The following is a 72,089-nucleotide window of genomic DNA, read 5'->3' on the forward strand; positions in this document are numbered from 1 at the left end:
ATTAAAAGTACGTTAAAATCACCATTTGCCAGGCACCAGTGTGATTGTAATCATAGGTACTCAGGAAGCTGAGATCTGAGGATCACAGTTCAAAGCCAGCCTGGGCAAGAGAGTGGCAAACTCGTGATAAAATCAGCATTTAATAAATAATTAAAGAGCTGGAATATGCTTTAGTGGCAGTGTGCTTGCCTAGCATACGTGAAGGCCTGAGTTTGATTCCTCATTGGCACTTAAACAGAAGAACTGGAAGTCGTGTTGTGGTTTAGAGGTAGAGTGCTTACTAGCCTTGAACAAAAAACCCTCAGGGACAGAGTCCAAGCCCTGAGCTTGAGCCCCAGGACTGGCAAAACAAACAAAAATGTAGCTTCCCCCATTGTTTTGTATGTAGTGTTACAATTCCATGGTGCTCATTATCCTTACAGCAAAATCAATGTAACAAACCAAAATTTACAGTGCTCAGCAGTCCGATGTGGTTAGTAGCCATCATATTTTACACCAGATGTACAGAGTTAAGGAAGAAATATAAGGAAAGAAAGTCACTAGAACCTATCTTGAGACTATATAAGAATAATATATGTTCTAGAATATGCTTTAACTAGATGTGTGGCTTACAGAATCAGAAAAATGTTAGATTTGGACTTTTCTACCTGTAAAAATGAGGCAACCATACCTGTCGCTCACTATGATTGAAATCTAGAAAGGAGTGTTCCAAGAGCATAAGCATTGCTAACCTTGGCTCCCACTGAACAGGAATATAGAGTTTACCATCAATAATGCCTGGACTCAAAGAGAGAATTCACAAGTGGGATTGTGCCAAACTAAGAAGTTTCTGTATTGCAAATGACATCATTAGCAAGCTAAAGAGAGCCTATGGAAGGAAAGATCTTTGCCAGCTTTACATCAGAATATACAAAGAGCTCTATAAATTATATTGGAAAAGAATTAACAACCCAATTAACAAATGGGCAAACAAGCTAAGAAGAGACTTCTCAGAAGAAATAAAATTGGCCAGTAGTCATATAAAAATGTTCAAAATCTCTGGCCATAAAATAAATGAAAACCAAAACACTAGAGATGAACTGGGAAGGTGTCTCAGTGGTAGAGTGATTGCCTTGCAAGCATGAGACCCTGGGTTTGATTCCTCAGCACCACATAAGCAGAAAAAGCTGGAAGTGGTGCTGTGGCTCAAGTGGTAGAGCTCTATCCTTGAGTTGAAGAGCTGAGGGTCAGTGCCCAGGCTTACAGTTCAGGTCCGACGACTGAACAAAAACAACAACAACAAACAAACAAAACAACAACACTTGACTTGCTGCTTTTTTTCCATCTCACTTCAGATTGATCATACAACATTATTGGAGGGAATGTGAATTTGTTCAACTACACTGAAAAAAACCCAACACAAAAAGACTAGAACTTCCCTGTGATCCAGTATTACCATTCTTGGGCATTTATGCAAAAGACTATAAATCAGGATAAAGTAAGGCCACCTACACAACTATGTTCATTGTCAAGGTATAGATATAGCACGAATGCCTTCAATAGATGAATGGATCAAGAAAATATGGTATATATACACAGAGTAATTTTACTCATCCATTAGAATATTGCATCATTTATAAAGAAATGGATGAACCTGGAAAAATTTTTGTGAAGTCAAGATGCATATTTTCTCTAATATGTGGAAAATAGGTCTATATGTATACATATAGATTGTTGCACGCACATATACATAAATATATTTTATGAAGTACAGTATATGTTGCAAAGAATTTAACTGGTGTAATTCTTTAGAAAATCTAACAGTACATGGGGCTGGGAAGCTGGATCAGGCGTACAGCATTTGCCTTGCATGCATGAGGCACTGTGTTCGATTCCTCTGCATTACATAAGCAGAAAAAAAATCCGCAAGTGGCATTGTGGTTCAAGTGGTAGATTGCTAGACTTGAGCTGAAGAGCTGAGGGACAGCGCCCAGGCCCACAGTTCAGGGCAACCACCAGACCCTCCCCCCACCAATAAGAAAAGAAAATCTAACAGTACATTAAATGTATATGAGGAAACTGGCACTTGAAAGGCAGAAGAGGTTAATGAAGTCCCAATTTTCAACACATATCCAATAAAACTAGAAAAATTGAGGGGAAGGAGTTGAGTTTCAGGGATGAAGGAGATGAGGAAAATAGTGTCACTGATTAGGATTCATTGTACTTACAATTAAAAATATAATTAAAAATAATTATGCCTGAGCCCCACCTATGATTTCCATAGTAACAATTTTGAGTAGCCATCCCCTTTCCAAACCACCATGAACCACCTCATCTTACATAGAAAGGGTACCACTTTGCTGAGATTGTGAACCAAGGAATTGTAGGTAGATCAAATTAATGCTGTCCACATATGCCAAGCCATTAATATAAGGCCAGAAACCATGAAACTATTGCAAAAAGTGGCATGGGAAACACTGTGGCTCCTACAGGTTGAAACTTTCTAACTAAAGATCCAGAATCACAAGAATTCAAAGAAAGACTGGATAGACAGGATTGGATGAAACTTAAAAGTCTCTGCATGACAAAGAACATAACAAGGTAAATACAAAACCCACAGTATGTAAGAAGAATTTTATTCATCACACAAGGGCCTTATAGAGAAAATATACTAGAGAACAAAAAATGACCTCTAATAAAACCTCAAATAACATCCCAATTAATAAATGAGTTAATGGCCTAAAGACAGAATAAGTAAGAATGGCCAACCAACACATAAAGAAATGTTCAATATCTCTGAACATAGAGGAAATGTAAACCAAAAACAACACTGTAATGCCACCTCACTGCAGTAAGGAAGGCCAATAAAATAATTTAAAAATGGCCAGTAACAAATGATGTCATGGATGTGGCCACAAGGAAGCTCTATCACTGTTGGTGAGAATGTAAATTGTTCAATTAGTCTGGAGACTGAGATGTGATTACTGTGGTTTGAAGTCAATTGTGCAGAAAATTCTGTGTGTGTGTGTGTGTGTGTGTTTGTGTGTGTGTGTGTGTGTGTGTCTGTGTGTGTGTGTTTATCTCGTATTGGCCACCAAAAAGACAGGAGTAGAGCTGTGGTACAAATGAGTAAAGTGATAGCTTTCCTTACAAAATCTCAGGGACATTACCCACATTCTGCGCTCAAGCTCCAGTACTGGCAGTGTGTGCATGTTTCTGTGTGTGTGTGTGTGTGTGTGTGTCCTAGTGATTTCCTGAGTGCATCAAATGTTTTGTTGTATTTAAAGTATTAGGAAAACAGGGTTTAAATATATTGGATTATTTTTGTGTCCCTGTGTTTGTATGTATATGTCTATGTGGTGTAGATGTGGGTGTGGCATGTGAATTTGTATGTGCATTTACTTTTTATCTTGCTTGTTCTCCCCCTCTATTAACAAAGTTGTCAGACTTGAAAGGTAGACACTACTGTTTAATGTTATGACAATTTTCCAAGCGTTTTTTCAACAAATGATTATTTGAATTGTTTACTGAATGACAGAGAGGGAGGAGAAAGAGAGGGGGAGAAAGAAGGGAGTTCTAAATCTAAGACTGAAACAGCCATAATCCAGAACAAGGCTGAAAATCTAAGTATAAACTACATACAGTGGTGTGCCTTCCATCAGCTAGCTATAAGAAAGCCCCTATTTGGCCACAGGTGTGGATTGTAGGAAAAAAAGACAATTCAGTAAAAACAAATTCAAATAGTCTGAGACACACAAGGAATTACAAAGTTAAAACCAAAAGTCTAGTAAACTCTAAAAGGCCTGTGTAACCCCTTAGACCCCATAACTGATACTGTGAAGTAGTGGGAAAGGCAGAGGGCACATTTCCAGATATTGCAGACTTCTTCATTATTGAACAATGAGCTATCACCTTCAGACATGTGGTTGCAGCACAGACTTGGCGCAGGTCTGTGAACCTGAGTGTAGAAGTTTGCATCTCCATAATATGAATGGAAATTTGGCCTCCTATTAAGATAGCACTTTGCAGGACCTTGGGTAGCTGTGGGCAAGTCTCTTTTTAATAGCCTTCCTTTGTGCATATTTGGTTTAGATGCAGGGATATACAAATAACTAGTAGCAGTGGTCATCACTCCAGGCGAGAGCAAGAGAGCCACAGTAGAGGGACAGAAATCAAGCTCATGCCATCTGCCATTTTATGCTGCTTGAATTGACATGCTCTGCATGTATTTTATTAATTCAAGAATAAAAATTAACATTACATATAGATTTTAATTGCCTCTTTGCTTCTGACAAAAAGTAAATGTAAAATTGAATTTAAATGGAAAGGCAGTATGGTAAGTGCAGGGAAAAGAAATGGAGAATGATCATGGTCAGCTCCTGAAGTCCAATCTGGAGGCTTTATTTACCAACATTGGGGAATAAATGAAACTATGTAACAAGACAGGCCTGCCTGCTTTTTCTCAGCAACAAGGCATCCCTGTCTGTTTTCCTTAGCAACAGGACAGCCCTGCCTGTCTTCCCTCATTTATGCCAGAGACAAAGGACTCAGTAGACCATGACTAAGGGTGGAAGTTAGAGCTGTCTTTGTAAGATGAAAAAGAACAAGCCCTGGATATGTCTGGAAACCTAGAAAGCTTCTGGATACTTAAACTCTTAGGCCTTTCAGACTCCAGTCTTCCACAGAAACTAAACATTCAGAGAGAAAGCCAAGATATGCTCTGAGGTGTGTAGAATCCCTTACTCAAAGAACACACAGACCTCCAATGACACAATCCTCCCTGCCAACAATAGCCCTTCCTAGTGAGGCTCAGGGAGTAGAAGACACATAAAACTTTTCTACCTACCAGAAACCAGCCCACTCCCTGAGGGTACCAAGGAGTGCTCAGCCCTGTTGCAATCCAAGGATGAAACTCAGAGGACTAACCTAGTTTCATAATGTATTCAGACCTCCTAAAGTTCCAACACCTTCCAGAAGGTGTCCATACCCCTTCAAAATGATCAAGCTGTGATGCCCAGCTCTAAAGCCCAAACACCGTACCCCGTGTTAGCCCTATTGAGTGAAATACAAGCCAAGTAGGGCTCTCTGATAAATTTCCTAAAACCACTGGACTCCATGCCAGCATCCTGGCACTTGTCTTCTGGTGACAAAGCCACGGGGTCATTCAAGACAGAAGCAGCTAAAACCTTAACTCCACCTGCCATGGGCAGTTCAGCAAGCCTTATTCTTTTGCTCCCTCAGCAGTTGGTTTAATTTTGGGATAATTTCACTAACACTGTCTCCTAATATCACTGCCCTAATATCACTGTGCCCCCCCTTAACCAAACAGTCAAACAAGCACTAGGTGTTTTCTTTGGGCAGGACAGACCAGCCTTTTCCATGATCCCATTTCCAGGGACTCCCCATCCCTCAGATGTCTTGGAAGAGGCATCTGCTCCCTCCAGCAGCAGGTCTGCCATTCCTCCCAGACCTGCACTGACCACAGAAGCGTCTAGCTAGCTGGATACTGCATGTCCAATTTGGGAGAGTTGCTGTCTCCAAGTTCTATGGATGAGGAGATGCCAAGCAGGTTCTTGTGCCAGCAAGTGGGCCAGATTGAGGACTCTACAAAGCCATCCAGCAAAGTTTTACCTACCAGCCTGTCCAGTGCACAGCTGGCCAAGCCTAGTGGCTGGTTGGGCTCTGACTTCCCTGGATCTGCAGGGTTAGGGGACCTTCATCTCCCCCTGCAAGAGCCAGCATTGAATTGCCCACAAAGAGCACCAAGTGCTCCTGGTCCATCTACTGAAGTCTTTAGCAGTTTTCCCCCACCAGCATGGGACTCTCTGGTCCAACCAGTTTTAGAGAGATATTTATGGGTAGCAAGCAAGTCTAGCTTTTCATTTGGAAGTCAGCAGACTACTAATATATGCTCATCATCTGCCCCCTGCCAACCTAGACAGCCCAGCCCCTCCCACCTCCATTCCCCACCCTGTGTTTAGGGGCTCCCTGAGCTCAGCTTCTGCTCCTAAACCTGCCTATGTATTCTGAAAAGAGCCCAGAGAAACACTTGGTATCCATTGTGCCCCAGAAGTCAGGCCACAGTGAGGCTTCTGCAACCCCCAACTTTGCTCCAAGCATAGCCACCAACAAGGGAACAGCCCCAGGCTCCACCACAGACCTCTGATGGGTAAATAAAGAGGCTGTGCTTGTGCCACCCACAGTCACCAGTCAGCAGTCCTGGCATAGGAGCATCTCTTAAGACCACCCCAAGGAGCTGCGGGGGCTCTGAAATCAAGACAGAGACAGGCAGGTGCACCCATGCAGGTGGACATTGGAGAATCTCCTCTTCCAGGTGCAGGCCTGGTGGCCTTTGAAGCAGAACATGACATTGCAAAAGATCACAGAACACACTAGAAGAACCCGATAAACAAAGGCCTTTTGTCAGAGACCTGACAGAGGCAGAAAATCAGACAGAGAGAGAGAGAGACAGACAGACAGACAGACAGACAGACAAACTGACAGACAGACAGACAGACAGACAGACAGACAGACACAGAGACAGAGAGACAGAGACAGAGACAGAGACAGAGAGGCTAGTTGTGCTCTATACCTGATTCAATATCCTTACCAAGAAATGCATATTTTTACCAACTTAAAGAAAAAAATTCTAACTCTAACTCTGATGGAGTATCTAAGATCAGTCTAAATTTCCTACAATAAACAATCACAAAACTGGAAGTTATGTGAAAATAAATATATGTATATAAGTGAATAGTATAAATATGTAGGCATATGTATGTATATTCACATATGCAATATGAACATGTAATGTATGTATAATGTATAATATATATGTATAATGTAGAGAGGGATAAAATGAAATACACAGTATTTGAAGGAATAATAACCAATACCTTCCCAAATTTGATTGAAAGCATGAACCCTTCTATGCAGGAATCTAGCAGATCAAAAAAGTCAGTTAACATAATTACATAGGTCCACACTAAGATACATTCCAAATAAACAAAGAAAACCTCCCAAAATGCAGAGACACCACTCATCACACACAAGTGATCTCCAATGATATTATGACAAATTCACATCAGAAATTTGATTAACTATTAGAAAGCAAGGGCAACAAATATAAAGTGCTAAAAGGACATATATAAAAACCACCTTTCTAACATTGAACAGAAGTGGGGTCTCTGAAAGGGTATTTGTATGGTGTTTTCTGTCTGCCTTGGTACATACGACATAGAACCACTTTCTCATCCCTTCAATGATTTTGACATGCTCCATGTGGTTTGTGCTGCACTGTTCTCAATGCTGTAACAATGTAGAGGTCATAACTGTATATTGTGTTGATAGCTATTCGTGCTTGGGCATGAGTCCCCTTGCCAGGCTGGGCCCATAACTCCATGTTGGGAAAGTGAGAGGAAGATTTGCTTGCTTATACCTATGTAGTCTGAATGACCCGAGTAGACATTGAGGCCTCCTCCTCATGTCCAAGGCCCATCAGCATATTGATAAAGAATGACGCACTATGGCAGTCATCACCAAAATGCTAACCTGGTCTTGGACATTATCACCAGCGTCACACACAATTTTAGCAACTGCCCTTCTTTCAAGGCCTTGCCAATCCTCCTCCTTGCAGTCTCAGGTAAAATGCTGCTGTCAGTGAATAAAGAGCAGAGGACAAGGAAGCAGGTACCGTATGGAAAATAAATACTGGAGCCTCTTTCTTCCATGGTGAGAAGATAATGCAACCTGCAACCATAGAATAGCGAAGGAGTTAAGATGGTTGTGCACAAAGTTTGTGCACAAAAAATGCCAGACCTAGTAGGCCCTGTTCACAGTTTCAGTCCATAATCGTCTGTAACAAAGGCATCACAGTTACAGATAAACCAAGTTCATAGTATATTTTCTTCTTTTATTATGTGCCGTTCTGGGGCTTGCACTCAGGAAATAGACACTATCCCTGAAGTTTATTTTTCCCCTCAAGGCTACTGTTTCACCACTGGAGCCTCAACTCTATTTCTAGATTTTATTTTTACGTAATTGGAGATAAAAGTCGTACATGCATGCTTTCATGCCCAAGTTGGCTTCAATCACTGATCCTCAGTCTCATGAATAGCTAGGATTATGCTGAGCCTGGCAGCAACTCTCTTCCTTTTTATAATCCTTTTCTTTATTTTTTTGTCAGCTATGGGCCTGAATTCTGGGCCTGGGCAGTGTCCCTCATCTCCTCAGCTCATGGCTAGTGCTCTACCACTTGAGCCACAGTGTGGCTTCCAGCTTTCTTTCTGCTTATGTGGTACTGAGGAATTGAATCCAGGGCCTCTTCCATGCAAGGCAAGCATTCTACCACTGAGCCATCTCCCCAGCCCCGTCTTTCCTTTCCTTTAAAAACTATTATTAGGAAGATGATATTCAGAGGGGTAACAGTTAAGTCAGTTAAATTAAACAGTTAAGTCAGGTAAAGAATACAGTTTAGGGGGACAATTACACCTCTTCCATTGCTCTCAGTTTATCCCTCCCACTGTGGCTTTTTTGTGGTTAACTGGAGATTCTTCCAGACTTTGCTGCCCATAGTGACATTGAACCACGATCCACAGACATCAGTCTTCTGATGAGCTAGGATTAAAGACAGGAAGACTGTTCTGAAGGTTTTTGTATATTGGCTATAGGGCTGTGGGCCTGAATGAACTTAGGCAGTGAATGCCAGGCAGGTCGCACATCAGGAAGCATGTGTCCCTTCTTAAGCCTGACTGGCTCTCAGAACAGATAGGTGATGCTTTCATATCAAGAAACAGTGTGTACTAGTTCAACAGAAGTCCTCATTGTATTTGTCTTATTCAACAACTATTAAGTTACTTATATTATCAACACTTTTTCTTTCTTACGAACATTTTTATTGTAAGATTGCAGTAACTACAGATTCGTAATGGCCTAGGAATATATGTCGGCTATCAGGTTTAATATCCAAGCCACATAGTTGCTCCAAATCATGGTTTATTTATCTTCAAGTAGTTCTTGAAACTACATGTTCTTCAAACATGTTTCTCTTATTAAATGAATCCTTACAGTGACAATGAAAGCATCTTCAGGAGCATCTATGGAAAAGATACTTGGTTAATACTAAGAATTAAGAATGAGAAATGTGAAAAACAGAATTAAGAGACTTACCAGTGTGACTGGGAAACATCTTCCACAGAGCAGAATCCCAGACTTCTGAAGGCAATTAAGTGTGAGAACAGGTCTTTAACCAGTTCACGTGACCACATGGGTGAGTCTCAATGTTGCCACATAGATATTATTCTGATACCTATATGAAAGTCTCATAATCGATGGGCTTTCACAACCCCAGATTTATGAAAGTTTGCTTTCTTCTTTCCCTCAATATTACTTCATACTTTGCTAATGAGTACAGTTTTTCTTTTAAAACATGAAAATTCAACACCATCTTTTGCACTGAGGTATTTCCTGTCTCCCTATGAATATATCCGTTATTTAAGAGGCTTCCTCACAGATGCCAGTGCCTCACTCCTTTAATACTAGCTACTTAGGAGTCTGGTATCTGAAGATCAGAGTTGAAGCCTGCCTGGGTAGGATAGTCCATCAGACTCTCATCTCCAATCAAGTACCAAAAAAGCCAGAAGTAGAGCTGTGGCTGAAGTGGTAGAGCAGCAAAAAAGGCATAAGGGAAGGCAGCACCCAGTCTGAGCCTGAGCCCCAGACCGTCCTTCAGACAGACAGACAGACAGACAGACAGACAGACAGACAGACACACACACACACACACACACACACACACACACAAAGAGGCACGCACATGTCTTCCTGCCAGGTTTGTCAATGGGGTCCTATGAAATGGTTGGAGACCTCTTTTTAAATGGACTCAGCCTTGTATTCACTCAATTAATGTGGAAATTGACACTCAGTTACCTATAGGTCCATTGGTTTAGTTTGTGTACGTTGCATCCCACTTTCTCTACTTGTTTTCTGAGGTGAGTCTTGTAGCTCAATACAACTGTCCATAGACTTCAATATCCTGCTTATGGTCTCAGGCCTGCATTCACATTCCAAATGGAAAAATAAAACATGACCTGAGAACGTCTGCTTACTTTGAGGATCAGGCAAAAGCAGCTCCCTATGAATGTCAAACTGGAAGCTAGGTTCAGGGTGTTCACAACAGACAGAAGTGAGTGTGGAGAGCTTGGGTTGTTCTGAGGAAAAGCAGAGAATGGAGGAAGACGGAGGGAACTGGGAAAAGACAATCTACGTTCCCATGTTTCTTTGCAGTTCCGGATCCACAGTATAACCTTTGCTAATTGCTCTGCTCTGTGTGTGTGTGTGTGTGTGTGTGTGTGTGTGTGTGTGTGTGTGTGTGTGTGTGTGTGTGTGTGTGTGTGTGTGTACGTGAATGTTTCCATGTGTACAGTGGTTCTGAGCCTTGAAATCAGGGGCTGGGCACTGGGAAGGAGGGTGAATGTGAGCAAGTATATCATATGCATGTGTGTAAGTAACTCCATCAAACCTCTCAGTGTGTGAAACTAGTATATACTAGTTAAAGTGAAAAAATAATTAAGCAATTCTCAAACTCCTTCATAAGCTATTTAGAGATAACTTTAAAAAATATCAGAAAGCATTGTTGGTAGGGGATAGGAAAATGGATGTAGTTAAATCTATGGGATGATTCAATCCAGGTGCTGGTGGCTCATGCTTGTACTCTTAGCAACTCAGGAGGCTGAAATCTGAGGATTATTATTTTAAACCTGCCTCTGCTGGAATGTTTTGACTCTCTATATAAGATATACTACTCAGAAAAAGTTCAAATTGGTGTTATAGGGCTCAAGCGCTTGAGTGCCCAAAGTTCCAACCACAAGACTGGCAGAAAAAAGAAAGTCCAAACTTAAGATGTCTAGGGAATTTTAGAATAAATGTCCTATAAAAAACAAGTTTCTATATTTTGGGGTTCATTTTTTGTTGTTGTGTTAGTTATATTATGTAATTTTTTGCTTCCTTTGTATATTCTTACCTCTATTGTATATCTCCTTTTGTCAGTGTTCTTCACTTTGATACCCTGCATCATGTATATCCATTTTTCTAATTTGGGGAGGGAAAGTGAAATAACAAAACGCTGAAACAAGGACACAGGTCGACCCATTGCAACAATTATACCCAGAAGATAATGTGTTGGAAATTAACTTTACAACTTCGGGTGGGGAGGGGAGAAGTGCAGGAGGTGTGGGAGGTAAGGGATAGTCAAAGAAAAACAAGGGAAGGGCTAACAATGGTTGACCAGAAATGTACTCATTACCTTATTTATGTAACTCTAGCCCCAATATAGAATCATTACAATATAATAAAATTTTGAAATGAAAAAAATGTAGTTACAGCTAAAGTAGGAAATGAAAAATCATTTCACACATTGGCCTGTGGCAACAGTAATTAGAAATACAGTCAATAGAAAAAAATTGAAACCCCCCACAGATTCATGCCCATGGCTACTTCACCCTCTTTGTCCCCAGGGGAAAGTAGGGAGAAATCAGTCCAAGCTTCCTATCCTATGACAGTCTACTCAATTCCTGTACCAAGATTGCTATCTGTAGGACATCAGATGGAAAAAAAGTAACATTCCTTGCAAAAGAGCCTCAAATGGGCCATATAAACCATAGCCTCCTACTGTCCTGATTTAAATCTTATTTCCCTTCCCAAGCTACAAATACATATAAACTTGTGGAGGGCTATAGAGAAATGGACAATGACATAAAACGTATACTAAGTCACACCTGTAGAAAATGAAGACTTGATCCTTATATAGCACATTGCTCTAGAATCAACTCTAAATGGATCAAAGACCTTGGAATCAAAGCAGATACCTTGAAAACATTACAGGAAGCAAGAGTAAAAACTCTAGGGCTCCTTGGCACAGGCCGAAAGTTTCTTAATAAAGACCCAGAAACGCATCAAATCAGAGAAAGGTTGGACAAATTAGATTGCATGAAACTGTAGAGCTTCTGCTTGGCAAAGGACATCGCTAGCAAGATCAATAGAAAGCCCAAGAACTGGGAGAAGATCTTCACTAGCAATACAATGGATAAGGGTCTCATATCTAAAATATACTTAGAACTCAAAAAATTGTATCCCCAAAAAACAAATCCTCAAACAAACATCTGCCCGATAAATAAGTGGGCTAAAGACTTAAAGAGAAAGTTCTCTGAAAAGGGAATAGGAATGGCCAATACATGAAGAAATGCTCAACTTCTCTAGCTATAAAAGAAATGCAAATCAAGACAACATTGAGATTCCACCTCACCCTAGTTCGAATGGCTATAATCAAGAAATCTAACAATAAGAGATGCTGGAGGGGATGTGGTCAAAAAGGAACTCTACTGCATTGTTGGTGGGAGTGTAAACTTGTTCAAACACTTTTGAAAGCAATATGAATATTCGTCAAATGACTCTACATAGAGCTTCCCTATGATCCAGCAATTCCACTTTTGGGCATTTACTCAACTGATCACAAACCAGGCTATATTAAAGCTACCAGCACAACTATGTTTATTGCAGCATTATTTACCGTAGCTAAGATATGGAACCAACTCAAATGTCCTTCGGTAGATGAATGCATCAAGAAAATGTGATACACACACACACACACACACACACACACACACACACACACAATGGAATTCTATTCCCCCACCAGAATTACATCACCCACTTTTTAGGAAATAGAAAGAGTTAGAATACATACATACAGATAGATAGATAGATAGATAGATAGATAGATAGATAGATAGATAGATAGATAGATAGATAGATAGATAGATAGATAGATAGATAGATAAAGTGAAGTAGGCCAGGCCCCCCAAAACTTTGGTCTTATAGTTTCCCTTTTTTCAATAACTAGTATATGTCAAGGACAAGCAGAAAAAAACAAAAGCAATGTACATATAACTATATAAGTTGATGATAAGGAAATGAACCCCAAGACAGGAACTCAAGTGTTTTTTTTTTCTTCCTTGCGATTGTTTTTACCGTATTCATAATATACTATGTGATTTTTTTTTTTGTTTCTCTGGTATGTTCTTCCTCCAGGGTATTACTCCTGTTTTCAATGTATTTTTTTCAGGTGAACTGCATCTTGTATGTACATTTTTCCAATTTGAGAATGAGAAGGGAAATAACAAAATACTTAAATAAGGATGCAGTTTAACCCAATATGACAATGAGATGTAAAACACACTATGTTGAAAACAAACTTTACGACATTGGCGGGGGGTGGGGGGGAGGAGTTGGAAAGGTGGGCAGGGAAGGTATAGTAGGCAAGAAAGAAAGGAGGAGATGACAATGCTTGCTAGGAAATGTACTCATTACTTTACTCATGTACCTGTAACCCTTCTGTACAATATTTTTACAATAAATACATTTTAAAACAGCTTAAAGAACATATACTATGATTTCATAAATTGAATGAAAAATCATTAAAGGTACATTTTGAATTTTCTTAATTTTTAAAATAAAATGAGGGCTTGGAAGGTAGCTTAGGGGTAGAGTGATTGTCTTGCATGCACGAGGCCCTGAGTTCGATTATTCATCAACACATAAGCAGGAAAAAGCCAGATGTGGTGCTGTGGCTCAAATGGTAGAGCACTATCTTTCAGCTGAAGAGCTGAGGGAGAGTGCCCAGGCGCAGATTTCAGAGTTTAGGCCGCATGACCAACAAAATAAGAGAAAGCAAGAAAGCAAGCAAGCAAGCAAACAAGCAAGCAAGCAAGCAAGCAAGCAAGCAAGCAAGCAAGCAAGAAAGAAAGAAAGAAAGAAAGAAAGAAGAGAGCAGGAGAGAAGTAAGGAGGGAGGGAGGAAAGAAAAGAAAGGAGGAAGGAAGGAAGGAGGAAGGAAAGAAACAAACAAAGAAATAAAGAAGGAAAAATAGAGAGAGAGGAGAGAGAGAGAGAGAGAGAGAGAGAGAGAGAGAGAGAGAGAGAGAGAGAGAGAGAGAGAGAGAGAGAGAGAGAGAGAGAGAGAGAGAGAGAATGTAAACCCCTTCAATGAGTCTGAACACATGAGGGAGTACGTGATGGTTTGGTTGCTGAGCTATTGGCTTCAACTTGATCCTCAGATTTCAGCCTCCTGTGTAGGTAGGATTCCTGGGTATGGAAGCCCACTCACTGTCTTGGATGCCACCTGAGGGCGTGGGTGTGGATCCCCCCCCACAACTTCAAAAAACAATGGCCATATATTACTTTTTATTTTTCCAGACTTGGGACTTGAACCAAGTGTGTGGGCATTGTGCTTCTTCTGCTCAAGGCTAGCTCTCTACCACTTCAGCTACGGTGACCCTTTTGGCTTTTTCTGTATATGTGCTTCTGAAGAATCTAACCTAGGGTTTTATGCATGGTAGACAAGCAGTCTAACCACTAAGCCAAATTATCAGCCCAGACCATTCTATGATGTCACAGCCATCTTTCTCATGGCAGCAAATACGTGTCACCCACTGATCTTGCCCTAAGGTGGACTCAGGTAACCGGAGAGGCAAAAAGAATGAGAGGAAATGACAGGTAGCTACCAGACTACAGCTTGATGAGCTGTCCTGACTGGATTCTAAGATTAGCAGATCTGAAGCAGGCTCAATTCCACACAATTCTCCTGTGATCTAAAGACCAGGGACTACTGCTGTCTTTGGAGAGACAGAAGTGAGTGCATCTTCCTCTATGCAGCTTTCACACTGTAGAAGAAAACCAGAAATCACAATGATAATTTCTATAAATCAGAGGCATGACGTTGATGATGAGGTGGGAACAACTTCACAGTGGGAATGAGAGGAGACATCCCTGAGGAGGAGACATTTGACCTGAAAGCAGGGGCACCATCCATGTAATTATCGAGGAGCAGGTTTTCCAGGCAGTGAGAACAGCAAGTAAAGCCCCAATTAGGGGAAGAACCTGACTGGCTTCACAAAAGGTAAACAGCACTGACATGCTAAAGCTCACAAAGCACAAAAAGAATGGTACAATGTGGAAGAAATAGAACAGAGGTGAAGACAGGAATGAATTAGATCAGTACTGTATGCTACAGGTTACACGGAGAGACAATTGATTTTATTCTAATTGTGACTTAACCCACTGTAGCCAAAGTGTTCAAATGCTAGCCACACATATCAGAAAAACCTAGAGAACATTTTTCAAATGTGATTCTAGCCAAGTTATGGTGGCTCACACCTGGAATCCCACTTACTCAGGAGGCTGATATCTGAGGATCAGATTTGAAGCCAGCCCAAACAGGAAATTCCATGAGACTGGATCTACAATTAAACACCCAAAATCTTAAAGTGGAATTGTGGTTCAAGTAGTAGAGAACTAGACGAGCAAAAAAAGTCAGGGACATTTCCAAGGTTCTGATTCAAGTCCAGGATAGGCATGAACAAACAAAATGTGACTATGATTCCTCATGATTTGGGGTTCTAGTTCACAACCCTTGGAAATGATATCTCTACCAAATGCTCTCCTCCGAAATCCTGCTTCATAGCCACTTTTCAAAGCTCCAGCATCACCACTGTCTCCTCACAGTTAGCATACCAGTCTACCACCGAAAATTGGAAGAAATCTTTGTAGGAATCATGAGAATTCTGATCATCTTCCCACATCCAATAAATTATCTTCTATTATTGTCTGAATGTATTTAATCCTCTTTTGAGTTAATGATCCTTAAGGAGTAAAACCTAGAGAATAATTATCAAACTAATCCAGCAGTCATCATTCTTTCACCCAATATTGTAATGTAAGGTTATAAAATAGGGACTATACTGAAGTGTGAACATAATACCTTCTAACTATAATGCTTTCTCATGAAGTAGGATTTAACAGAAACATCCTGCTTTCTTTTCCAAAATGATAAGTATTTGTAGGAAGGTACCTCACATCTCAGAAGGAAAATGCTACTGGCCTTAGATCAATTTTGTTCACCAAGCACTGACAAAATGAATTTCAAAAAAGCCAGAGGAAAAGAGGCATTATACAAAATATTTTACAATGACACACAACCAGGCCACCTGTTTGAACTTTCAGAAATAAAAAGGAAAAAATGAAAAGCAAGTCATGTAAAATGAGCTGGGCTTTGGTGGCTCATGCCTGTAATCCTAGCTACTTCAAAGCCTGAGATCAGAGAATATGGGTTCAAACCTGCCCAGGAAGGAAACCTTCCTCTCTGCAACCAGCAGACAGAAAATATCAGCTCTGTGCCTGCAGCCCAGCTTGACATCCTCTTCCCGCTGAAGCTCCAGACACACAAGACCCCTGCCCCCAAAATAATTTGAAATGTATTCACATATTATCTTGTGTTTTTGAGATAATATTTGAAAAGTGTATCAGAAACATTTTACTGACTTCTAGAAAAAAGCAGAATGAAAGAGGAAATATGTATTCCCTCCTTGAAGGGTAAAAACGGACCAGAAGGATGTTAATGGGGCTAGAAGCCCATTATCTAACATATCTGCTTAACCATCTTTCCTTGCATCTTGTCAGTTAGAGTGAACAGTGAGTGTTTTTGATGTGAGAGATGTGTATGAGTATGTAGGTTGTAAAAGTAATGATTAAAAACTTGGCACTGTTGGCTAGGCTCTGTAATCAGAAGACTGAGATCTGAGGATCCCAGTTCAAAGCCAACTTGTGTAAAGAAGTTCATGAGACTGCTACCTCCACAATTAACCAGTAAAACACAGAAAGTTAAGCTGTGGTCTAAATGGCAGAGTACTAGCCTTGAGTAACATAGCTAAAGGACATCATCCAAGCCGCAAATTCAAGCCCCAGCATTTGCTCACACACATTAAAGTAGCCATCATAACGCTACAGGATATGCATGTGTTAAGCAGGGAAACATGTGGTTGGGATGCTGACTGTATTTACCTAACCTTTAGTCTCAAGCATTCTGTACAGGGTAGCCCTGTCTGTGAAGAGCTCTAGGTGAAATCTTTCCTCAAGATCAACACATGAATCCTAATTCACCTCTGCACATTTAAAACAACAAATACATATATACATACATATATACACACTTACATAGCTGTATTTTCCTATATGATCATTTCAAATACATAATCATACACAATTGCTTCAGAATACTGTGCCCTTCTTGACTCCAACAGAAATACTTGTTTGATTTCAGCGATAGCTGAATATAGCCAGGGTTCAGCTAACTCTTGTAATTTTAGCTGCTTAAGAGGCTGAGATCTAAGAATCTAAATTTGATGCCAACCCATGCAAAAAAATCCTGAAGATTCTTATCTTCAATGAACTAGCAAAAAGCCAGCAGTGGAGATGCTATTGAAATGGTACAAAGAAAGCCTCGAGTAAAAATTCTAAGCAAGAGCTTCATGTTGAATTTAAGCCTACTAGTACCCTGAAAGCCAAAACATCCCAAAAGACCAAAACAAAATCCAATTAGGAAACATAATTTTTAGTTTGTTAAATGTTTGGTAGAAAAATGGTTAAAACCCCCAAATTCAACATATGTTTAAATGATGCAACAAATAAGCAACCAAATAATTTCAAGGTCAAGAATGTTCCTTAGTATACACTGGGACCCATGACAAAGAGATTGTATCCTATGCATTTCAAAAAAATCAATTTTCAATAAGGGAAATAATTTACACCTATATTATAATTTATAGAAGCAATTTTAAAGTTCCAAAGGGAATTCAATATAAAACAAAAAATACATAATAAATACATAATATTGCAAATGAATATGCCTCTTGTAAGACACTAGAAACCTGTAATAGTGTGGCTTCTAAGAAAGAGAAACAGGAAGACTAGGCATGAGTGTTTGGGAAGAAGAGTTTACAGTTTACTGTGAGAATCACATTTTAGTATATAACATCCTTCTTCCCTTCTCCTTCCCTGGGCTGGGCCTGGGGTCCATCAGTGGTCGGGTGCTGTCCCTGTGCTTGTTCAGCTCAAGGCTAGCACCCTATCACTTGAGACACAGTTCCACTTCCTGCATTTTCTGAGTAGTTTGTGGGGGATTAGAGTGTCAGAAAGTTTCCTGCTTGGGGCTGGCTTCATATCTCAGTCTCATGATCAGCTAGGTATATAGATGTGAGCTACCCATATCAGGCTTACATGACACAGTGTTGAAAACAAAATTTATATACGCACTGCTGGCTAAGGCCTATAATCCTAGTGATTTAGAAGGCTGAGATCTGGAGAATGGTGGTTCAAAGCACAGCAGGGCTTGAGCTGTGATTAAAGTGGTAGACTGCCAGCTAAGGAAGCAAGGTAAGTGTAAGACCCTGATTTCAAACACAGTTATGTGCAAAATCAAAACCAAATGAAGCAACCCTCCAGCCTATAAAAATTAAAATAGTGGGCTGAGAAGGTAGGAGCTCAGTGGTAGAGTTCTTGGCTTGTAGGCATGAGACCCTGTGTTTTATTCCTCAGCACCAAATATGCAGAAAATTCCAGAAGTGGAGCTGTGGCTCAAGTGGTAGATAATTAGCCTTGAGCTAAAAAGCTAAGGGATAGTGGCCAGGCCAAGAGTTCAGGACCCATCACTTAAACAAAATTAAAATACTGGGTTGCCCAATAGTAATATAATGTTCATTAAGTAGTGGCTTGAAAATTCAAACAAACAAACAAACAAACAAATACTTCCCAGATAGCCATAAAAAAAGTTTCCAGAAAATATTTTAAATGTCCTGTTAGACATATTATCTTTTTCCTTTCAGTCAGTTGTGGGACTTGAACTCATCCTGGGAACTGTCCATAAGCACATCAGCTCAAGGCTAATGCTCTAACATTTGAACCATTGAACCACTTCCAGTTTTCTGGTGGTTATTTGGATAAGAGAGTCTCACGGACTTTCCTGCTGGCTTTGAATTGTGATCCTTATATCTCAGCCTCCTGAGTAGCTAGGTTTATAGGCGTGAGCTGCCAGCACCTGGCCAGACATATTTTCAATAAGGAAAAAAAAAAACCTTTTTGTACCTAAAGAATATCTCAATGGAGTAAAAGAGTAGGAGAAATAGATTTATGTCCAGACAATTAGGGCAACATGCAAACCTGACACACATATAATGATAGAGATGAGAATTAGAATGATAGAAAAGAGGACTACATCCAAAAGTATTGGACAGGGCTGACAAATCAGAGTAGGGAATCAGGATATAGGGTAAGGACTATATAATTGCTATGAGTTTTGAAAAACGGTAAGTGTTACCAGGCCTAGAAAATCATGTTTATCATACTAAACAGACATTGGAAAATTGTTCCTTACCTATTTCACTAAGGAAAATTTTAAACCACTAGTCTCCCCAAGGTGTATCAGAAAAACTAAACTTCATCCAGGTACTTACTACTTGGGCATGGTACTTAATATTTGGATCACCAAGTGCCACTTGTAAATATAATTATACAAAGAATCTATTTACTAATAGATAATGTTAATTTTATGTGATACAGAGTCACAATCCTAAAGGTACAAACTTAAAAACAATCTGAGCCAGGCACCACTAGCTCACACCTATAATCTTCATTACTCCGGAGGCTGAGATCTGAGGATCTTAGTTCAAAGCCAGCCCAGGCAGGAAAGTCCATGAAACTCTTATGTCAATAAACCACTAGAAAACTGGATGTAGCGCTATGGTTCAAGTTCTTCAACCATTAGTTGAAGAACTGAGGGATAGTGCCCAGGCCCAGTTTTCAAGCCCCAGAACCAGCCCTAATTTGGGGGTTTTAACCATTTTTCTACCAAACATTTAACAAACTATAACCACTCCCCCCCAAAAAAAAAGCAATCTGCTAAATCAAAATGGAGAAGTATACCTTGGACAGGCATTTGGTGATACAGAAACATTTTCATAAGGCTAAAATATATCTATAAAGCTTTACTTACCCAAGCTATAGGTCCAAAAGCCACCATTTAGAATAGAGGATCAAAGCTGCCTGCAAACCATGTCTTTTTACCGCTTCAATTTTCCCACATTAATATAGGGCCAGAGGTTTGATTCTAAGAGGCACAGAACTTTCTTGGAAAGCACAAGGCTAAGTTTCAACCCAAGGAAAAAGCCCCAAAAGCCACGTCCTTTCATTTAGATTAAGGATAAATAATTTATAGTATCTCTTTTTGTATTGTCTGATATATTTATTCATTTCAGTAATCAATGGTTTTTATGAGTACTTTATTAGACTTAAGAGTCTCATAGACTTCCCTGCCCATGCTGGGCTTACCCACCATCCACAAATCAGCCTCCAAAGTAGCTAGGATTACAGGCTTGAGCTGCTGTTGCCTGGCCACATTCCACCCCTTCTTCTCCCTTCTTCTTCTTTCTTCCTCCTCTCCCTTCACAACCTTCCTCCTCCACACCATGTTAAAGAAGTATAGCTTTACAACTGAACTGCACACACAGACATAGGCTACAATCTTAATTCAATGAAATAAAGAGCTATATGCTAGGCACCAACCCCCCTTTTGCTTTGTGAACTTGGTAATAAACCTATGAGATAGTAATCATTATCTTAATCTTACAGACCAGGACACTGGAACAGAACCAATGATTCGCTAGGGCCAAGATCACAAAACTTAAATCCTGGGCAAACAAACATCTCAATCCAATTCCAATAATGAAGATGAGACTCAAACCCAGTCACTCTCATCACTAGACTGCCATGTACTTAATAACACCTTTAGGCATTTTTGATTCCTTGCTACAGGAATGTGAGGGTAGGGCATAACAAAGGCCTCACACTAATGGAGTATTATTTGAGTATAAGTTTTGCAATTGGAAAGACCAGGAGAAAAGACCCAGGTCCAGCATTTACTAACTTGTGACATCATATACAAGTCATTTCAATTTGTTTGCCTCTGTTTCTATATCTGGAAAATGGAGATAATCAGAGCCCCTTCCTTCATAAAGGAGCAAGTTCCCAGCAAGGTGTAATTGGCTCACACCTGAAATCCTAACTACTAAAGAAGCTAAGATCAGAGGATCAAGGTTCAAGGCCAGTCTGAGCAGTAATGTCTGTGATAGTTTATTTCTAATTAATCACCATAAAATCAAAAGTAGTCTAGTAATTCAAACCAGTAGAATGCTAGCCGTAAGCAGAAGAACTCAGGTACAGCGCCTGTGACCCAAGTTCAAGCCTGACAACAAAAACCAACAACAATAAAGAGCAAGTTCAAATAATGTTTTTAAGGTAGTACATTAAGGCTGAAATCTGAGGATTGAAGTTCAAAGCCAGCCCAGGCAGCTAAATCTGAAAGTTTTATCTCCAATTAACTTACAAAGGACCAGAAGAACAGATGTGGCTCAAATGATATAGTGCCAGTTACAAGTAGCACTCACTGCCTTTGCTCCAACCTGGCATAAGCCCAGCACAAATGGCCCAAAGCAGATATTTATGGGTGGGAAACTGAACCAGTGACCTTTATAAGGAGCCTCACCTCCTGCCATCTTTTCTTGTCCAGGCCGTCTCTGGCTTAAATGTTATCTATTCTCTCTCCCTGGGAAAAAATAGCATTAAATGTTTCATATAATTGTACACTTCAGTGGTTTTAAGTACATTCACATTTTCATGCACCGTCATTGATACCAACCTCTAGAACTTTCTCAGAATCCAACCTGAAATTCAGCACTTATTAAACAGCAAAATCCATCCATCTCTTTCCCCAGTCTCAGGAAACCCCCCTTTGTACTTCCTGTCTCACAATTTGACTGTTGCAGATCTCTTGTGATTGGAGTCATGATATTCTAGTGATAATGATGGTCATGGTGTGTATGTGTATGTGTGCATATGTGTGAGTTCATGCTCATGCACATACCAGTCTTATTTCTTGAACTCTGGTCCTGGGCACTATCCCAGAGATCTTTTGCTTAAGGCTAGCACTCAGCCTCTTGTACCTTAATTCCATGTCAGTTTTCTGAGGTAGTTAATTGGAGATGAGTTTCAAAAAGTTTCACTCCTCAGCTCTATCCTTCCTAAATTATAGTCATGAGCCAACAACATGTGGCTAGAGATTGTGAAATTTAACACATTAGTTGTGCTATCATGAAGTGATTAATCTTTTAGTCAAACAGGGAAAATGTTGCTATGAAAATATTTTGGATGTGATTACCATTTTAATCACATAGTAAATTTAAAAAGATAAATTTAAATAATTTTAAAGTTTGAGTAATAAGATGTATTACAGGCTGGGATGTGGCTCAGTGTTAGAGTGTTTGCCTAACATGCATGAATCCCTGGGTTTGATTTCTCAGAACCACATGAACAAAACTTGAAGTGACGCTGTGGTTCAAGTGGTAGACCACTGGCCTTGAGCAAAAGTAGCTCATGGACAGTGCCCAGGCCCTGAGTTCACACCCCAGGACTGGCAAAAAAAAACAAAAAACAAAACAAAGCAAAGCAAAAAAAAAAGATGATGAAGTTTCCAAAATAGAATGGGCTTTATCCAATGATTTGATGAATTTCAGAATTTGAGGATACTCAAATTCTGCCACTTAGCTGCAGTATAGATATTCTGAGTCTCCATCTACAGGCTGAATGATGCAAAAATTTTCATTTGCATGAGCTATCAGGCCTGATATCTCCCAATCAACGTATACACATGCATGCATACATACATGCATGTGTATATATTTGTGGATACATTATATATATATATATATATATATATATATATATATATATATATATATATATATGCTTGGGACTAGTGCTGTACCTATTGAGCCACACCTTCAGGTCCAGGTTTTTGTTGGTGTGTAGGAGATATTCATGGGTGAAGGTTATGAGCTGTTTTCGTTGTTGTTGTTTGGTGCTAGTACCAGAGCATGAACTCAAGACCTTGGCAGTGTCCCTTACCTCTTTCACTCACAACTAACACACTACAACGTGGGCAACAACTCCATTACAGGCATTTTCATGGTTAATTGGAGATCATGGCTGTAAACCATGATCCTCAGAACTCGCCTCCTGAGTAACTAAGATTACAAGCATGAAATACCAGCACCTGCTTCAGATAGTATTCTTATGGTCATACTATTTTCATTTTGAGCTGTGTGGCTCTAGTCAGTGGCTTAATCTCTCTGAATACCATTTCCTGATATGTGAAATGAAGATTAAGAAAGTACATTAATAATAATAAATACTTCATGGGGTGGGCATGGACATTTGATGGGGTAAAAATAAAATGAATGAAACCTTCATCTCTCAATACATCAGTTTTTAGTCATCAATATTTCTTATTTGTCATTGTTATTATTTGTCCTGACCTTGATTTGAAAAGTCTTATAAGATGTAGGGCACAGAAGAGAAGTCCCACTGCAGCCTCTTCCCTGCCCCCATCTCATTGGTTTCCTTTGATGTCACCACTAATTTTAAAAGTCCCAGGCCAATAGTTTATAACTTGCTCCCAGATTTAAATTTGACTTTAATCACTGGTGCTCTGGCTTTGATTTTGATGAAAATGGCTAAATACTGCTGGTGACAATGGGGAGATAGCAGCCAATTCTATAGTCATCTTTGAAGACTTCCCCAGACAATAGGATGAAACAGAGAGAGTGAGAGCGAGAGAGAGAGAGAGAGAGAGAGAGAGAGAGAGAGACAGAGAGAGACAGAGAGAGACAGAGAGAGACAGAGACAGAGAGACAGAGAGACAGAGACAGAGAGACAGAGACAGAGAGACAGAGAGACAGAGAGAGACAGAGACAGAGACAGAGACAGAGACAGAGAGAGACAGAGAGAGACAGAGAGAGACAGAGAGAGAAAGTTTCTCCACAAAGATGTTTAGTCTACTAATAATGTTGTTGGCAGAATCTGTCCTGAGGACTGCCAAATGGGGTAGAGAGACCCACCCTATAGCCATTGAGGGGGCTCCCTTTCTTCTCCTGGAGTGCTGGTGATGTAGGTGTTTTGTTTACATCTTTTCAGTCTACCAGAAGATAATAGGATAGGAGAAGGATCAGAGTGGGCATGTCACAGAAAGGATAAGATTCCAGGGAATGGATACCCATCTCTTCCTCTTCTTGCCATGAGAGGTCCTTGATGTCCTCAGTTTCCTAGATTTTTCAAGTGAAGAAAAGGCTAGCTTTTCCTTCCCAAGGCCCAGGCAGGATTCAATAGGCCTGAACTAAAGCAAAACATGGGCTCTGTAGGGGGAATATGACATTCAGCACTAGCCATAGATGTGTGCTTAAAAAACTGTGCTTCCTCAACAAATCAAAGAAAGGTTGGACAAACGGGATTGTATGAAATTGCAGAGCTTCTGCATGGCAAAGGACATAGCTAGCAAGATCAATAGAAAGCCCACAGATTGGGAAAAGATCTTCACTAGCCTTACAATGGACAAGGGTATCATATCTAAAACATACTTGGAACTCAAAACATTAAATCCCTCAAAAACAAATCCTCAAACAACTGCCCAATAAATAAGTGGGCTAAAGACTTAAAGAGAAACTTTTCTGAAGAGGAAAGATGGATGGCCAATAGACACATGAAGAAATGCTCAACCTCCCTAGCCATAAAAGAAATGCAAATCAAAACAACATTGAGATACCACATCACTCCAGTTAGAATGGCTAAAATCAAGAACTCTAATAACAACAGATGCTGGAGGGACTGTGGGCAGAAGGGAACCTTACTGCATTGTTGGTGGGAGTGTAAACTTGTTCAACCTCTTTGGAAAGCAGTATGAGGGTTCCTCAAAAGACTCCACATAGAGCTCTCCTATGACCCAGCAATACCACTTTTGGGCATTTACCAAAATGTTTACAAACAAGACCACACTAAAGCTACCAGCACAACTATGTTTATTGCAGCATTATTTATTATAGCTAAGATATGGAATCAACCCAGATGCCCCTCAGTAGATGAATGGATCAAGAAAATGTGGTAAATATACACAATGCAATTCTATGCCTCCATCAGAAAGAATGACATTGTCCCATTTGTTAGGAAATGGAAAGACTTGGAAAATATTATATTAACTGAAGTAAGCCAGGCCCAAAGAAACATAGGTCCCATGATTTCCCTTATTTGCAATGTCTAGTATATGTCTGAGTCAACAGAAAAGGTCAGGTAAGGTGATGTTAGGGAAATAAACCCTAAGATATGTATTCAAATGTTTTTTTTTTCTTTCATGCGATTGTTTCGAACACATTTATAAGATTATTTCTTTGTTACTTTCTATGTCCCTCCCCCACAGTATGACCCCTGCTTTCACTGTATTTGATGTCGGTATAATTTGTGGAAGGGAATGGAAAAACAAATCGTTTAAATAGGTATACAGGTGGACCCATTGAAACAATGAGATGTACAAGTTGTTATGTGGAAAACGAAGTTTACAACTTTGGTGCGGGGGCGGGGGGGGGGGGAGATTAGGATGGGAAGGGGAAACTAAGGAGTAGGCTACAATGCTTGACAAGAAATGTACTCATTATCTTGCTCATGTAATTGTAACCCCTCTGTACATTATTTTCACAATAAAAAATGTGCCTCCTGGTTCTGTGTAAGTTCCCAAATACCTAGCAATTTCTATTTCACTCAACTCTTGAACTAGTTCGTTCCTTCCCTCCCTTCTTCCCTTCCTTTCTCCTATCCTCTCTCTATTTTTTCCGTCTTTGGATTTGAACACAGGGCCTGTCGCTGAGCTTTTTTGCTCAAAGCTAGCTCTCTACCACTTTGGAACACAGTTCCACTACTGGTTTTCATGCCAGGATTACATATCTGAGCCACTAATGCCATAATTCTTCTCTCCCTCCTTCCTTCTCCTCCTGCCCCCACTACCTTTCTTTTTTCTTTCTTTCTCTTTCATTTTGTGCTTGTCTGAGGGCCTGAATTGAGGGTCTGCACACTGTTTCTGAGCTCTTCATTCAAGGCTAAATTCTACCACGTGGGCCACAGCCCCACTTCCAGAGTCTTACAGTCTTTCCTTCCCAGGCTGATTTGAACTGCAATCTTCAGATCTCAGCCTCTTCAACAACTAGTATTAAAGGTGTGAGTCACCAATACCTGGCTTAGTTTTCCTTCTCAGGAACTTTCACCTCAGGCAGAGCAATTAGTACTGTACTGAAACACCAGCCACTCAATGTAATAAGGACATACATGTCTCAATTGCCTAGGAACAAACATTATTAAAACCAATTCATACTAAAGAAACTAGGTAAGACAGGTTTACTCATAAGGGTGAAGAATCTATGCCTGAGGCCAATGGTTCACATCTGGACTCCTAGTTACTGAGAAGGCTAATATCTAAGGACCATGATTCAAAGCCAGCCTGGGCAGAAAATTCTGTGAGACTATTATCTCCAATGAAGAACTAATGACCAAGAAATGGAGCTGTGGCTCAAGTGGTATAGTTTGCCAAACTTGAGAATAAGATCTAAGGGACAGTACCCAGATTTGAAGTTCAAACCCTAGAATTGATGTACACACACACACACACACACACACACACACACACACACACACACACACACACACACACACACACACACACACACACACAGCATAGCACAGCACATAATGCCTGTAGCCTGTTTAGCCTCTTGGGTCACAGGTTTGTTCCAAGGAAAGATACTAGGACAGGGCTATGGATTTCGGATTTGAGGCCACTAACTCACCAGGAATTTTCCTCCTCTGTAAATATGGAAGTAAGAATACTAGACTTATATAGTTGTTGGGAGCATTAGTTGAGCTAACAAAAAGCGGTGTATGTGTGTGTGTGTGTTTGAGTGTATGTGTGTGTGTGTTTGTGTGTGTGTGTGTGTGTGTGTGTGTGTGTGTGTGTGTGTGTGTGTGTGTGTGTGTGTGATTCCAAGGGCTTTCCCTGAGCTTTGTTGTTCAAGGCCAACACTCTACCACTTGGGACACTGGTCCATTTCCAGCTTTTATGATGTTTAATAGGAGATAAAAGTGTCATGGATTTCCTACCCAGTGCTGGCATCGAACCATAACCATCAGGATACTAGCATCTTGAGTAGCTAGGATTACACATGTGAACCACTGGTTTTAACTATAATAAGGTTTTAATGCAGGGAGCTGGTGATATTCTTCAGTTCCTATTTCATGGTGACCTTCTCTGAGACCCCTAACATGCAACGAAATGGGGTTCTTCCTTCAAGGAACTAGGATGAGTCAAAACCATAAAGTAATGCTGCATTGACAAACAGCCCAGCCTTATTCCTACTCACATGAGTTTAAGGTGAGTCAGTCGCAGCTTCTTTTCTTCCTGTGAGGGACAGTCAGCTCTGACACACTTCTAAATCACTGGCAAAGGGAATGAACTTGGACTTCACACTGATGCAGTATTTAGATATGTTGTAATCATTGATTGTAACTAAACTTGAAATGAACAGAAATGTATGTCTATCATGTTGTATGTGTCCCATGGTATAAGAAGGCAGTCATGCATATCAGCAACTACTCACAAGTGTTTTAGCCCCATGGATGATAAGTTGCATTATCAATTTTCTTTTTAAATTTTAACCTGGTAGTGCAGAGTGGGACTTGAACTCAGGGGCTGATCTCTGTCCCTTTGCTTTTTTACTCAATGCTAGTGCTTTACCACTTGAGCCACAGCTCCATTTCTGATATTTTTGGTGGTTAATTGGTTAAAATTCTCACCTATTTACCTGCTCAGGCTGGCTTTGAACCACAATCCCCATCTCTTAGCCTCCTGAGTAGCTAGTATTACAAGTGCCAGCCAACACTGGCCATGAGTGAAAAAAAACTAAATGACAGAACACAGACCCTGAGATTAAGACCCAAGCTCTGAACACACACACACACACACACACACACACACACACACACACACACACACACACACACACACACACACACGAAGAAAAATTGCTAATTTAGTCCAAATGCACATACACACGTGCAAGTACATGAGTAAGTTTCAAAGATGCAGAAACAAGTATGATCACAGTTTGGAATACAAAAAAAATACCACATCCCATTAGTTCATAGCAGAGAAGGAAGGCATGTGTCATTTCACCCTCAGGGAACTGCTCTAGGGGATATTTTGGGCAATCCCTCCACCGGGACACATCTTTACTATTGGAGAGTCAAAGGTGGCAAGATCTTCAAGAACCAGAAATTCACATTTCACCATGTCCAAGGGACCTACAGTTCCAAGAGCATCTTTGAACTCACTCCTCAGGGAATCAACAGTACCTAAAAACAGTGAATAGGGAGAAAGAGCAGGCAAGACCGTGGTCTCCTTGCAAATGGTTAAATGGCAAAGGGACTGACCTGAATAGAGACACACGGATAATCAGGTGAAGGTGAGCGAGGGGAGCAGGGATGATGAGCGTACCAGTTCTACAATTGGCACGACATCCTCGGGATACAGGCATGTGCAGACAGGGTATTCCCCAGAAAGAGAACTCTGGATGAGGTCAGGGGACAGGAGAGGGCAACAGAAAGAACTGATTGTAAAGTATGGAAAGTAGAAAGAAGAGTCCCATGCAGGGGTACCAAGGGCCCTGGGATCTATTTCTGACTATGCTCACAGCTTCAATTTACCCCACCTGGAAGAAAAGTGGGAAGAAGCACAGACTGACTGTTCAGGTGCTGCCGCTGAGGTCACCTACCTGAGGAGGAGGAAGGAGAAGGAGCCGCAGATTTGAAGTAAACCCAAATTGGGGTGGGAGACTTAGGAGCAGCATTCTGTCTGCACCCTACCAAGGCACTCAGCTGTCTGGCTCCTGACCCCTCAGGGTTCCATCAGGCTACCACTTATAGTGCAGAGCCCACAGCCCCAAGTTGGGCAGGAAGACCACCAGTAATGGAGGCATCACCTGCAGAAGCGGCTCCACCTTCTGCTTCTTCAGAACCAGTCAGCCCCACCAACCCTACAGCCTTACTCCAAGCATAGGCATGTCCACATGGTGGCAGCGGCAACAACTCAGCAAAACGGAATCACCCAGGCACCAGCCTCACTCCATCCCTCCTTCACATCTGCTGTTTGTAGGCTAGCAAACCAGATGCTACCACTTAGTCACCATCGCAGGGAGGAGTCACTGCCACCAACTCCAAAGTTGGGCACTTTGGAGTCCTCAGACCCAAGATTCTTCCTTCTACACTTGTTACAGAATGACTACATCTTTCGACCTTGGCCTTCTTCTGGGGAGTGCTAGTCTATCCACATATTATCTGGGGGTCTGCTTTCAGATATCCCCCCCTCGACCCAAATGGTGTATCCTGCTACTTCATAGCTCCCCCACCCTCCTGCCCAAGTGTGGTGAGAAAGAGCTACAATTGGGTTGTTGAGTTTTAAGTGGTACATGATTGGTGCTAGTGAGCAGGGTGTGTTTTGGTGGTTCAAGTGTACCCAGGGATCGATTCCTCCTCACAGCCTGCTCTGTGGCTGTGAGCTATCCTGGGGGAGCAGAGCTTCTCAAGCTTTACAGATACTGCTGGAGCCCTGGCATTGCTTCATGCTCAAAGGTAACAATTTATCATTTTGAGCCACAGGTTCACTTGTGGGGTTTTGCTGCTGCTGCTGTTTGTAGATAATTGGAGATAAGAATCTCAGGTGAGATATGTATTCAAATGTTCTTTTTTCTTTCATGCAATTGTTTCGAACAAATTTATAAGATTATTTCTTTGTTGTTTTGTATGTATCTCCCCCCAGTGTAACCCCTGCTTTCACTGTATTTGATGTTGGTATAATTTGTGGAGTGGAAGAGGAAAAACAAAGCATTTAAAAAGGATACAGGTGGACACATTGCAACAATGGGATGTACACGTCATTGTGTCCAAAATGAACTTTACAACTTTGGTGGGGGGGGGGAAGTGGGGAGGATTGGGTGGGAGGGCAGGGGGAGGTTGGGAAGGGATGGGAAGGGGAAACAAAGGAGAAGCCTACAATGCTTGATAAGAAATGTACTCATTATTTTGCCCATGTAATTGTAACCCCTCTGTACAGTATTTTCACAATAAAAAAAAAGAAAAAAGAAAAGAAAATCCTAAGAATTTCAGGGACTTTCCTGCCCAAGCTGGCTTCCAATCTTGATCCTCAGCTCTCAGCCTTCTGAGGAGCTGGTATAAAAGCCCTGAGCCATTGATACCTGGTTAATCTTTTTAAAATTTGATAATTTTTGCTTTCTTCTGATTCCATATTCTATCAAAATATGTATGGAATACCTTTTTCCACACACTCAAGACTCTCTATCACCCTGACCCTTGACTCTTTCCCAGAGGCTGTTCTGCAAAAGCGCCCTTGACAACTATGAACTCTATGAGGGGCCTATATGAGGGGCAAAGGTGGTAGAGGAGGCAGAGGCGCCCCCAGGAATTGGGCAGGGGGAGGGTGGATACAGAAGAAAGTGAGCACTGAATGCCAGGCGCGGGCAGCCCAGGGGGTTGATGATGTGGGCATGCCTGGAGGCAGCTGTGGGTAGCCTGGAGGCAATGGTGCTTCTGCTGCAGTTCCATGGCTGCCATTGCCGCCATTGCCTCCACAGCTTAGGTGCATTGGCTCTGCCTAGAACCTGGGGTTGTAGGGCAGCTGCTGGCTGGCCAGGACTTGCTTCCAGGCCTCTGGCTCAACCTATGGCTGCCTGAAATTCACATAGGACCCCCAGAGGAGATCAGACATATGCCCAGGCATTGGCTGTCTCGCTGAGAACCTTTACCTGGTGGAGAAGATGGTCCTTGGGTGCTCAGCTGACAGCGTGGGACTCAGGCTGCTGATTAGCAGCATCTGGTTCTCAGAGCTGCTGGGCAGGGCTCATGGGCCAGTGCTCATTAGGGGGCAGCAGGGGCAGGCATGGTGCAATTGCCCAAGGCTCCTGGCTCCCTGAAAACTTGCCGTCCTGGTCCCTGCTGCTGCTGGCGCCCAAGCCTGAGGAGCACACACTGCTAGCTTATAGGTTCTCTGCCTGGTGGCTGCCCCTGCCGCTGTGGGGCTTCCTAAGGACTCAAGCCTGAAATGAGTCCTGGGGGTCAGAGACCTCATGTGCAGCCTGCCTCACTTTCAAATGCAGCCGCTTTGCAGACCACCACACGTTGATCTGACTTGGCTCCACTGTGCAGCTTCGGGGCTGGAGAGGTGGAACAGTGACCCACAGAACCTCACAATGACTGCATTGAAGCCCAGGAGGCAGTGCCCGTGGCACCCCATCTTGGACAAGAACCAGGTGTGATGGTGATGGCTGGGCTAGAGCGGCCTTGCAAACGATTTAAGGACACTTTATTTGTGAGTATACTGTTTTCTTAATGTTTGGAAAGCATTAGTTTTGTTAGGTGAATAGGTGTACATGTCTACATTCTGACCAGATTGGTCTAATTGAACATTTTTATTAATTTACTTTATTGTTATAAAGAGCATGTACAGAGTGATTACAATTAAATGAGTCAGATAATGAATAGATTTCCGTTTGTAGAGTGTGTTCTGTTCCCCCACTCTTTCCCAGCCCTTTCCTCCCATTAATTAAACATTTAGGGAATTCTCTGAAGGAAATATGGACTAATGTAAAATAAAATCTTTATGACAGTACAGACTTAACCCAATCACATTTTTTTTTTGGAGAATAGAGAAATCTATTTTCTGCAATGAATAAACATCCATGAGCTATTCTTGGAGACTGGAGGGAAGTTACTGAGCACCCTAACCTGGGCACTATGTAGAAGATCATTTGACCTGAAAGGATTCCTTAAAGAACACAGAGCTGCAGCTAGGTGAGATGATCAAGCAGGTCCAGAGCATTGTAGAGGTGACATTCACTTACTTCTCTACTGGTGATATTCACATACCATACATAGTTTTATTTGCTGTATAAAAGAAAGGAAAGTTTAGAAATTTTTTAAGAGAATTTTCCAATGAAAAGGCAAGAGTTACCAACATTAATGTTGTGCTCAATAATAAAGAATGGGAAAAAAGTTCAGTATAAATAAAGTACTGTGAATACACTCTTTTATGAATCATGAAATTTGGACAATGGAGCACAAATCTAACTTTATATGTTTTACAGTCCTTGGATATATTACATACAGTGATGTGAGGGAGATGGTAAGTGGAAACAAAGGAGGAGGCAACAATGCTTGATAAGAAATGTACTCATTACCTTGGTCATGTAATTTTAATTCCTCTGTATGATATTTTCACAAAAGAAGTAATTTCGCAAATACAATCCTCCAAAACTCTCCCTGTGATAGGCAGAGAAAGTTGTTTCCCACTGGATCTGACTTGTTACACACAATCCTCCCTGTCATCCATGAGATTCCAAAACCACTCCCACTTCTACTACTGTGTAATCTGCTATCCACTGAAATGCTAAGCATCAACCTCCTGGTGAAAATCACAACTGGTCTGCAAAGTTGACTTTGATTCAGAAAACTAAAATATACCCATTTTTCAAGGACAGAACTTCTCTTCATGCCAATGTCCACTTACTTCTTCACTTGTTCATCTTCCTTCCAGTTATGGTAGAAGGATCTGTACCAATGGGACAAGAGACGGAAGTTAACTATGCTTCTCCTTTTATGAACTAACAGGGCATACATGAGACTGGCTAAATCCCACATGGTAATGTAAACATGACAGAAAAAAAGTAAAGATTATATCTATACAGTTTCATGTGAAGAGGCTTTATGCACCTGTCCAAATAAATGCACAATTGCTCTTGCCTGTAATCCTATTAATCAGGAGGGTGAGCTCTGAGGATCACAGTTTGAACCCAGTCTAGTCAGTAAAATTCTAAAGACACATATTCAATTAACCAGCCAAAAGCCAGAACTGGACCTGGGACACAAATGGTAGAGTGCTACCTCTGAACAACCATGGGACAGCACTCAGGCCCCAAATTCAACTTTTGACCCTTTCTTCTAGTTACTTCAAAGGCCTCCAAGTTAGTGATTTCCTAGGTGAGGGTGGATGTTGGGTGCCACTGGCTCATGCCTTTAATCCTAGCCTTAGCAAACTGCTAAGGCTCCACTAGATTCTGAGGAAATTGAAATATTCTGGCTGTCGGGTCCTAAGAAATTAGCCAGGGAGTGCACTTCTTTGTCTCAAGCCAAGCTTCTATGATAAAGCCCAAGGGAAACAGTCTCAGAGAGGTGCCAAGTATTCCAATACTCTGCCAGGGGATCTCATCAGCCCTGGGTTTAAAGGAAGAACACTCACTTTTTACACAAAAAAAAATCCAGCACCTGCTTAATTTTTCCCCACTGTCTATAGTGGTGGAGGAAGTTTCCAATATAGAAGAGATCACCTTTCTTTTAGGCAGGGACCAGGTCCATCACCAGCATTTCCAACAAGCCTGAGTCAGACTCCATATATTATAAGGAATATTCAGGGTCTCGGCTGACTCATTCTCACATTAATGTGGTAAAAAGAATGGCTCTTTCAAAAATGGAAATGGAAGAACACTTCAAATTGAGTAATTGTAATAGAGTGGATTGAAAACGACACAGTAAATATTTTCTCAGTATACACATATAAAAGCACACAAGAAGAATGTTCTAGTATGGGCTAGGATGAGATTAAATAAGTATCCTATCATGGTTATACCTTATCTGAGTTGCTTTGTGCTTCCTTTGGTTTGTTCTTATAACAAGGGCTGAGACACTGGATTCATGGTTTGGCACTGATCCAATGTCTGCAGCTTCAAGTGAGGCACTCACACCTCTCATGCCTGAGACCCGAGTTTCTTCCAATTTGAAAACAACACAGGAACACCTTTCATGTTTCTGAGCCACAGGCCAAGTGACTGGCTTGAACTGACAGTCAGTTAACAGTTACCTGGCTCTCAGGGTTCTATATTATGTTCCATTGTGAGGGAGCTGGAGTCATCTAGCCAATGATCTAAGCTGCTTGCTTACATAAGACCACCCCAAAGATAAACTGGAGACTGAAATCTCCCTTCCCACATCACTATATACATATGTGGACATTGTCAAATCCCAACAACTTCAGCTAGGCCTAGGTACTAGCATGATTTCAGCTCAAGGAGACTTTCCTAGGTCTGATCCATGCCTTATTTGTCACTATTTCTCTCATCCTGCACAAATCATTTTGCTCTCAGGATCCTCTCAGCCTGCCATGGGCTTCTTGCATGTATTTTTGACCTCTACTTCCTAGGACATTGTTAGGATTTTTAATCCTAATCTTCTGTGCTCCTGAAGCCCCTGTGTGCTGTCATCTGGAAAAAAGGCAAGTACTTAGTGGTGGGAAAATCAAACAAGTATTGAAAAACAAACATTACACATACAGTCAGACATTTTTAGAGGTGTACATTCTTGTAAGATAAAAGACTATTTTTGATACTTTTGTAATATTTTTATGATGGAGGAGAGGGGGAGAGGAGAAGAGGTCCTTCATTGTTTTCTCATAATTCATTGATTATTATTTAAAAATACTATAGTTGAAGGAATGTAATATTTAAAGATAAAAACTGTGCTCCTGTTCTTTTTATAAGCTACGCATTTATGAAATATTCCTCACTAAAGTCTTGTTGACTATGTCCCATGAACTATCCTCCCTTTTCAAAATAATCAAGGAAAACTCTTCAAAAATCAGTGAGCTGTTTCCAATCTCTGGATAAGAATTTAAGATACAACATTGCCTGCGATTTTGTGCATGTATAATGAGTGTGAGAGTGTGTGTATTTTTGTGAATGTGTGTCTGTGTATATGTGTGTTTTAGGGCTTGAACTCATGGCTATATGACAATCCCGAGCATATTGCCCTTGAATCTAGTGCTCTACCAATTGTGCCACAGTTCCACTGCAAGCGTTTTGTAGTGAACTGGAGATGAGAGACTCATAATATTTCCTGTGCAAGCTGTCTGAATTAAATCTCAGGTCTCAGCCTCCTGATTAGCTAGAGTTATAATTATGAGCTTCCAGAACATGGTGATAAATCATTTTTACTGGAGACAGTGGGGTGATAAAGCATTGTTACTGGATCTAGTTTCAGTCCATCTTCACAACAATGTATATCAAAAAACAGCAACAGTAAAATCCTATACAAAATATAATAATAAGATATAATTACAATAAAATTTAGTGATATAGTCTGCTAGCATAACTTTCAGGAAACTGTGGTCTTAATGATTTAGCATCACAAAAATCAAACAAAATGAGATAATTTTAGTAGACCATGAATTTTTTAATTCCATCTTTTACTAATTTCATAAAATTAAAAGGAACAGGAAAAATATTCATATTTATAAGGAGAATGTAAAGAAGATAAAAATGGCAGATTATGAAATCGAAAATTCTACATTACAGGAAAATCATTGTCATGATGAATATATGATAATAATCTTCAGAGCAGCAATACATAAATATATATTTACTACACATAGTCAAACTTGTCCCTATCTCTATCAACGTCCAATCCTCTAGTACATATTATCAATGTATTCATGTTTATGGTATATTCCAAAATAACTACCAGAGTCAGGAGGTTACCAATGTACATTAGCATTCACTGTTTTAGGAGATAATCCTGATAATTATATTGGTCGGATTATTCAATATACTAAACAAGTATTATGTTATCTTTGCACTCCCTAAGTTTGTACAAACACTACTTCAAAGTGAAAAAATACAACAAGATTTTTGAAGGCATATGCCTGTAAAGCTAGTTATTTGGGACATCAGTTCAAGATCAGTGTAGTTTTACCTGCAATGGTCCCCAATCTGACTATGTGGATTGAATACATCTATCATCCAAGGATCATGGGGAGGATGAGAGCAGGAGGATTTCAATTTCATGTCATGCTAGGAAAGAATTTCCACATGGCTTCATGTCAACCAAAGAAGGTTCAACACTACAGACCACCTATCAACCCCATTAGGGGAAAATAAACATAATAGCCTTGTAGAATCAGAAATAAACAATAGTAAATCATGCCAATACAAACCATCATAAACAACACACAAGTAATGTTGTTTCTCATACCAATAATCCTAAGTATAGGTAGGATTATATATGTGATCCAGAAGCATTAAGCAATTCATGATTTAAAAAAAAATGACAATTTGAAGCCAAGTGCCAGTGGCTCTTGCCTGTTATCCCAGCTACAGATGAGGCTGACATATGAAGATCACTGTTCAAAGCCAGCCCAGTAAGAAAAATCCCCATAAGACTCTTATCTCCAATTAACAACTCAAAAACCAGAAGTGGCTCTGTGAGTCAAGTGGTAGAGTGCTAACTAACTTGAGCACAGAGTCTCATCAAGAGTGCCCAGGCCTTAAGTTCAAGCTCCACAACCAATAAAATTAAATAAACATTTAAATATCTGAATTCATTGTGAATTAATAAAATGACATCTGTGGTATACAATTCTACAGACAACTATATTATATTTTGAGTTAGAAAAAGTAGGAGCACTTCAATAAAGGACACTTTTTCATAAACTAGGGCAGATAGGTCTCTAATTAGAGGAAATTGCTGGACTCATATGTATTATTTTTTGGTTGATTTTTGTTTTGTTTTAAGAACAGGATGAGAAACCCCATCTCTGCCAACGCCCACTTGGATATGTATAACATCATTCACAGGCCATGCATAATTAACAAAATGATTTTGTTTATCTTATATGTCCCTATTGCCTATAATTTCCTATTCTTGCCTTCCTCAATATACATACATGTTCCAGTGATTCAGATTTGAGCCAGGCAATGTGTAGTATTGGTGCCAAGAGTTGAGGAAAATTGTGACACAACAGGAAGCATGAAACCAACACTTTAGTAGCTGGACACTGGGGGCTCAGACCTATAATCCTAGCTAATTAGGAGTTTGATGATCACAGTTCAAAGCCAGCTGGAATGAGAAAGTTTGTGAGACTCTTCTCTCCAATTAACAACAAAAAGCCATCAAGAGATCTGGGGGTCAAGAGGTAGAGTAGCCTGGATTACAAAAACTCAGGGGCAGCACCCAAGCCCTGAGTTCAAGCTTGAAGTTCAGGCACATAAACAAAAACAATCATCAACAACAACAAAAAACAGAAACTGGGAGAAAGCTCAGGAAAGGTTGGCATTGTCTACAAGACAAATGTACACATTACATGAATTGTGAAATGTTCACCACGCTGTACACAGCTTAGTAACAATTATATTTTTAAAATAATCTGAGAAATCAAAAAGGCATGGTACATTATAAGGTTCATCTGCTTTCCAGAATTTGAGAGCCCCATCATCTGACTTGGTGGCAGACACGTTGTATGGCCCAGCGTGATGCGAAAATATGAAGCCAGAGATGCTTTCAGATTGTCCCACCAACTCTTCTATGACTTTAAGCAAAAAACAAAACAAAGCAAACAAAATAGACTTTAAGGTTAATTAAAGATTAAGGTTAACTACAGAATTCCAGGTAGAAGTATACTGTTAAATAATGAGTGAGCACATATTCTTTGTAGATACTAAAGTCACATGTGTCACAAAATTATCCACAGGATTAATATCCACAGATTTATAACTAGAAACTCCAAAGTGTCAGGTATATTAACTAGATAGCTGATGAAGAGAATACCACACTGTATTCAGTCAGGTAATGTATTTTATTTACCAAACTGCTGCCCATCCCATGCATGGTGGAGAGACATAGCCAGAAAAAGGACGACCCAACCTCATGCCAGGAATTATCTAGGCTGGGGACCAGATGAGTTGTGGCCAGGTGGGGGTAAACTGTGGCTACACTGGATCTGGATGTGACCTCAGGGCGTGCAACCCTCCTCTGGTCAGATGGGAGGTGTGACAAGAGGTAGCCCAGTTTGTTACCTAGCAGGAGAGGAATATGGCTGCCTCCAGGTGGGCCAGATACCTAGGATACACCGATAAATTGTGAAAACTTAGCCAAGATGTAGGTAGGGCCTCAACGTCTGTAGGCAGACCTATTACCAAATACAGATACTACTTCTGCCACGTGACTCCTGAATCCAAACCATTCAATCTCAATAATTTTATTTTTCCTTTCTTTCTTTCTTTTTCTTTCTTTCTTTCTTTCTTTCTTTTCTTTCTTTCTTTCTCTCTTTGTTTCTTTTTCACTCTTTCTGGGCAGAGACTTAGCCTCTTGTGTTGCTGAGATTCATTGTATGTTTCACCATGATCACTTTTTTTGTTGAGATTGAGACTTCCTAAATTTTTGGTTAGGATATGGTGAAGTTGTGATCTATTTACTTCTGATTGCTGACAGTGACTATAGATGTGAGCCAGCACACCAGACCATTCAAAGTACTTTATCCCAAATGCAAGACATGGTTTATTTTCCCAAATGAAATACAAGTTAACAAACAGCAAAAGTTAGTCCTTAATTATGGTCAAGAGGTGTTTTTAATGTGAAACAAAATTACTGATCAAAATATATGACTAGGGTAATTATACGTTAAAATGTATCCTATATTTAATGTCAAATCACCTATATTAGCATTTATACCAGTGATTAAATCAAATCTCCCTAAATCATTTATTTCTGTCATACATTCTAGAAGTAGGCAGAACTGGAGCTCACAACAATAAGTAAACAGGGATAAACCAGGCATCTCAGTTCAGGATCAGTCTAGGAAGTAAAGTGTTGCCCATATCACTCTACTAGCTAGGGATATTTTAATGCAATCATGATTAGGGCTACATGGCAGACATAGGTAATTAGGAGTATAACCTCTACTGGGCAGGGTGAAAAAATTGTTAACCTATGAGTAAAGTAACTCAAACAAAAAGCATTGGTAGAGTGACTCAAGTGATGGAGTACTTGTCTGGAAAATACAACATCAAAATGCAAATCAACTTCCTAAAATTTAAGTAAGAAAAGGAAAGATAGAACAACTCATAATGAATATGTGTTCAATGTAAAGATTTACACTACAATATTGTAGTAATAAATGCCATCATTGATCTCTAGGGACAGGCACATTTTGTGTCAGGCCTAAATGAAACTATAACACTCTATATAAAAAGCTTTAATAAAACAGAGGTCTGGGTTACAATGGTGAGCACTTAAGTTTGCATGTGCAGTAGTGTTGCAGCTGTGTGGAGGTTTGTAAAAGTCCATACTTCTGATGAACTTGCCATGAGGAAATTGCATAACCATGCAGTTCACTGGACAGATCCTGCTGATATATACACATACACACATATATATAAACATACATATGTATATATGTGTGTACATATACACATACATGTTTACATACATATATACATATGTATATTTAGTGACATGTAAAGAAAAATAAAATTTACAATGAATAAACTTAATAAACATAGTTTTCCAAAAGAATTATTTTACCTGAATCAATTCATTTCTTAATGTCTCCAATGCTATATCACACTTAACGTAGTTGGTGATCCTTTTCAACATATTATGATATTGTGTTGTTTTTGTTTTTCAGATGAAAAAGCCCTGCCATTAAAAATACTTTTATGAAATTCCTTATTTTTGAAAAGGAAAGGCACTTGTGCCTTCCTGTGTCATCAATTTTTCTTATTCTTTCAATTATATATTCTCTCTTAGACTTATATCTGTAGATCTAACTCATTGTCTTTCAATAGTGTCTTATGGGAAGTGGAAAATGAAGTATCATTCTGTTATTTTGGGAGGTTCTGATATTAGCCACTGCAATAAGGATTACGAAAATGGAACTCTGAAATTATTTAGGGAGATTATTTGAAAGTTACTTTTCTAAACATTCATGCTCCTCATTCAACTAAGCCACAGAATTTAAAATAAGTAACATTTTAGCTGGGCGCCAATGTCTCGTGCCTGTAATCCTAGGTACTCAGGAGGCTAAGATCTGAGGATGGTGGATCAAAACTAACCCTGGTAAGAAATCAGTGAGACTCTTACCTCCAATTAACCACCAGAAAACCAGAAGTGGCACTGTGGCTCAAATGGTAAAGCACTAGACTTTATCTGAAGAGCTCAGGGACAGCGCCAAAGCCCAGAGTTCAAGATCCATGACTGACAAAAAATAAAAAGATAAAAAGTGGGGAGAGAGCTCGGAAGGTGGCTCAGTGGTAGAGCGCTTGCCTTGCAAGCGTGAGGCCCTGGGTTCGATTCCTCAGCACCATATAAGCAAAAAGAAAAAAGCCGGAAGTGGCGCTGTGGCTCAACTGGTAGAGCACTAGCCTTGAGCTGAAGAGCTGAGGGACAGCGCCCAGGCCCAGAGTTCAGGCCCTACGACCGGACCCCCCCCCCAAAAAAAAAGTGGGAGGAAAGTGTAATGTTAAGGCTAATATTCACATATAAACAAAAATTGTCTAGAAATAAAACTATACCTTATAATATCTTACCAAGGTGATAATGCGAATAATAATTTGTCGTGTAAGGCAGCAACTTCACACATTTTCCCACAACATATATGTGCTAGTAGCATAACCCCAAATTAGACTAACAAATCTAATATCTGCTACCATATTTTAAATTCCTTTGCTTAATACAGTTTATTTGCCTTGGTGATTATTATGACATCTATGACAAATATAAAATTTTGGAAAAAACATTTACCAAGAAGGGGCCTGGGAAGGTGGCTCATTGATAGAGTGTTTGCCTTGTATGCCCGAGGCCCTGGGTTCGATTCCTCAGCACCACATAAGAAGAAAGAATAAAAGCCAGAAGTAGCGCTATGGCTCAAGTGGTAGAGAGCTAGCCTTGACGTGAAGAGCTGAGGGACAGTGCCAGGCCCAGAGTTCAGGCCCCACAACCGGACCCCCCCCCAAAAAAAAACAAACAAACATTTACCAGGAACATATATCTACTGAGGGACATCTGTTTTGATTCCATATCTTAGCTATGTTAAATAATGCTGAAATACACATAGTTGGGCTGGTAGCTTTAGTATGGTCTTGTTTGTGGTCATTTGTGGAAATGCCCAAAAGTGGGATTGCTGTGTCATAGGGGAGCTCTATGTGGAGTCTTTTGAGGAACCTCCATACTACTTTCCAAAGTGGTGAACAAGTATATATTCCCACCAACAATGCAGTAAGGTTCTTCTGTCCACATCCCTTCCAGCATCTGTTGTTATTACATGTCATGGTTATAGCCATTCTAACTGGGGTGAGGTGGTATCTCAATGTTGTTTTGATTTGCATTTCTTTATCACTAGAGAGGTTGAGCATTTCTTCATGCATCTATTGGTCATCCTCCTTTCCTCTTCAGAGAAGTTTCTCTATAATTCTTAAGCTCACTTATTTATTGGGCAGTTGTTTCTTTAAGTATTTGTTGTTGAGGGATTTGATTTTTTGAGTTCCAGGTATATTTTAGATACGAGTCCTTTGTCCATTGTATGGCTAGTGAAGATCTTCTTGCAATCCGTGGGCTTTCTATTGATCTTCCTAGCTATGTCCTTTGCCATGCAGAAGCTCTGTAAGATCATGCAATCCCATTTGTCCAAACTTTCTTCTATTTGTTTTGTTTCTGAGGCTCTTTTAAGAAAATTTCGGCCTGTGCCAAGGAGACCTAGGGTTTCTCCTATTCCATTCTGTAATGTTTTCAGAGTGTCTGCTTTGACTTCCACGTCTTTGATTCATTTCGAGTTGATTCTGGTTCAGGGTGATATATATGGATCTAACTTTCGTTTTCTACAAGTAGTTAACCAATTTTTCCAGCACCATTTACTGAAGATGTTGTCTTTCTTCCATTCTATTTTTTTAGCTCCCTTATTGAAGATTCTGTGGAGTATTGTGGATTCAGTTCTGGGTTTTCTATACTATTCCATTGGTCTTTAGGTCTGTTCTTGTGCCAGTAGAAGCTGTTTTGATGACTGTGGCTTGTTTGAAACTTGGTATTGATATTCCTCCAACTCTGTTCTTCTGTTAAAGATTGTTTTTGCTATTCAGGGTCTTTTATTGTTCCATATGAATTTTTGGATTGCCTCTTCTATTTCCTTGAAAAATGAGGTTGGAATATTGATAAGTATTGTATTGAATTTGTAGATTGCTTTGGGATGTATAATAAAACAGTAGGATTTTCTTTCAACATACATTTAAAATAAATTAAGGATTTGATTAAACTAATTCCTTTAATATGAACTTTTACTTTCATTCCTGTTGAGTATGAATAACATCACTGTTTCATATCATGCTCAGAATCACAGAATAGGCTTGGAGTATAAATCACTCTATTTGATCCAACCGTTTTCTGTAAGCAAAACTAGGGCTGGGATGGTGGCTCGTTGTAGAGTATTTGTCTTGCACACATGAGGTCCTGGGTTCGATTCTTCAGCACCAAATAAGCAGAAAAACATGGCAGTGGCACTGTGGCTCAAGCAATAGAACTCTAGTCTTGAATTGAAGAGATGAGTACCAGCATGCAGGCCCAAAGTTCAGGCCTCACCACAGACCAAAAAACAAAACTATAAATTTTTAAACTAGCTAACATTATTAAAAAATAACAATTCCATAGTATGAGGAAATGTATATAAATATTAACTTACTTTTCAATGATTTAGAAATCATATTTAAAAACTAGTACTTTAACATCCTATATTGGAAAATTTATTGAAGGTAGACAATTAGTAAAATATAAAATTATTTATATATACTGTTCATTTATATCAGGTTCTAATTAAAAAAAAATTAAACCAGAAAACTTTTCCATATACTGATATTTCAGGGTTATATACTTGTATTCAGTCACTTAAATTGTGATTTAATATGTTTTTCCAATTGGATTCATGGATTAACCATTTATCCAGGAATTATAGACAAAACAAAACAGACTCTGAAGAAACATAGAACAAATTTTGAAATGATAAAATTCTCCCTGTGAATATATGAATTCCTTTGTATGAATTTAAACAGAAAGTGTTCAAATATTTCCATATTTTCAGAAGTAATACCTTAAAGGAAAGCAGATGTGTCCATAAGCTCAAATGCCAATGCTACTAAATAATAATTTAATAAATATAGATAGATAAAATTAAATATAGATTGATAGAATTAGTATTTTAGGAACTGTCATCTAAATATTGTATATATATATATAATTACATATATAATAATTCTATGAACATTTATGTACGATATGTTTGTCTTTATTTAAATTATAAATTACATTAGTTATATTTATTATATGTTTATTTATTATTTTATATATTGTATTGTGTTGTATTAATTCATATATATTTTAAATACATTATAAATTTGATACTATATATGCTAATCATAATATACACAAGCATATAATAATGTACCATATATAGTATAAATAAATATATTTGAAATACAGCAAAATGGTATGCATATATATATATTAAAAAGTGTCATTTAAATACAATCAAACGTTCATTCCTTCCCTCTAAATAAGGTTTGTAAGAATTTTGAGCCTATGTCATTCATATATTGACATAATATAAAAATATAAACCACCAGGCTTGGCAGTCAGTAAAAAGTTCTTTTTTTTTTTAATCGTGAAAATACCATACAGAAGGGTTACAATTACATGGGCAATATAATGAGTACATTTCTTATCAAGCATGGTTGCCTCCTCCTTTATTTCCCCTTCTCATCCCTTCCCATCTCCCTGCTCCCAACTCACACCCCTGCTAACCCTCCCCCCCTCCCCCTGGACATCTGGGACAAAAGTTCTTTTTATTAGAGAAAAGATTTTATGCATAATATTAGGTAAATAATGCCAAGTTTTTTCCCCAGCATATTGACAACAAAAACATAAAACATAGAGAGTCTCCCAGGTGTTGCTTACACTTGCATATTTTCCTAGCTATTCAGAATTGAATTGTGAAGACAGCCTGGACAAATGATCACAAGGCTCTCACCTGCAATTCTTCAGCAAAAAGCCTCAATAGAGTTGAGGTTCAAGTGGTAGAATGTAGGCTTTGACTGAAAAATGTTAAGGGAGAGTGCAAGGCCCTGAATGCAAACGCCAGAAATGGCATAAAGAATAAAAACAAAACCACAACATCAAACACATGGAAACACAGAAAGACAAAGGCTATGCAAACTTAAATGCTACATCATTGAGGGATCGAACACACTAAATACAAGAAATGAGATTTAGGCATTTTCACTCAATTGAATAATAATTGAGGAATGGAATTATATCCATCCATTAGAAAATAGGACACTGCATCATTTTAAAGAAATGGTAAGACCTCTTAAAAACCAGGTTAAGTGAAGAAAGTTAATCCAAGGGAAACTAAGAATACATGATTACCCTTAAACAAGAAAGATATTATTAATCTATAAATATAAAATATACAAGTGTGTACACTTGGTGTACACAAGTGTAAGAACTAAAATATGATAGAGTCCTAGTAGAAAGTAAATGATGTAATTTTTTAGAAAAGCTAACTCACAGCCCAACAAAATAAGCACCCAGAATTGAGTATTCATATGTGGGGGTGGAACCAAGTGCAGAAAGGCACATTAACAAGCACATAAAGGGTGGAGAAATACAGTTACAAAATCAAATTCATAATTAAAATGAGTGAATATTTCATTTTTAAAATGTATTTAATTTTACATGCATTTATTTTTATAAATAATCTTTGTATGCCTCTTGCCTTTTATACTTTTAGGTTATCATTCAATCTCTGTTATGTAGGCAATGCATGGACCATGTTACTCATACCTATGACTCCTGTGTTACTGAGATTAATGGTATGAGGCTTCATGCTTCACTTATTGTTGAGATTTGTATGTATACATTTTTGGCGAGGTTATGTTCTCATTGTGATGCTCTAGACCTCTGACTTCTGACAAAAAGTGATCATAGATGTGAGATAGCATATCATGCCATTCAGTCTTTTATCCAATTTGGAATAAATAAAGTTTGTTTTCTAAAATTACATACAAAATAATAAACAGCAAATCTGGTAGAGATGTTTCTAATGTGAAACAGATTACTTCCCAAAATATCTGATTAGTGAAACTATATTTTCAAACTTACTTACCCTATATTTTAACAGCAACAAACCTATTTTAATATTTATGCCAGTGATTAAACTCAAATTGTAAGCATGCAAGAGTGCCTTACATCTGTAATCCTAGTTATTTGGGATGCTGAGACCTGAGCATAATGGTTCAAATCCAGCCTGAGCAGGAAAGTCTGTGAGTCTCTTGTCCCCAAATATAATCACAGAAAAAAAACAAAAATGTCACTTAATATAATTTTTTCCAAGCCTTTCCATTTCCTAACAAATGGGGAAATGCCATTATTTCTGATGGAGGCATAGAATTCCATTGTGTATATATACCACATTTTCTTCATCCATTCATCTACTGAGGGGCATCTGGGTTGGTTCCATATCTTAGCTATGGTAAATAATGCTGCAATAAACATAGTTGTGCTGGTAGCTTTAGTGTGGTCTTGTTTGTATACATTTGGGTAAATAGGTCCCATGGTTTCCCTTATTTGTAATATCTAGTATAGGTATGAGTCTAGTGGAAAAGGTCAGATAATGTGATGTTAGGAAAACGAACCCTTAAATATGTATTTTAATGTTTTCGTTTCTTTCATGCATGTGTTTCTAACGCATTTATAAGATTATTTCTTTGTTGCTTTGTATGTCCCTCCCCCACAGTGTAACCCCCACTTTCACTTTATTTGATGTCAGTATAACATGTGGAGGAGATGGGGACAAACAAGTCGTTTAAGGATTCAGGTGGACCTGTTGCAACAAGGAGAATTACAAAATTTCATGTCAAAGCAAGCTTTACAATGTCGGTGTGGGGGGGGAAGGGGTATGAATGGGTGGGGGGAGGGGGGGCTGGGAAGGGAGGTGAAGGGTAAACAAAGGAGGAGGCTGCAATGCTTGGTAAGAAATGTATGCATTATCCTGCCAATGCAATTGTAACCCCTCTGTACAGTATGTTCTCAAATAAAATAAAATAAAATTAAAAAAAAAAAACCGAAAAATGTCACTGTCGCTCAAGTACCTTGAGCCAAAGCATCCTAGGGACAGAAATTTCCAAAGTTCAAAACATAGGACTGGCAAAAAAAGAGATTAAAATCAAATTGCCTGCACTCACTCATTTAGACAATCTATAGTGAGGGCAGGCTACTGGAGTTCACATCATTAACTGAAGAGGTAGAATTTGAGATGATCGTAGTTCAGAATCAGTTAGCAAGGAAAGTAATAAGATCTCCACATCGAAAGCCATGCAGACAGAGTTGAGGAACTTAGACTCTGTTTGGCCCTTATCAAAACTGATAACCTATGAGCAAGTAAATAGAAAAAGGAATGTTGTTTAGCAAACAAAGTATCTAAATTCATAGTCATGTTCTAAAGAAGGAAAGGAAAAAGAAGAACGAAGAAAGAGAAAGAAGAGAAAGGAGGGAGGGAGGAAAACAGGAGGGAGGAAAAAAGAAAGTGAGAAAGAGGTATAAATTAAAATCTCAGCATGTGTTAGATGTTAATAATGACACTGAATCATTTTAGCTATTATGCCATTATTTATTTATTTGGCAGAAACATTTTTTGTGAAGCCTAAATAAACCCAAAACTAGACTTAGACATCTAATAGCTATCTTATTTTTATGTTTCTTGTTTCCAACACTGCTGTTTTATCCTATTGTTTAGTGTGAATTCTATGACCAATATAAAATCACATTTGGAATAAAACAGTTACTAGGTGAGCCTTCCTGGATGAGGTTGTGTGGGGATCCTGGTGGAGCCCTGTCAGGATCGAGGGAGAATCTGGTATTTACAAAGGTTCTGTGGTGGAACTGGGCAGGGATTTGAGGGTAAAGGTCGGCATGGGTAGGGCTGTGAGACAGTAGGGAGGGGACAGGAAAGACTTGACTTGTTAGGGGTGGGGTTTCTATGGGAACAGGGCAGGGCTTTAGGAAGAAGGCAGACAGGTGGCCTGATTTTCAGTGTAAGAATGAGGGGCAACAGGGGAGCTTATTTGCAGACAGGAATTTGAAATGGAAGAACAAGGCTACCAGGGAGGAGGGTTTCTGGGGGAGCACTGTGCGCCTCCATGGGATAGTCAGGGTGGGGTTTTCCGTGGAGCAGGGCGGGGAATTGAGGGAAGAGGCTGACAAAGGAGGGGTTTTTGGTGGAGGAAGGCATGGCTATAAGTGAGAGGCTTTTGGGGGGTGTGGTATTGAGAGGGAATGGAGGTGCTAGGAAGGAGTGGGCTAGTAAGGGGTTGGGTTTCAGGTAGAGCTTGGCAGGACTTTGAGGCATGTGGTAAGGTGGAAGTGATGTTTCTACGGAGCAGGATGTGGTGGCAGTTCACAAGCCTTATTAGGACCAGGGCTTTGTGCGAACAGGGAGAAAATCCAATGGACTAGATTAGTTAGGATGAGGTTTTCAGTAAACCCAGCCACAAATTCCAGACAAGACGTACAGTTGGGTGGAGATTTCGGTATTGCAAGGCAGTACCAAACCTACTGTGGTTGGATTTCCAGTAGGGCAAGGCAACCTTAAAAGAAGGGATGAAGGAGGGACAGGGTTTTCCAGGTGAGCCTGGCGAGGATTCCAGAGGGAAGCCAATTGGTGCAGTGGTTTCAGGTGGACCAATATGGGTGTTGAGAGATGGGATAGAGTGATTGGTATTTTCTAGAGGAGCCGGGTAGGGCTTGAAGCATTGGGGCAAGCTGGAGATGGGGCTTTGGGAATGATTGGAACCGCGACATGGGTACAGTATAATTATGGGCAGGACATCTGATAGAACAGAGTGTGGATCCAAGAGAGGAGCCCAAAAGGCGGGTTTATCTGGGGAGCAAGGCATGGCATAGAGGGAGTTTATGTGGGAGGTGGAGAGGCATGTGGTGGATTAGGAGGAGCTTTCCCGGGAGGTGGTGAGCTGGGCGAGAAACTTCTGGTTTAGCAAGGCAGAGCTTCTAGGGCAGGTATAGGGAGGTGGATAACTTTTGGAGTAGCATGGTGGGCTTTGTGGTAGGAGGTAGGTTCAGGACTGGGCTGTGAGAAATTAGGCCACTTAGAAGTAGGCTAATAATAGGCAGGATTCCTTTGAAACTGGGAGGGACTCCAGGGGGAAGGCTGGTTGGGGGTAGGGTGTGAGAAGGAAAGGAAGGGCTTGGAGGGACAATTATATGGGAGGGGCAAGACTGGGAGGGGCTAGGGTAGTTAGGGGGGTGTAACCAGTGGATAAGGGAGGGATTCTTGGTGAAGCAAAGCAGTACATAAAGGGAGGAGATAGGGATGTGGACTGGTTTCTGGTAGTGCCGAACAGGCTTCCAGGAAGTGGTAGAGTGGAAGAGGGATTTCCCTGTAGCAGAGCAGGGCTTTCAGGAAGGGGTCTGGTTGCAGTCAGGGCTTTGAGAATTTATAGAAGGGCTACCAGAGGGTAGGTGAGTTTAGGGTGGGCTTTCTAAGGAGGAAGCAGAGGGGAAGTGCGTTTCCAGTGGATCAAGTCAAGTTTCCTGGGAGGAGACAATAAGAAACGGCAAGACATTGACAGTGAAGAGAAGGGCTAGAAAAAATGGTTACTACTAATAAATGCAACATAAGAATACCATTTTCTGTCAGTGTAGAATTAAATTAATTTTATGTATGCGAGAAATACTGGATAAATAAACCAAGTAATTCCTTCCTAGGGAACTTTTTCTTTATTCCAGTTGAGTGAGAATAAAACCACAGATCACATCAGGCTCAGAGGAACACAGTAGATTAAGACAAATGAAGCACTGTACTTGATTCCCCAGCACCAGCTTTGGAACACAAAAATTATAAACTGTCTCGCTTAGTCATAATGGACACTCTATTGTCTTAAAATTGTGAATTAATAGAATCTTTCCTCTGAACATTTTAGAAATACTCAAACCAAGTAAATAATAATGCTTTAACTTTATACTTCTATATTGGAACCTAAACTAAAACTAAATACTTAGCAAAATATAAAATATACATAATATTCAATCTTCCAGAATTAATTTTTTATTGTGAAAATACTGTACAGAGGGGTTACAATTACATGGGCAAGATAATGTGTACATTTCTTATCAAGCATTGTAGCCTCCTCCTTTGTTTCCACTTCCCATTCCTTCCCATCCTCTCCCCGCCACCCCCAATCTTCCCCACCTCCCCCCTCCATTTTATTCTAAAAGAATTTAAAAGTAGAAAATTGTCATATGGTGAGATTGCAGTATGGTTTTCTTTTCAATCACCCAAATGGTGACTTAAGCAATTATCATTGGATGCCTCAATACTTATAATATATCCAAGAATGTGAAGCACTACTATGCAGACACTGAAGAAACTCTGAGGGTACCATGAACTGATTTTGGAATAAAATTAATGACTGCTTAAACTAGGAATTGATCTTCACAAGGCCCACAAATATTTTCCATAAGAAAGGTCTATATTGAAAAATAATGTAAAGGAATCAAGCAGGCAGACCATGAAGTAAACATTATCCAATGAGCAACATCTACTGAGGCACGATTGTGATCTTCATTTACCTAGGGTACAGTTACTGAGCTATGTTCTTCTCTGAAGGCAAATAACAGGCAAAGCCACAAAAATACAGTAATCATTATTAAGACATTAAAATGTACAGAATGAGTTCAATGAATGTATTGCTAGAAAGTAAAGTTATATGTCTGAAATAAAGAGTAATTAAATATTCCCAATATCTGGCCCTCTGCTGTGCGAGGGGTACAGGCAAAGGCACAAGGAGAATGGAGTGAAGTAAAATAGTATATATCAGTAGTTCCCAAGATACAGTGATGAATGAAACAGGGGAGAAAATCAACCTGACCATCACAGGACTTACAACAATGAAAATCCAAGGAGAATTACGAAGGATGCCCTTGCATATTTGGCAGAACAGTGAACTCATATGTGTTCAGAAAAGTGTCTGGCAGTGTCTTCGAAAACATGTGGAGTGATTCCAGGAAACTACCTGTGGTGCTCACACGGTGCCACAAGAAGAGATGAACTTATGATTTACAACAAATTGATTATCATAAAGGTCTTGCTTCAGTAGTACAGAGTTAAACTTTAATAAACTCTGTTGTGAAACAACACATTATAAACCAAGACAAGGAAAATTAAATTATATATATATATATATGTATATATATATATATAGTGTGTGTGTGTGTGTGTGTGTGTGTGTGTGTGTGTGTGTGTGTGTGACTCCACTGTGTGAAATAATAGAATTCAAAAAATCAAATTACAGGGGCTGGGAAGGTGGCTCAGTGGTAGAGCGCGTGCCTTGCATGCATGAGGCCCTCGGTTCAATTCCTCAGCACCACATAAGAAAAAAGCCGGATGTGGTGCTGTGGCTCAAGTGGCAGAGCACTAGCCTTGAGCTGAAGGGCTGAGGGACAGCGCTAAGGCCCAGAGTTCAGGCCCCACGACCGGACCCAAAAAATAAATAAATAAATAAATCAAATTACATAATGTACATGTCAAGTAATAAAAGTCATCCAGAAGGATAACATAATTAAGGTAATATTTTAACAATACATATTTTATTTGAAGAGTCCTCTTTATTAATAATTTGCTTTACTTACAGATTTTGAATGAACAGAAACAAAACAAAACTAAAATACTTGATAATAGAGGTAGATGCCAGTATCCCATCAATAATCCTATATAAACAGGAGGCTAAGATTGAAAGATCACGGTTCACAGCTTTTTGCAGTAGCAATCCATGAGACATTTATGTTCACTTGTGCAGTCAAAGACAGAGTGAAACCTTGACTCAAGTAGTATAGCCTCAGTCATGAGTGGAAAAAACCAAGCAAGACTTTGAAGCTTGGAATCTAATCTCATTAGGAGAGAGAGAGAGAGAGAGAGAGAGAGAGAGAGAGAGAGAGAGAGAGAGAGAGAGAGAGAGAGAGAGAGAGAGAGAGAGAGAGAGAGAGTCTTGGAGTCTCTCATTACTACAGATAATAGAGAGGGGTAATAAAAGAGAGAAGGAAAGGAAGAGGGAGAGGGAGAAAGAGAGAGGAGGAAAGGAAGAGGGAGAGAGAGAGGCAGAGGGAGAGAAAGGGAGTATTAAGTTTATAAAGTGAATCTATTCTAGAAAAAATATACTTTTCAAAATAATACATCTGTAAGCATACATGTGAGGATTTTTACAGTTGAGTCATGAAACCTGGAAAGGGATAAGAGATAGAAAAGCCATCTCAAACAGCACTCAGAAGGCCGAAAGTTATGCCCTGGAAAGGACAAACAGTCAAGTGAAGACAGGGACATAATTTTCTGCCTTAAATTTATATAAGTTAGAGCTGTTAGGACACTAAAAAATTAAGACTTTGGAGATAATTTTGTTGTCTGTATTATGGTTGATCTGATTATTGCTCCCTTCTGCACTCTAACAGTAAGGGTCACTATGTATACAAACAATAACTCATGTTAAGGACTAGATTGATGCCATAGTGTGTGCACATACCTGTAACCACTGACCAAAACCCTGTATTAAAATGAATATAAAGAATATTAAGAAGGATTTTGGGATCCAGAACAACGAGCCTTCTGGTTCCCTGGTGTCTTCGTTCCTATAGCACTCTGTGATTTCTCAGTTCTTTGTCCAGGTATCCCATCATCTGTGCTGTTTTATTGTTGTAGTTAATGACAGTACAGATATAACACCTCTAAACAAACTGTTGATAGCCTTTTTCCCAAAGAAGATACATAAAATTATATGAGCATCTGGAAATACACCAAACCTGTCATCCTGTGATACACTAGCAAGGAAGTACATTTCTGTAGTATCTTTACTTCTGCTAATATAATAGATGGATAGTTGACCCTTTTGTACATTTGGTATGTGGTATTGCATAAATTTTCACAAACATATATACATTGTGAAATAATATAGGTCACAAATCACATGACTCGAGTGGATGACACTAAAGTCTTATCTCAGTTGCCTGAATCAGACTTAGATTAGTCTGAAGTGCCTAATTATCAATATTTCTCCATGAAACTCAACAACATAGAATGAAGTTTAAGGGTCATATAATCCCATACCTCTAAGGTTTGTATGTGTATTAGAGTAATACACACCTACACTTCTCACTACTCACACTCATTGCACACAGATGTGTTATAATTGTCTTCTGATCCGAAATATGCTAGAGACTAAAGTAAAATGAGATGGGCTGTACATTCTCAATGCAAGAGTGAGGATCACCCCTGCTATTTTTCTCTGGAGAATCGTTTCTATACCTTTTACTGAATTAGCTTCTACTCTGTACTTTAGCATTATTAGGAGGGCCACAATGAAATCTATACCAACAATTCTGCAGCAACCTTAGCTGCTTTTGAATTGTCCCTACAATGTTGAGACCAAGGTCAATTCGGCAATTTAATCACATATTTAATGACATCAGATCTTTTCAAGCCCTGGTTTAAAATCCAGGTATCAATGCTCTTACCAGTGTGAAAGGTCTCACTCCTTTAGGTTTTTTGTGTATCTTCTTGTAGTTCAGATACTGCATTAGATGTTGGTTTTTGGAATCGAGCTTTTAGTTTGCATTTCATTTGTGGAGGTGTTAGTGATTTTAGTTGAACTGCATATAATGTAAGGTAAATAATTTGATGTTTTGACATATGAATTTAATTTTGGCAATTGAGGAAGTGAATACACATCACTCACAAAAGTTTCTTATATGTGTTGGTATTGCTTTATTGTGAACTTCCTTAAAGGCAGTCTTAGCAGCACATATCCTTAATCCCATCAATTCTGTCACTGAGACAAGGCTTGAAATGTCTAGATCATTTGTGAAAACCTTTCTGCAATGAAGGGGGAAAGAATAGCAAAACGAGCAAATTAACCTACCATCAGTTTTGTTACATATTCCTTACACATTCACATTAAGCCCACCATTATAGTATTTTTTATTATTCCTTACAATACTCTTTCCTTGTTCTGAGCTGTCCTTTATGGTTCTAAAAGAAATCATAAATATATTTCAGGAAAATATTACATATAATATGCAATGTATGCCTAAAATTGTCTTGTTATTGAAAAAACACTTGCATTTTTACTCTGGTAACAATGATTATAAACGAAGTTACAATTGTATTCCAGTTGGAACACAGACTAGAAACATGAAGGGCAGCACTAAAGAATGCTACTGGTACCACTAATATAGTAAATAAATTTAGGCAAAACTCCTTGAGGATAAAAGCCACAGGACAGCCCAACATTACTTTCATTGTTTCATGTGAAGCATAGAACTTTTTTTTAGTAAAGACAAATTTTCACAGATATTACCACCAATTGGGTAAATATTTCTGAAGGCCTTCAGGAAGGATGCTGTGACCATGGTGATAGAAGCAGATTTATCTGGGCCCCACTACACAATGTGCAGACACCATTCCAAGCATTGCACCTGCGCTAGAATAGTTTTAGTGCTCATGACAGTTCTGCAATTTAAGTAAATACTTCATTATTTCACAAAAAAGACCTAGGCAACAAGGCCAAGAAAATTTCCCAAGTACCTAAGACTGATCAGTTGCAGACTTATAATTCAAATCCAGTTTTCCACCAGGCATATCTGAGGATATTCTGTAAATGTTACGTTCATTACCTTTTAAGAAGTATGGAGCAGATTAATCCACATTATCTTCTACATTACGGTTATAATGGCAACAAAATTGCTACATAATATAAATATTTGTAAATGAAAATGTTATGTATGGTTATTGACTTTGTATCAAATGATCTTTGTATCAAATAAAGATCGGTTTAATTTCTAAAGAAATAGCTGAATGAACATCATTCAGCTTCCACTGTTTATGGAAGTAATTGGAGTGTTTGTTTAAGGAGTAACAAATCCATGTCAAGGACATCTGTGCTTATGAACACAGGCTTTTATCATTAAATACCTTGAATACAGATGGAATAGTTTGTTAGTGATATATAATACAAAATGAATAATGTTTTTTGATTAGGTACTTTGTTGTACTAAAAAATCTATTCCCTGTTCTAAAACATGTATCAATTTAATGGATAGTATTGTTATTATTATAATCTATATATAATATATGTAATATTATTATAACATATTCATGATATATGTATATGTATAATTACTGATATTCTATAACTACTATAAATTATATATGTATAAAATTGGTTTTATTATTATACTGTGAAGGATACAAGGAATGACTTCATTTAAATAAACATATTTGTACGTTTTAGGTGCGTAAGTAATTTTTATGTGGAGTCTTTTTTTTTTCCGTCGTGGGGCTTGAACTCTGGGCCTGGGCGCTATCCCTCAGCTCTTCAGCTCAAGGCGAGCGCTCTACCACTTGAGCAACAGCGCCAAATCCTACATAAGTTATTTTTGTGCCAGTACTGAGGTTTGAAATATGACATGTGTTGTCCTTGAGCCATTCTGCTTGGGGATAAAAGTTTATGACTTGAACCCCAGAACAACTTCATACCTTTTTCTTGGCTAATTGTCTGTATGAGTCTCACAGTTATTTTCTGTTTGGGCTAGCTTCAAACAGCTATCTTCAGATCTCCACCTCCTTAGTAGCTGTGATTATCCTTGGCTTGTTCTAAAGTCTTAATATTAATTGTTTGATAATAATATTATAATATTTCATTTCTAAACTAATTCAGAATAAACAAATACTTGTTGGGTAAAACTTTATGTTGCAATAGAAATTATAAGGACCCTTACTTTACTATCAATTTTCAAAGGTATTGTTAGACTACTTCCTTGTCTTACAAGCAGAAAAAATTACATAAACATCCCTATCTTAACTGTCTCATTTTCAACAGTATACAAACTACAATATAAACATTCATCTTCAAGAAATCACACGTCTCTAATCACATATTCACCTTTGATTATTCTCCACATCATTATGAACATCCTCTAAGATAGGCTACACTTATCCACTAGAGTCAGCCTACCACAGCAAACACTTTGTGATACTACCTGGATAAAGTTGCTTGTCCTCATCCTCATCAGACTTGCAGCAACTTCAGTGACGAGCATTTTCTCCTGCTTTGCTTGTAGACAACATCATCCTGTTCTATTTCCCAGCAAAGAAACTGTGGCTAGCAGGCTTGAGAATTGTTAGATTCAGAGGTTCTTTAGGATTTTTCCTTCAGAATTTTTCCTTTTCTTTCTTGGTAGGTGAATTGGAATAAGAAAAAAAATAAGCAGTGTATTTCAGTTTAAATGAAAAGACATTTCTTTTAAAATACTACGTTATTGTTCTTTAAATTTATTTTAATTCAAATAGAATAGGGTTGGTTTTAGTGGTGCTTGCCTTTAAATCTATTTAGAAGGCTGAAAGCTGAGGATCATAATTTCAAGACAGACAAGGTAAAATGGACTACGTTACTCACAGATAAGTTAAAATGCACCATGATACTCTTATCTTCAACTAAGAACCAAAAAGCTAAAGGTGAAGCTTTGGCTCAAATGGAAGAATGCCAACTTTGAGCAAAAAAGGAAAGCAAAAGCACCTAGGTTCTGAATTTAAGTACTAGCACTGAAATTATATATATATACATATATATTATATATATGTATATATATGCATATATACATATACATATATGTCTGTCAATATGTAGTTATATATGTATATATATGTATATATAATTACACAATAAATTATTTACAAGTGTCAACTATATAAAGCAAGCATTTAGTCTTGCTCTTAAAAACAGAATCATATACAATTATGAACCCTTCTGATTTATAGGAGTCAACATATATAGAAATGTAAACGACCAGACTAGGAAATTAATAGAATTATTTTTGTTATAGAATACACTGTATGCCCAAGATTAGGCAAATGATTCTAAATTGTTTCCCAAAACATTGAAAGAAAAAGCATAATAGTACAACAAATCACATTTAGATATGAACTATACCGCTCAGTACACAGGTAGATCAGGAAAATATGATAGCTATATGCATATAAATATGCATATATGTGTATGCACATGCACAATGGAATTTTATGTATCCATTAAAAAGAATGATAATGCATCATTTGCAAATAAAGGAAAAATTTGTGGCAAATCATGTTACGTGAACTAGGGGAAGAAAGTCAAACCCAGGGAGATATGTTTTCTGTTATATAGGAAGGTAGACATGATCAGGATCAATACAATATGCACACTTTGGGGTGGAATCCAAGCATACACCTAGGTATGAACTGAAATAGGGTTGGTTCAGAGAAGAATTCAAATAATGTAATTCCTTAGACTAGCTAACTCACATTCCAACAAAATAAACACCAGGAATCAAGTACTCAGAAGTAGAGCTGGGATCAAGGTAGGGAGAAAAAGATATATGAAGCAATAAAGTGGGGAGAAATGCAATGATCTAACTTAATCCATATCCTACCAAATGAAGAAATTGAGGAAAAGGTGGTAATGAGAGCACTGGGGAAAATTATGAAAGAGGTGACATTGATCAAGATCCAGTGTACTCATGTACTCATGTATTGAATGTCAACTCCTATGTACAAGTTGAAATCAAAATAAAATTTAAAAACCAGATACTCGGCATGCTTTTGGGAATATTACAGTGATGATGGTTCTCTGAATAACTAACCAAGAATGAAGAGTTTAAGAAAATAAATAGCAGAAAGGAAAATCATGTTCAGCTGGGGAAGGGGTTTAAGAGGGGGCAGATTAATGGAAAGAGGAAGGGATGGCAAATACAATCATTCTATTAATGTAAAAAATGGAACCAGGTACCTTGGAGGATGGGTAGTGTTGGGAATGATTGGGTAAATCAATGTAACCCTAATCAAGATGCATTATACTAATAAACTCGTTGAATTGAAACTTCTTTGCACAACAACTTTATGATAAATACAAAAGAATGAAAACAAAGACAAGAATTAAATTTGTACTCCATTTCTTGTAGCACAAGTAACATATAGTAAGCTATAATTTGGACAAAATGTAAAATTAATAAGCGACATGGCAAAATAGTAAACTGGAAATATAGATAACATTGCCTTTGGAAATATACATATCTTATAATATACACTTCAAAAATATCAATATTCTGATTACTTCGATTTTCTTTTGAAAATAAAGTGATCTGTAAACTTTGACACACTCTTATAATGTCTAATGATACATAATTTAGCTAGATTTCCTAAGAAAACCATTGTTATTTATCTTATATTATAAAATATAAGGAACTGTTATGACACCACTAAATTGATACTGAAGTTTCACTCAAATCGCTCCACAGGAGACTGTTACAGATAAGCTGCTACAAGTTCCCAAATCCAAAATATAAGTAAAATTACTTAGAAGGAAATGACAGGAGGACAATTATTATCTTTCACAATCAATATCAGCCTTGGACATCCTGAAAGAGACAAATGTGTTTGTTTCATCAGGCCTCTACTGCCAAACAACAACTGTTGGAAAGACCCATCATGGCAAACTACTACTCACAGTCAGAGCACTATATAGTCAGATCCTCCAAGACGACTATCTCCATGGAAGACTATCTCTAACCTGAATGATCTTCTTTTCACCAAAGAAACAGTGCCTTTAGTAATTTATGTTTTTTTGAATTTATATAATGACTGAACATTTTTTCACAAAAATGAAGTTTGAAATACCTTTGAGCTATTTTCTCATGCTTAAAACTAGCAATACAATAAAAAATAGTAGGCACAATTTGGAATATTCTGTATCTATGGAAAAAAATCTGTAGAAAATAGATTCTGGAAAGAACCAAAGAAATCCAGAGATGTATCTATTTTCCACACAATTGTTCAAATGGAAGGAAGGCCAACATAGTTTCTTTAAAGTAAGAAATAGTGTAAGGTCTGTACAACCACACTTAACATATATTATATTTGTTGTTAACTTGCTGATTGTACTCTAGGTAGACTTTGTAGACTTGGTTATTGTTGACAGACAAAAATCTACTTGAGTGAGACATAGGAACCTTAAGCAAGACTTCCAGATAAACCACATAGCGTGTTAGAAGAGAAAACCATAGTCATAAAATGAAACTTAGTTTTTGTTGGTTACAGCACATGAACTCCAAGCCTGAGTACTGGCACTCAGTTCTTTGGATCAAGGCTAGCCCCCTACCACTTTGGTTTTTTGTCGGGTAACTAGAGAGAAATCTCATAGACTTTCTTCCCAGGCTAGCTTAGAATCTCCACTCTCAGATCTCAGTCTCCTAAATGGCTAGGATTGTAGGTATGAGCCACCAGTATCCACCACCCCCAAACTGAAACTTTTGAGATTCTAGTAAGTTCAATTTTCAGTGGAAACCTCAAAAAGTATGGTCAGGAAAGACCTCCTAGAATGGTTCTTGCTACTAAAGAATTGAAGCTACAGAATGAGCAACCAGGAAGTTGTCTGTTAGTAAAGATGCAAGTATAGAAGGGTGCCATTAATTTCAGTTATTTTTTTTCAATATGGTTGATGTTCAGTACAATATGAGCTTGTTGTCACAATTCATCTACCTCTTGGCATGAGCTGAGCCTGGGCATATTCTACCTCAAATGCAAGAGATGCAAAAGAATAGCCTTCAGTATTCCTGCCTAGGATCATGACAAGTAGTTGAGTGCCTGAAAGACGCAATGCATTCCTGGCATGAGAACATGTGGGAGACACAGCCTAGGGATCAAACTCATGGTCACAGAATTTAACCCCTTCTCCTTCGAGGAAACTGACCTCCCACAAAGTGGCAGTGACATAATTCATGTGGTGCATTTTCTGATATGAAGGAGGCATCATGTCTGACTAAACAACTCACTTGTAGTAAAAGAAAAGGAAAGTCTTTTGTGTCCCCATTAAGCCCAGTCTCAGTTAATCTTCACCTAATACTTTGTGCAGATTCCAATCCTACCAGAAAGTCCCAGATATGGAGGAAAGTATGATCTCCTGGCTTCTAACTGGTCCTGCGGGAACTGAGACCACTTTCTGTTTTGAATCTGTTCCTCCTGCCAAGGCAGTGGCTGGTGGTGAAAAAGCTCATTCTCTAAATTGTGCCTAGTCCCAAATCTTTTCAAAGAAAGTCACGAAATGACATATTCTGCCTGATGGAGTGAGTTTCCCATGTACAAAGAGGTCAATTAATACCTTATTCTGAGGCGCAGGTGGAGGTTCTTCACCAGATGCCCTAAGCTGTAGTGGGAGATAGCTCAGACTCCGGGCCATCCTCACGTTTCTCCAGCTCTTTCTCATGAACCAAAAGGTCACAGGAGTTGAGTTGAGAAACAAGGAGAAATGAGAGTAGCAGAAGAAACATCAGCAGGAGTGAAAAAGAGCTCAGAAAATCTCCTAGGACCACTCATATCACTTGGGAGTCACATCATAAAATTAGGCAATAAAAGTAATGAATTACTACTTAAATTAGTAACTTAATTGCTCTTACTACATGTGTTCTGTCAAAAGGTAGCTATCCTAGCTATATATTGAAGAGGAAAAGAGAGCACAATCTTTCCTCAAAAAGTTCTACTGAGTATCTTCATTCACCACCCAGGTTTTTCTTAGTCTCTAATTCTCTGTTACTTTCCTTTGCTGGTTCTAGCAATGACATTTGAAAGTGTTAATATCTTCAGAATTAATTACATTTAATTTTAATACATTTCTTATCAAATAAAACAAATTTTCGTGAAAATCTGTCTATAGTACATTTTCCTCCAAGGCATATTAATTAGATATTAAGTATTATTTATATAGTTTCATTTTTAAAACTTGAACAAAATGTTTTGTTAAATTAGCACTAATTAGTTGCACATTTTCCATCTCTGTATATGTGTAAAATATATCTTAACAACTCCTTATATGTTTTCTTCATCTTTCTTCCTTTCCCAAACAGATTCATTGTGCATCTTCACAGAATCACATAAACTATTTGCCCATATTCTCTCTCCTTCACATTTGTAATCCTCCGTACATATACTTTATTATTACATATACTCAAGAGAGATCCTGTTCTATATCCTCATAAATATTTTAAGTGTATTTTATGTTTTGGAATGAATTTCATCAGTGTACACCAAATATTCATATACTTCAGTCGAGTTGACCATGCAGCATGAAGATGAATGTGTTTTTCTAACTTTCATCCATCTTTCATCATTCAACAATGTTTGATGAATCTCATTTTATACCTCTTTATTCAACTTTTCATTTTCTTTTTTCTTTTTTGGGTCCGGTCGTGGGGCCTGAACTCTGGGCCTGGGCTCTGTCCCTCAGCTCTTCAGCTCAAGACTAGCGCTCTACCACTTGAGCCACAGCGCCACTTCTGGCTTTTTATCTTTTTGCTTATGTGGTGCTGGGGAATCGAACCCAGGGCCTCATGCATGCAAGGCAAGCGCTGTACCACTGAGCCAGCTTCCCAGCCCTTTATTCAACTTTTCAAGATAATTTGTTATTAAGCTTCTAGCATTGTCGTTCCACCCAATTGTTGCCTTCTTAAAATTGCTTCAATTTATAAACTATATATGATTGTCCTGTATGTGTTCTCTGATATATTTAAATTTCAGTCTACCATTCACATATTATAGGATATCTTTAACCTGTTGTAACTGCTATGGAAATCATTATGGAGGTTCCTCACAAAAGCAAAAACACAATTCCATAAAACCCAGTGAAATTAGGATTATGTATACCCAACAATATTTTGAAATGAAATAGTAGAAGCATTCGCTTTTCTTATATCCCAGTATATGTTTATATCTATGGATATCAGATTTTCCTTATTCCTTCTTTCTGGGCCACCTAGGTTGACTGCAGAACTTGATTGCTATGAATACTCCTGCCATGAACATGGATATTCATGTTGAATCATATTCCTTCAATATGTATCTAAGTTGCTGTAAAAGTCATTAAAATATATGTCTTTTTGGTATTGTGTACACTTCCATTCTGAGCTTCTTATGGGTTGCATTAGTTTATAATGAAACACAACTAAATATAGTTCCTGTTTTATTTCAACCTCTCCAGCATTTGTTTTTATTTGTTTGAGTTGTGATAAGTATTCTGATGTGTAAGATGGAATCTCAGTGACTTTTTGATATATAATTCCTTTGTGGATAAGAATTTCAAACATTTCATTTATTTATTAAACATTTATATTTGTAATTCATTCCTAATCAGTGTCTTTCTTTTTTGTTATTTGATCCATTTTTAAGTTTTAGAATTTGTGATTTTTCCCATTCCAACTAATCACCTTAGAAAAAAAATTATATCACTACAGAGGTGCACAATTTACTAAAATCAACCGATTGTGCATTTATAACAGTGTTGTTTTTAACAACCAGGCAATTATTTCAATAAAGATGCCCAACTTCTTTCACTAGAAAGATAGATTGAAAGGATATTATCTCCTATAAGCTCTAAGCTAATCTAAGAATTACCAGTCACAGCCGAGGCCCCAAGAGTTGGGCTAAGTAAAATGCACTAACACAGGAAAACAGTATTTAAAATGATCAAAGGGATTCATAATATTTTTTAAAAGGCACCACTTTCAACAAGCAAACGGTGAAGTTCACAAGCAGACCATAGGAATCTGAACATCAATAAGATCAAAGGATAAAAGTATACAGAAGGAGAACTTTAGAACGTTGACTCAGAACTGGTGGGGTGGAGGGACCACTAGATACCAAAACTCAATGCTGAAGGGAAGAAGTGTTTTATCCCAAACCTCAGGTGTGTCTGACTCTCTCACACCACACAGACACACAGACACACACAGACACACACAGACACACACACACACAAACACACAGCTCGTGTACACAGAGAACCCTGGGGCAGTTGTATCTGGGACAATGAAGCTTGTATATTCTTCCTTTTAAATAATCAAATGTGATGTTGTGGTTGGTTTCAGAGCCGCACCACACCTGAGCAGGAGGGAAAGGATGCCTTAGACTGCAAGATGGCATTGTGTAACCCTGGCTTCCTGTGTAAGAATGCAGTTTATGGTCCCCTAGGTAGGGTTGGCCAAACTGAACTGGGGGTACACTTTGCCTGGAGGATGGAACCCCTGAGCCCTGCATGTATGGTGAACCAGGCATGGAAAACCCTGTGAGCATGTCTGGGATGGTGTCTCAGAAATGGGGAGAAGTTGATACCTGTAGTTGGACATGGCAGGAGGCAGAAGGAAGGCAGAAATCCTGAAGAGAGGAGAGGGGCAGGAGTGAATGCACCTTTCCGTGGAGAAGGGTAGGCCACACTAATGAAGTTCCCAGCCCACACGAGGCAGCCACCGCCCAGGTCCACAGATGACCAACACGATCGTGCCCACAAAACCTGGTCCAGATCCATACCTAGAACCTCCCCACCTGCCCTGGACTCAGTGCAGCAGGAACAGTGAACTCCTGATATGCCTCCTACACCCGGCCATTGCAGCTCAACGATTATAGTCACAATTCTTTCCCTGGTATCCCTGTATCTGCTACTCTGTTCTACTACCCATAACTCATAGTGCCATGGTTCCAGCCACCTGATCCCTGACAACCCTGACATTGATACCCTATTCCCAAAAAAAACAAGGCAGATTCCATACCTTAGCTATGGTAAATAATGCTGCAATAAACATAGTCGTGCTGGTAGTTTAGTGTGGCCTTGTTTGTAAACATTTGGGTAAATGCCCAAAAGTGGGATTGCTGGGTCATAGGGGAACTCTATGTGGAGTCTTTTGAGGAACCTCCATACTACTTTCCAAAGTGTTTGAACAAGTTTATGCTCCCACCAACAATGCAGTAAGGTTCCCTTCTCTCCACATCCCTTCCAGCATCTGTTGTTTTATTAGAGTTCTTGATTTTTGCCATTCTAACTGGGGTGAGGTTGTATCTCAATGTTGTTTTGATTTGCATTTCTTTTTTGGCTAGGGAGGTTGAGCATTTCTTCATGTGTCTAGTGGCCATCCTTCTTTCTTCTTCAGAGAAGTTTCTCTTCAATTCATTTGCCCAATTATTTATTGGGCCGTTGTTTCTTTGAGGATTTGTTGTTGGGGGATTTAATATTTTGAGTTCCAAGTATATTTTAGATATGAGACCCTTGTCCACTGTATGGCTAGTGAATATCTTCTCCCAATCCGTAGGCTTTCTATTGATCTTGCTAGCTATGTCCTTTGCCATGCAGAAGCTCTGAAACTTCATGCAATCCCTTTTGTCCAACCCTTCTTTGATTTGTTGTGTTTCGGGGTCTCTATTAAGAAAATTTCGGCCTGTGCCAAGGAGAACTAGGGTTTCTCGTATTCCATCCTGTAATGTTTTCAGATTGTCTGCTTTGACTCCGAGGTCTTTGATCAATTGGAGTTGATTCTGGTGCAGGGTGATATATAAGGATCTAGCTTTAGTTTTCTAAAAGTAGTTAACCAATTTTGCCAGCACCATTTACTGAAGAGGCTGTCTTTCTTCCATTCTATTATTTTAGCTCCCTTATCAAAGATCAGATGGCTATATGTCTGTAGGTTCATTTCTGGGTTTCAGTCCTACTCCATTGGTCCTGAGGTCTGCTCTTGTGTCAGTACCAAGCTGTTTTGACTACTATGGCTTTATAGTAGAGTTTGAAATTTGGTATTGATATTCCTCCAGCCGTGTTCTTTCTGTTGATGAGTGTTTTTGCTATTTGGGGTCTTTTCTGTTCCATATGAATTTTTGGATTGCCTCTTCTATTTCCATGAAGAATGAGGTTGGAATTTTGATAGGTATAGCATTGAATTTGTAAATAGCTAAAATATGGAACCAACCCAGATGCCCCTCAGTAGATGAATGGATCAAGAATACATTGTATATAAATACAATGGAATTCTATTCCTGCCTCAGAAAAAATGACATTGTCCCATTTGTTAGGAAATGGAAAGACTTGGAAAAAATCATTTGAAGTGAAGTAAGCCAGGCCCCAAAAAACATAGGTCCCATGGTTTCCCTTCTTTGCAATATCTAGTATATATATATGAGTCAACCAGAAAAGGTCAGATAAAGTGATGTTAGGAAAATGAACTCTAAGATATGTATTTAAATGTTTTTTTTCTTTCATGCATTTGTTTCTACAGCATTTATATGATTATTTCTTTGTTGCTTTGTATGTCACTCCCCCACAGTATAACCCCTGCTTTCTCTGTATTTCATGTCGGTATAATTTGTAGAGGGGAAGGGAAGAACAAGTCGTTTAAATAAGGATAAAGGTGGACCCGTTGCAACAATGAGAAGTACAAGTTGTCATGTCCAAAACGAACTTTACAACTTTGGGGGGGAGGATTAGGTGGGGGGCAGGGGAGGCTGGGAAGGGATGGGAAGGGTAAACAAAGGAGGAGGCTACAATGCTTGATAAGAAATGTACTCACTATCTTGCCCATGTAATTGTAACCCCTCTGTACAGTATTTTCACAATAAAAAAAATGTTAAAAAAAAAAAAAAACAAAACAAGGGCAGAGTGGGTACAGCCAGTCGAGTTGGGTAACCCTGGCCTCAAGCAGGCACATGGGACAAGTTTTTCCTCAGGTATTTAACATGAGCGACTAACTGGAGGTGGAAAGGGAAGAGGTTATGTCGAGGTGAGTAAAATGTAGGGTCAACAACATATCATTGGTTTCTGGGAAAAGAAGGCCCTAAGATAAAAGTTAATGAGAAGAGAAAATTTCACAAAGAATATGGGGGATGATGCAATAGGTTTAGCTTAGTCTCTTATACTAGTTACCGGAATTATTTTATGACACAGACATGTAATTTTGCTTTTAAAAAATTATATGAAGATACAGGTATGTGGTACTTATATTAATTTATGGAATAGTTGCATATAATTAATGCTATTCAATATTTAATGCTCTATGATAGTTAACTCATCAATCTACCATTGTCAATATGAATTGAGCTATTAACAAATGGAATTTCACTGTCAAATATTAAAAGGAGATTACTGATACTAGCTAGAAGAGTAAAACTAAAGAAATCTACAAGTTTGAAAGGAGGGGGTCAGTGTTATGGGATTCTTCACCATTGAATCTGGGAAGAATAGAATGTGTTTTGTTGAAATACTAGTTTTTTTTAACCTTGTTAGAAATCAGAAAATTATTATTTATTCTTGCTTTGTGGGACCTCTTTAGTGAATGGTTTATAAAAAAAATCAACATGACTTTGAAAATTCACTGATGTGAATTATCAGATTAACATTATATGCAAAGCTGTCCTGTGATGCAGGCAGGCTAGATTCCTTTTCTATTAAATTAATGAAATAAGCTTAGTTTTGAATGGATGGACAATCCATGACATTTGTTCCAAAACAAGAAAAGATACAGGAGAAAATAATAGAGGAAGGAGACCCAAGTCTCCTGAAATTAGCAGAAATATATAGAAATATAATTTAAAAATTCATGTTCCAAAGGAAACCCTGGCAGGAAATTCTGTGAGACTCTTATCTCCAATTAACCACCAGAAAATAGGAAATGTTGCTGTGGCTCAAGTAGTAGAAGGCTCCCCTTGATCTGAGGAGTTCAGGAATGTGTTAACACTCAGGCACAGAGTTCAAGCCCCACAACTGACCAAAAGAATTTTTTTTAAAAAATTAAAGCATCAAACAACCTGAAGATGTTGTCCAGAATAAAGAATGTGGCATTATGCACTTATATGATTTTAGTCACTGGCAACCTAGTTTACCTGGAGAGGATGGGTGATTTGTGTGTGTGTGAAAACCTGCAAAACTACTTTGCATTTTACCAAGGAAGGAGGGATTGGAGGAAGGGGAAAGGTGTTTGACGGACTTTCCTTTGGGTTCAGTGATTGTTTTCTGGAGTCAAATTCAGAGAAATTCCACTGGTAATCCTACTTGCATGGGTAACTAAGGAGCCATTCCCTGGAAGTGGTATTTGTCCTGTCTTTGGCCTGATTCCAAGTGCCAATGGGTAATACAAGTCCCACTTCAGGACCAAGATGCCTTGAAGACAACTTATCACCCAGGCAAGTGGATGGACCTAACCACAGCCAGAAAAGACATGTTAAGGGCAGCACGTGATATCTAAACCACACAGAGATTTTTCTGTCATTCTCATTTTGCATTACCACTTTGATTCTACAAAATAATTTATGGATTTTAACACCTCCTCCCTGCTTTGGATTAAGCTCACAAAAAACCTGCCTCTAGCTCCCAGGACACTTAACTCTTAGGTTTGACCAATCGTTTCCATGAGAGAGAATGACTTAATTGTATTTTGAACACATAAACATGCATATAAAACTAGCACATTTTGATCTTAGGAGAAAACAGCCTTGTTCCCCTCTCAAATATATTGAGTGATAAGCAGTTTTAGAGGGGAATCTGTTTTCCTTTTTAGATAAAAGTCTTGTAGGAAAATATGTTCATAACCTGGCTGCTCCTCCCCACACTTCAATATCTAAAATACAGATTTCATAAGAATTTACAAGAAAGAATACAAAAATCAAACACTGGGAATGCTCAGATACAGAATATTTACAAAACCCAGAATATGACTTTGTTGTCTGAGGGAAGGGCTCTCTTTTTATAAATTAACCAACCCAAAGGAGCAGCCATTAGTACCTGACATGAGTGTCAATGGTTGCTATTCCATGGACAAGGAATGGGGCAGCCTGAGCCGGAAGGAGGGTGCAGGGAAGAAAGCTTCCACACTGACCTGAGTACAAAAGTTGGAGTTACCACCTCTGGGCCTGTCTTTCTTCTTACAGCACAACAGCGTCGTCCCTTGCTCCAATAAAGCTAACTATGTACAAGCAGATCTGGAGAATGGCTTTGGTTCAGTCGGCCCCATTATGCAAAGCATGTGTGTGGTCATTCAGGCTTTGGCCTGCAGGTGGGTGGTAGAGTGCTTCAGTGGCATAGTTCCATGCACGCCCATGCCCAGGTACAGCTTCCAGCGACTGCAGACTGCTGGCTCTGTGCTGTGGCACCCACCGGGCACCACCCTAGCCCACCAGCATGTCTTCTTCTACCACAGTCCCCTGGCATTGCAGAAGGTGGGCACGCTGCATTTAGGCTTCTACTTCACCAGAGGCCCCAGCATGCCCAGTGGGCTCAGTGTGCCAGATCAAGAGGCTGCCATCTGAATTACTAATTTTATGGAGCAGTTGTAAACAAAGTGATACACATTAGTGTATGCACAACGTTATATCCTGAGTCTGTAGTTTCCAAAGGACATTGAACTCCATACTAGCAAGAATGGGTTTTTTTGTTTGTATTTATAAGGCCATAATGGCAAACTGAAATAAAAGTACAATAAAATTGTTATCCAAAAACACAGTATTAAATCTTAGAATTTGAAAAATAGTTGCATTAAAGTAGTGCAAATGAAGTTATACTAGAATGATAAAATAAGTACAAATGATATTACTTTAGTTACATTCAAAAATAAAACAAATAAGGAATTACAGAAAGAATACCTACTCTATACAAAATATTACAATGGTTTTAAAGGTTGAAATAATATAGTTTATATATATTGTTGTAATAAAACATAGTCTTTCTATGTTCTGGTTCTGTTTATATCACTGAAGGAAAATATTAGAAAGCAGAAATTATATGTGGCACCTGTTGCTTCCAGTCCCAAGAAGGGGAGTGTCACTTCTAAATGTGGGTCCTGGGAAGGCCCCCATACCCAGCCCATGTAGACCCATTAGAGTTCCATGTGGTGACCCTGCAGGGACTCCAGGGTACCACAAGGTAGTTGGATTGTATCTCTAAAGCCTTCACCTTTGTTCTACTTTGAGATTTATAGAATAAGGGAGTAGTGGGGCTTAGACAAAGAGTCGTGAATTCCAAGGGAATATCTAAAAGACCAGTCCACATATGGACATTTCCAATAAGGTAACTTTCTACCTGAATATAGGAAAACAATACAGTGAAGCATAGAAAGTGGGCTCTAGAACTAAGTAAAACTTACTAACCAGACATGACTGAGGCAAGCAAATTTAACCTAACACACAAATATGCAAAATATTCACTGTTTATACAAATACACTTCAAAACAACGTGCAGTAGAAGATGAATACCTTGTATTAATACTTACTAAACTAGGTCACATTGGCTCACAACTACAGTACTGTATAGGAAAATTGAACCCTTGTGAATAACAAGTCTACAAGATTCAATTTCCCAAATAACCAGCAAAAGCTAGGCTGGACCGACACTGGTAATTCATACCTGTAATCCTACTTACTCAGGAGGCTGAGATCTGAGGATCCTGGTTCAAAGCCAGCCCAGTCAGGAAAGTCTGTTAGACTCACCTCCAAATAACCACTAGAAAACTGGAAGTGGCGCTGTGGCTCAAGTTGTAGAGCGCTCGCCTTGACTTGAAGAGCTCGGGGACAGCAGCCAGGCCCAGAGGTCAAGCCCCATAACCAACAAAAAAAAAGCTAGGTTGGAGGCATTACTTAAGTGATAGAGTGACAAGCAAGCAAGCTGAGTCCTTGAGTTCAAACACTGGTACAAGCTAGCAAGGAAGCAAACATATTCTCAGCATTTTCTTTTCATGAAGGGAAGGAATGGGGTGGTTGTTCCATCAATTCTATCTAGGGAAATCATCAGTGATCCTTCTGGAAATCCTCAAGCTGACAGAATCAATATCTTCTCTATTTAAGAGAAGTTCTGTTTGTGGGGGGTGGTTTGTGTGTGTGTGTGTGTGTGTGTGTGTGTGTGTGTGTGTGTGTGTGTGTGTGTGTGTGTGTGTGTGTGTGTGTGTGTGTGTGTGTGTGTGTGTCCATTTGGCGGCTTGAATTCAGGGGCTGGGCGCTGTCCCTGAGCATTTTTGCTCAAAGCTAGTGCTCTACCAATTTGAATCACATTGCCACTTTCAGTTCTGTTGGTTACTTGAAGATAAGCATCTCATGGACTTTTCCTGCCTGGGCTGGCTTTGAACCTCAATCCTCAGATCTCAGCCTCCTGAGGAGCTAGGATTATAGGCCTGAGAAACCTGTGCCCAGGTAAGGGAAGTCCTTAACAGGATGGTCATCTGAATGCCAATTAAACATTCCTACCATTCTCTGTTAGACACAAATTCTGGCTGTGTACTTACTAATAAGTTGTGGAACCCCTGTGCTTCCATGTGTGAAAGTTAACAGTTAACTGCTCAGAGCAGTCCAGAGTTCAGTGAATTAATACACAGAAGTTCTATAAAGAGCAGATGTTGGCACAGAGTAATACTTAAGAAATCTAATTTTTATAACAAAATACAAGTTGTTACAGTTATCCTAACATATTAGAACATATGGGACAAGGAACATTTCAAATTCCTGTAAGGAAGCAACATGAAAAAAGAAGAGCAACTGTGATTGTCAGTAAAAAGAAAACATTATTCATCTAGCAGCAATGCTAAATCACTTTTAGGCAAGGCTGAGATCTGCCAGTGTCACTGTCATTTGATATAGTTTTTCCAGCTTTCAAAAGCTTGACAAGGGAGTACAGAAACAAGGATATCTCACCATGGTTGGCCAACCTGGCTGATCTATAGGGCAGCACCTGCCGTTCAATTAGATGCTTAGTAACAGGTACAGTCCGTGGAGATTTGTTGCCTAGCCCTCATGCAGATTGCCATCTCTCAAAGAGATCACATAATCATTAGACTTTTATGAATGCTACAGTATCTCCATAAATATGAAGGTTAGGATGATGCTATAATTCATTCTGTTACTCACCCTTATAACACCCAACTATATATAAATGTTCATTGGTTCAGAAAGTATATTATGTTTTACCAGAGGTATCCAGTTAGCATAATCTTATTCATATACATTTACATCTCTTTATTTAGGCAACTCACTGCTTAATTTATTATAGTAACTATTAGTCCTATTTTTCCAACATATTTTGTAGTTTTTGTTAAGATAAATAGAAAAAGGGATAGGAGCAGGTTGGACTCTATATCTTTTTAAAAAAATATTTACAATATTTAATATACAAAAGTAATAAGAATTAAAGATTAATTTACCAGTTGTTTTCCTTACTGTGGTGTCTTTGTCTTTAATGGTTTCCTTTGAATGATTTAAATCTATTGTGTTATCCTATTTATTTTGGTCTGATACTTAAAATTGTTGTTTCTTCTTTCCTTATATATAATTCGATGACAGTGAGCTCAGTTTTTCTCAGTTTTTCATGTGTTTTTAGCTTTTAAAATTTTTCAGAAGTTTAATTTAGAAGTAAAACAGAAAGATACTTGATTGAAGTCAGTACTATATTTTTATGTGAATGCACACAATCTTTAATCATTCTCAGAAAGAAAGTCATCAATGAAAACATTATGTATTATGCAAAGCTATGAAATGCTTGAGTGTCAAATTTCTGTACAAACTGGGGAGATGGTTAAGATAATGTGAAAACTGACATGTGCCATGCAATCAATTGATTTCAACCTCCTTTCACTCCAATCAGTGCCAAATCAAAACATCTTTCCTCTCCCACATCATTTAAATATTTCATATTTCTGATTTTATATCAAAACATACAAGTAAAAGAAATGAAATGAGAACATCATGTGTAATAAATAAAATGATATCTGATAATCATTTAAGTAATATAACCACCTTCCAACCTGAAAACAAAATTGTTTCTTATAGTGAAATGTATAAACCAAAATATTTTGGCCAGACAAAATTGATTGAGGTTTATGTTTGTTTTTTTGTAGCACTCAGGGACTTTTACATGTTAGACAAGCTGTCTACCAAAATGCCATATCACCAGCCCACAAGGAATAACCCTTGCTTTCATTGTATTTGATGTGTTGGTATAATTTGTGGAGGGAAAGGGCAAAAACAAACCGTTTAAATTGGGATACAGGTGGACCCATTGCAACAATGAGATGTACAAGTCATTATGTTGAAAAATGAACTTTCAACTTTGGCCGGGCATGGGGCGGGGGATGGGGGGGAAGAGAAGATGGGAAGGGCTAGGAAGGGGAAACAAAGGATGAGGCAACAATACTTGATAAGAAATGTACTCATTACCTTGCCCATGTAATTGTATACCCTCTGTACAGTATTTTCACAATAAAAAAGAAAGGAAAAAAAGAATGTAGCAACTCTTAAAAGCTGATATAAACTTATAACAGTTCTTACAGCCTGACCCAATCAAAATTCTTTGTTGGCTGGTGGTATGGCATGGTGGTGGACCCTCCTTCTTGACAGGCTAGGACTACTTACTGAGAATCAGCAAGGTGCAACCAACCTTCCTGTAGGAATGGAGGCTGCAAGGAGATGGGGTTGGAGGTGGTCTTTTGTGGGGTCTGAGTCAGGGGGTAGAGGTTATCAAAAAGGTTATCAAAAGGCTATTAGAGCTAAGAGAGGTAGGGACTTTCAATCAGCTCACAGTGGAATGTTGAAGGCCAGGCTTGTGTCAGACTGCCCTGACTGCACATCAATTCCACACATACCTGGGCTTTGCCTGGTGTCCATATGCACCTGGGACAGTACGGTGGAGGTCAATCTTTCATATTCCATCTTTAGATACATAAGAAGATTGGGACAGGATGGGTCTTTGTATAGATAAAAGGATTGGGCTGGAAGAAGAGATCAGGAAAGAGTTGTTAGGCTCTTCTTTGGAGATTCTTCATCTGGTCCAATTGGGGATGCAAACTGTCCTATTTGGAAATTATGTTCCATTTGGGATTTTTTAGTAGAGGTCTCATCTTTGTCCTGAACTTCTCTTTGCTTTTTTTTTTGGCAGTCATGGGCCTTTAACTCTGGGCCTAGGTGCTGCCCCTCAGTCCTTCAGCTCAAGGCTACTGCTCTACCACTTGAGCCACAATGCCACTTCCGGTTTTCTGGTAGTTAATTGGGGATAAGAGTCTCATGGACTTTCCTGCCTGAGCTGGCTTTGAATTGTGATCCTCAGATTTGACCCTCCTGAGTAACTGGGATGACAGAAGTGAGCCACCTGTCCCTGGCTTTGGTCTTGTACTTCAGATGAGGTCAGGGATGAAGTACTCCTGGAAACTAGGAAAGACCCAGAGGTGGGAGGGGTGAGAAGGGTGGAAGGTGAGCGATCATGGGAGCAATATGGGGCTATGAGAACAAAGCAGGTTCCCATCAACTTTGAATAACAAATTAATACTTTTGGTAATCACCAATCATTTTGGCCTTTTACTCTTATAGTTAGTCACAGTGATAATATGGATATATCTATATCTATATAATTATAGAAATATCTATTCACAGTGATATTTCTATAGTGCTAACCAGATGCTAGACATTATGTGTACATTCTCTCCCTTACATATAGACACATTCCTTATAACAACCCTGTAGCATAAGTACCATATTGTTACCATTTGACAGATGAA

General features: G+C 39.0%; 1 long non-coding RNA gene across 1 annotated transcript; it reads right to left on the reverse strand.

Annotated features, from left to right (window-relative positions):
• Positions 1-31,333: 31,333 nt before the first annotated feature.
• LOC138839092 (uncharacterized) lies at positions 31,334-33,681 on the reverse strand. Its single transcript, XR_011375838.1, has 3 exons — positions 33,484-33,681; positions 32,368-32,409; positions 31,334-31,745 (listed from the first exon to the last, which is right to left on the reverse strand). It is a non-coding gene; the product is annotated as an uncharacterized lncRNA (long non-coding RNA).
• Between the last annotated feature and the right edge of the window lie 38,408 nt (positions 33,682-72,089).

This window comes from Dipodomys merriami, unplaced genomic scaffold (genome assembly GCF_024711535.1).
Source record: "Dipodomys merriami isolate MVZ:Mamm:240054 unplaced genomic scaffold, mDipMer1.0.p SCAF_292, whole genome shotgun sequence".
Lineage (NCBI taxonomy): Eukaryota > Metazoa > Chordata > Mammalia > Rodentia > Heteromyidae > Dipodomys > Dipodomys merriami.